This window comes from Crotalus tigris, unplaced genomic scaffold (assembly GCF_016545835.1).
Source record: "Crotalus tigris isolate CLP2741 ecotype Arizona unplaced genomic scaffold, ASM1654583v1 scf7180000020342.816771, whole genome shotgun sequence".
Lineage (NCBI taxonomy): Eukaryota > Metazoa > Chordata > Lepidosauria > Squamata > Viperidae > Crotalus > Crotalus tigris.
Genome location: NW_024097975.1, coordinates 96,385 through 158,896, shown reverse-complemented (window position 1 = coordinate 158,896; position 62,512 = coordinate 96,385). Strand labels below are relative to the sequence as shown.

Genomic DNA, 62,512 nt, shown 5'->3' with positions numbered 1-62,512 from the left:
CAAATATTTTAAAAATAACATTTGCAATTTATAAAATAATTAATAATAATAATAAAAATCACAGTAATAATATATATAATAATAATATACATAACATAAACTTTAAAATGAATAATATATACTAAAAAGAAAAAAAAAATAAAAAAAGAAGAGAGAGAGAGAAAGAAGAAAGAAGAAAGTAGACGAAAAATAAAGCATATATATATATAAAAAAAAAATATATGAATAATAATGCATTAAAAATGTATATATATAAAAAAGAAAAAGAAGAAAGAAAGAAAGAAAAAACAATCATTACAAATTATAAAAAGGCTAAATAATATTTTTCCATATCCAAATTATGTTGTATAAAATTTATCCATTTTTCCCATACCGCAAAAAATTTTTCTTGAGATTGCTCCTTTAAGAAAGCCGAAATCTTTGCCATTTCTGCCAAATACGAAACTTTATGAAACCATTCTTGTAAAGTAGGCAAAGATTCCTTCTTCCAATATTGTCCTATTAACAACCTAGCGGCTGTAATCAAATTTAACATCAATATAACCTCCTTAGCATCACAGTCAATAACAATACCTAGTAAAAATAATTGCGGAGTAAATTTTACCCTCCTTTTAAAAATTCTTTGAATATTCCACCATATCTTAATCCAAAAAGCTTTTATATGCTTACACGTCCACCAAATATGGTAATAGGTAGCATCCAAATATCCACATCTCCAGCATTTCGGCTGTAGATTAGGGTACATAATGGACATTTTCTTTGGGTCAAGGTGCCATCTATAAAACATCTTATAAAAATTCTCTCTTAAATTTTGCGCTTGTGTGAATTTAACATTTCTTATCCAAATAAGTTCCCAAGTATCCATTGAAATCGTTTCACCAATATTCTGTGCCCATTTAATCATACAATCTTTAACTAGTTCAAGTTCTGAATCTAATTCCACTAAAACCCCATAAACTCTCTTAATATGGGTTGGCCTTTGATCTCTTACTTGTTTTAAAAAAATTTCATCTTCTCTAAGCCAGCCCATTTTACAATCCATCTTCCATCTATCCACTATTTGTCTATATTGGAACCATGAATAAGTTAAGTTTTCATGTGTTAATTCTTCCAAAGATTTTAACTGCCAGTCTTGGCCATCCCATCTTAATAACTGTACGTAAGAGACCTTGTCCATATTTACCCCTTTCCTTATACCTTCTATGGCATGCCGAGGTATAGCCCATAATGGTATTTTGAAGTCACTTTTATAATACTTTCTCCACACTCTTAACAAAGAGTTTCTTATAATATGAGACTTAAAAACCCAATCCACTTTTTTATTAAATATTAAATAGGCATGCCTGTGGGAATTCATATTTGATCTATACTAGCCAAGTGGTTTCTGCCTCATAATTTTATAACTGGGTTTCCCAAAAAAGTATCCTTTTTATATATGCATGTATTTAAGTGACTCACATTACTCATTTGAGTCATTTCATTTTTTCCCCCCAAAGAGTTGACTGGGTACAACTTCGTTATGTTGGTTCAAGAGCTTGTGCTATCATTAGCCATGCATAGCAGCTATTTCATTTATCCATATTCCATGTTTATGAGCTTTCAAATCCTCCAGCTGTTGCCTGCAAGCTCTTCAACTTTACATTCTTATACACAGCATTATAAAGACTATTAAATTCAGCTTCAGTCTCCATTCATAACTCTGCAGCTGCTTATGACATTCTGTAGTAGAAAAAATAATATAGATGAATTTCATTGTTCATTTGTTTTATTGTATGCTGGAATGATAGGGGAATTTTGTTTCTGAAATGCATTTACTGGCATTGGCTGAAACTCTGTCCATGAGTAGCTTTACCTATCGTATTTTCATACCCCTTCTGTAAAATAGACCTGAATATACTTTTTACAGCTGGATCCATGCCCAAATAAGCATTATATTCTCCAATTTATGTAACTCAGCTACTTTTAGAAACCACTTTAGTCCTTAATTTCAACTCGTCATACTACTTTAAAAAAAAACCCTTAAACCTGATACTCCTAGCTTGCATTATCTCCAATGAAAGGAAGTCCAGATATCTTTAATTTAGGGAATTAGATATATTTCAAAATATCAAATCACCCAATTCCAGATTTATTTCATATGAAGTTAATGGAATTATATAAACTATGCAACTATGTGATGACCTCTAGTTATGCTGGCATTCCTAGCATGGAATGTCTAGGGCAGGGGTAGGCAACTTTGGCTCTTTTATGACTCATGGACTTCAACTCCCAGAATTCCTGAGCCAGCCATGCTGAGGAGAAAAGGAGGGGTTTCCAAGCTGAGCCATACTGGCTCAGGAATTCTGGGAGTTGAAGTCCACGAGTCATAAAAGAGCCAAGGTTGCCTACCCCTGGTCTAGGGAGAGAATAACAGAAGTCTACAGGTTATCTTTTTTCACATATTAATCATGTGGGAGGTGGGCACTTGCTTATGGAAGTGTTCTTATAATTGTTTCTATTATTTACAATATATTTTTAAAAATATTTTCCATATTCCCCTCTGGAAAGAGACTAACAATTCTGCTTTGTGGTCTCCGTTTATCCACACATGGAGAAGCCTTTACAATGTACCTTTCAAGCACTCATGCATATACTTCTAATTTAAAATAAGTCTCGATATCTATCTTTAAACAAATGTGTTTAAAGATATTTATACTATAAATGTTCAGAAAACACAATATTTTATTTGTTAATTATACCTTGAACTTATTTCTTAACTAAATCTAGAATTATTACATGCAAGCCACAATATTTGATAGCTAATTTAGCCTTATATTTTTAAGTGCATCAGGTCCTGTTTTCTGAAGTCCCAAAGACTAATATCTACATCTACACACTCCATCTCTTATGCCCCAAACTACTCCTATCTTGAGATTTGTTGCCTCTGGTTTTGAATGTCTGCTTACCATTTCTCCTGAACATAACTTTAAAATATAAAGATTATAACTGAAAATCTCAGTTTTCAGTTTATTGTCTTGTGAACTTTTTTGAGCATAAATACTTAGCTAATTTGGTAGTAACTTGTTTATTACTTCCAAATTGCTGCTTAGAACATAGAATAAGGGTTGGAAGGGACTTTGGGGGTCTTATAATCCAACCCCCTGCTGGAGCAGGAGTCCTTGTAATATTTCAAATGGTTATCTAATCTCTTCTTAAAAACCTCCATGATGGAACATCCACAACTTCCTGAGGTAAGCCATTCCATTGATTAATTGTTCTCACTGTCAGCAAATTTATCCTTAACTCTAGGTTGGATCTCTCTTTAATCTTCCACCTGTTACTTCTGGTCCTGCCCTCAGGTGCTTTGGAGAATAGTGGGCTCCCTCTTACTCTGTGACAGCCAGAGAAATATTGGAAAATTTCTATCATGTCACTCTTAGTCTTTTTCTTAGTTACACTAGACATACCTAATTATCACAATTGTTCATCATACAGCTTTGCCTCCAGGTCTCTTATCATCTTTGTTGCTCTTCTCTGCATTCTTTCTAGAAACTCAACATCATGATCAGAACTGGACTCAATGTGGTCTTACCAGTGCAGTGTAAAGTGTCAAGATCACATGTACTATAATTTCACATGATCTTGATACTATCTCTCTTTTGATGCAGCCTAGGCATAAGAAGGCTAATGTGTCTTCATATGCCTTTTGTCATAAAAGATGACATTGATGGGGAAAACCTATTTAAATGAAGTACAGAATTTGCTCCTGGGGAGGAAAACTATGGCAAATCTAGACAGCCTACTAAAAAGCAGAGACATCACCCTGCCAACAAAAGTATATATAGTCAAGGCCATGGTTTTCCCAGTAGCAATGTATGTCTGTGAAAGTTGGACCATAAGAAAGGCTGAGTGCAAAAGAATTAAGGCCTTTGAACTATGGTGCTGGAGAAGACTCCTGCAAGTCCCCTGGACGGCAAGTCGATCAAACCAGTCAGTCCTAGAGGAGATCAACCCTGACTGCTCTTTAGAAGGCCAGATCCTGAAGAAAGGCTACCTAATGAGAAGGAAGGACTCACTGGAGAAGAGCCTGATGCTGGGAAAGATTGAGGGCAATAGAAGAATGGAACGACAGAGAATAAGGTGGCTGGATGGAGTCACTAAAGCAGCAGATGTGAGCTTAAATGGAATCCAGAAGATGGTAGAGGACACGAAGGCCTGGAAGAACATTGTCCATGGGGTCACAATGGGTTGGATACAACTTCGCAACTAACAACAACAACAGAATTTAGATTGCAGAACCCGAGGAAATTGACCACTTATTGAACACTCAGAATGTCTAACAAGGCTACACAGGGTTTGAACAGCAAGATTTTACAGCTGATATGCCTAACTTTGGACTCATGGGAGAGCTGAATGTGACATTCTTATCCTGACAATTGCTTGGATTTAAGCTAAGCTGATTGAAAACATGATGAAAATATATTTAACACATACTCCCTCTAAGATGCAATGTTAGTTGTGGACATATTGCAACCATTTAATTATGCTCTTGCCATAATAGGCTCCTTCAAAGCATGGGAAAATTGGAATAATCAATTGTACGTAGTGCACTGGAGAACAGTTCTACTCATTCTTCCATCTTACAACTTACCTGTGGAGGTAGAAGTAGAGATGGAAAGTTTCAGATGTATAAGTGAAAAACAAATGTAAATAACTTTTCCTCGTGTAGTACAGGTAGTCCTCATCTTACAACCACAACTGAGCCCAAAATTTCTGTGACTAAGCAAGAGAGATGTTAAGTGAATTTTGCCCCATTTTATAACTTTTCTTGCCACAGTTGCTAAATGAATAACTGTAGTAAGTAACATGGTTGTTAAGTGAATCTGGCTTCCCCATTGACTTTCTTGTCAGAAGGTTGCAAAAGGTGATCACATGATCTTGGGACACTGCAACCCTCATAAATAGGAGCCACTTGCCAAGCATCTGAATTTTGATCACATGGGAATGCTTCAGTGGTCATAAGCATAAAAATGGTCCTAGGTCACTTTTTTCAGTGTCGTTGTAACTTCCGACAGGCATTAAATGAAATGTTGTAAGTTGAGGACTACCTGTATCAGACTTTTCTTGGTGTTTGTTTTTGATGAACAATGCCCATTCAAAGAGTATAAATGACTACATATTGCTGGAATGAGATTCCAATTCAAGCCAAACAGCTAATTGAGGGTGGGAGGAGGAATCACAGTGTCACATTTGACAAGTCAGATATTTATGGCATAAAATGGCATAGTTGTATGAAACAATCTTATGAAGCATCTTAATGAATATAGTGTGCTCCCATAAAGGAGATTATTGCCCCTGGCAATCTGCTCCTAGCAAGCTATTGGGATGCAGCAGACATATGTTTAACTTCTATCATTATAGTTTCGGATGAAATATACACTGGCTGTTCTTAAACTTGTTAAAAGTGGCACTAGGATAGATAAAATATCCACAAGAGAATTTTGAAATGTTTAAAAGTAAAAACCATAACATAACCTAGTTTATTGAAAGTGACTGGGACATTTAAAAAAAATCTCTTCAGGGTAATATAACATGTAAACATATAAAACAGTACATCTTTTATTAATAAAGAACTAGTTGAACGTAATACTTACAATGCAATGTGCATGTTTGACCAACAAGTCTATTTTTTGTGGGTTGGTTTTTATTTGATAGTTGTTTTCTGCTTCTGCCCACCTAGTCTGCATAGGCTAGGTTAGGCAAGTCTAAAGCTTTCTACCAGTAAGACAGTTGCAGAATCTGAGGCCCTAGGCCTTGTATGGTCTTTAAATTCCAGAGGTGCATTCTGAGAACCATTCTCAATGTTGTCACAGAAATGAGGGGGTCAACTATTTCCTAAAGGGCCAGAGGGAAGGACAAAAAGTAATGGATGGAAGATCATTAAAGAGACATCCAACCTAGAATTAAAGAAGAATTTTTTGACTGAGAACACTCAATCAGTAGAATGGTTTACCTCTGGAAGTTGTGGGTACTCGTATCACTATAGGTTTTCAAGAATAGACTGGACAGCCATTTGTCTGGAATGGTATAGGGTCTCCTACTTGAGCAGGGGGTTGGACTAGAAAAGATGTCAGTACCGGGTCGCGGCATGCCAGCAACCGGGCCACACAAATAAGCAAAGCCCCATCTGTGAGATACAGGCAGCAGTTTTTCTGGTCCGCGAAAAAAACCTATCTCCACAGAATCGGTCCCTGATGCCAAAAGATTGGGGACCTCTGGACTAGAAGACCTCCACGATCCCTTTTAAGTCTATTATTCTATGTCCCAGGTTCTACTTTCCAGACAGGCTATCATCCAATACTAACAGGGCCTGCTTTGTCTTTTAAATCAGCCGATTTCAGCTAAGGGCTGTCACCTACCTGGGCTAGAGCCATAAAAGGCTGTAGAAATAAGAGATTAAACTAATCACCTTATACTTAGCAATTCCAAGAGTATGCGTCCTTCTAATGTGATGGAGAAGAATAAAAAAAAAGTGCAATATTTCCTCAATTTAATTACTTTTGAAATCATATTTCTACTGAAGCGAAATACTTGAGATTGTGTGTGACACATTAATTTTTGCTCTCAACGTTTCAGCCACCACATATATTTGATTGTTGAAGAAATACATTTTACCATTATGTTCATTTAAAATTGTTTAATTCTCAGTAGGTCCAAGGCAGTTAGTATGGTTGGATTATATTTCAAATTAAATATAGATTTAAGATGACAGCTTGATACTGTGTGGTAGAATGCACTGGGTTATTTAACTAATGAACTGGGAATAAATTGTCAAAATAGTCAATATATAAAATGTCTTAATAAATGGAATTGAATTCCCCATGATGGGTAATGGGAATTTTTTTAACATGCCCTGTAGGAAGGGAAGAAGAACTGAAAAAGAAAAAGATGACAACTGGCAGGAATTATATTGGATCATAGATCAACCTTTTCTTGAAGAGACAGGCATTGATTGCTTTTTAATGGAAGTACTCAGATTTTTTTTTTTCACATGTGGCACATTGTTCCTCTAACACAGTGGTTTTCAACCTCAGCAACTTTAAGAGGAATGGACTTCAGTTCCCAGAATTCCCCTGGCTAGTCAATTCCCCATGACTGGCTGGGGAATTCTGGGAGATGAATCCATACTTCTTAAATGTTTCTAAGATTGAGAAACCCTGCTCTGCTGTGAGACCTTCATTGTAATGTAGGAAACTAAAGTTTATGAGATTTATATGGATGGAGCTGACTCAATGTTACCTGATTAGCAAGGCTCAGAGTCACTACAAACTGTGAGATGAACAACAAATGAATTTAATAATAAAAATAAATAAAAATATTTAACCAATTAATAATATTGGCTCTCTATATAATTGAACTGATTGAACATGGGAGTAATTTTTCACATTGGCTCTTGGCATGTTGGATAATTTTCTTTATGAAATAAATGAGTCAAAAGCCAAATACTGGTGTCATTTGTTTATGTCGAATCTCTTACCAGTAAACTCAAAATTAACTGTAATATCAACAAGTGACAAAGTTTCAAAAAATGGAAAGGGGTGAATACTTTTTCACAGAACTGGGTATTGTTTAAGGCAGGGGTAGGCAACCCAAAACACTCAAAGAGCCACTTGGACCCATTTCCCACCAAAAACAAAACACCGGGAGCCACAAAACCCTTTTGATATCTAAAATGAAGATAACACTGCATATATCCTTTTTTACCTTTATTATAGGTGTGTGTGTGTGTGTGTGTGTGTGTGTGTGTGTGTGTGTGTGTGTATACGTATATATGTATGTAGGTCTTGGAAAACCTCAGAAAACAAGTATATATGTATATATATATATATATATATATATATATATATATATGTGTGTGTGTGTGTGTGTGTGTGTGTGTGGTGTGTGTGTGTGTGTGTGTGTGGTGTGTGTGTGTGTGTGTGTGGTGTGTGTGTGTTAACACACACACACACACACACAGGTAAAAAAAAGGATATATGCAGTGTTATCTTCATTTTAGATGTCAAAAGGGTCTCTCTCTCTCTGTCTCTCTCTCTCCCTCCCTCTCTATCTGCCCTTGGTCTGCCACTCCTCTTCCCCGCTCTCCTTCTTTCTCTCTCTCTTTCCTCTCTCTCTCTCTCTCTCCCTCCCTCCCTCCCTCTCTCTCTCTCTCTTTCTCTCCCCCCCTCTCCTATCTGCTGCTCACCTGCTGCTTCAAAGTGTTGTCCAACCAGCTCAGGGGTAGGCAATCTCGTCTCTTTTATGACTCATGGACTTCAACTCCCAGAATTCCTGAATCAGCCTAGCTGGGCTAGCTAGCTCTCTCCTGCCCTTCCTGCTTCCTGCTTCCTTGCAGCAAAGGGAGGAGCTCCGCCCAGTAAGCTTTTCAGCTCCTCGGAGAATACTGTGAGTGCATTCTCTTTTATACACACACACATACACACACACATACACACACACAGAGAGAGAGAGAGAGAGAGAGAGAGAGAGAAGCAGGGAAGCGCAATTGCCTCTCTCTGTCTCTGTCTCTCTCTGCAAAGGCAGAGAAGGCTGGGAGCCACAGGGGAAGGCTCAAAGAGCCGCATGCGGCTCCGGAGCCGCAGGTTGCCGACCTGTGGTTTAAGGTATGCATTGAATAACTCATACACACACAGGCACGCACAACGCATGCACATGCACATGCACATACACACACACACACACACACACACGTCTTTATAGCAAATTGCCAAATACCATATTGAATAGAATAGAATAGAATAGAATAGAATAGAATAAAATAGAATAGAATAGAATAGAATAGAATAGAATAGAATAGAATAGAATAGAATAGAATAGAGCTGGAAGGGACCTTGGAGGTTTTCTAGTCCAGCCCCCCTGTCCAAGCAGGAAAACTCAGTGGTGGGATTCAGCCAGTTCGCACCAGTTCAGCAGAACCGGTAGCTAAATTTTGCTGAGTTGGGAGAACCAGCTGAATGCACACTGTTTCTAGGCCTGGGAGGGCTGGAGGAGGCCTTCCAGGCCTAGAATAGCCCACCGGAAGTGCATGGATGCCACTTCTAGAAGTCTGTTCTAGGCCTCAGAGGCCCAGGCCTTCATCCAATAAGAGAACCGGTTGTTCAGGTATTTGAATCCTACCACTGGGAGAACCTATATCATCTCAGACAGGTGGATGTCCAGTCTCTTTTTTAAAATCTCCAGTGATGAAGTGCTCACAGTTTCTGGGGGTAAGCTGTTTCACTGCTTGATTGTCCTCACTATCAGGAAATTTCTCCTTAATTCCAGGTTCCTTCTCTCCTTGGTCAGTTTCCAACCATTGTTTCTCGTTCTTCCATCTGGTGCTTTGGTGAGCAACCTGCCCCCCTCTGCCTTGTGGCAGCCCCTCAGATACTGGAACACTGCTATCATGTTTCCCCTATTTCTTCTTTTCCTTAGACTAGCCAGACCCAAATCCCATAGCCATTCTTTGTATGTTTTAGTCTCCAGTCCCCTGATCATCTTAGTTGCTCTTCTTTGACTTTTTTTCCAAACTCTCAACATCTTTTTTGTGGTATGGTGACCAAAATTGGCTGCAGTATTCTATATGTAGTCTTACTAGGACTTTATAAAGCGGTAATAGTACTTCTTGTGATCTTGATTCTATCCCTCTGTTTATACAACATTAACTATGGCAAGACTGATTTTTCATTTGCAAAGAGAGTTCTGTTATGAAAAGCTGAAAGACTAAAGGTTGGTTTTATAAAAGCTGAAAGCAATGCACAAAATATGGAGAGTGAGAAGTTTGCATACAAATAGCTATTTTAATTGTTGTTGTTATTTTCAAAAACAGATTGCCACTTGTCGTGAAGAACTGCTATTTCAGGAACTCGTATTTAGTAGTCCTCTTACTCAAGTAGAAAAAGTTATATGACTGTAAGTACTTTGTTGTCAAATTTTTTGAACCTCAACTCTAAAACTACTCTGGGTGATTATTTTGCTGTCAAAGGGGTTTTAGATACACTGACCTGAAGCACATGTCCATGCTTATTAGGAGCATTATTAAGTCATCCCATTCTACTAATACTTAAAAAAGAAGAAGAAGCATAACCCAGTCTTAATTATAAAAGATACAGGTTAGAAGTGTACAAAATATTTCAAATTCCATGTGAAATTTGAAAGAATTGTTTCAAATTCAAAATAACGCCAACTGCCTCCAGGATGGTTTTAACTGCAAAACATTTTATTCAAGATTGAAATGGGATTGTCTTACGTTCAAACATATTGAGAAAGATAGGCATTTCTCATTTTGAACACAAATAATTGCTATTTAATCTTGAACTATTTTCAGTTTAGAACACTTTATGCATATAAAGTGTATGCATATGTATTTTTGTACATGTTATTTAATTTTTTTTAAAAAAGTGAAGCCTACACAAAGATTCCTGGTTCTAGTCTCTGGAAGCCATTATCTGCCTATAGATATCTGATACTCAAATAGTGTTGAACACAACTGCTATCATTCCTCATCACTGATTAACCAGTTTGAGACTATGGAACTTTTATGTCAGTCATTTGGGTAACCGTAGCTTCATATATCCTAAGAAAAATAGCCCAGTTTTAACTTTGACTAAAGCAGATTCCTATGCACTTATTTAATTAGATGACCAAAATGTAAATGTGTGAATGAACTCTGTAAATGGCATAGATTTAAACGGCATACATTTATAAACCATATGTTTGTAAGCACAAAACAAATGCTGACATTTGTTCAGAATTGATTATACTCACCCTTCATTCAAATCTTGGTCATTCCAGGGATCTTTTCTTATGAAACTCTGTTTTGATACTTGCAATTTGTGTGCTTTCCCACAAGATGGGGCAGACACTCAATAATTGCTTGCGCAATGTGATTTTCTGTCTTCTAATTCCAAAGGGCAGGTAGGCCTTCCTTGTAAGCAAAGCAGTGGCAAAGCAGTTACAAAATAATGTTCCCGGCTGAGAAATGGCATTTGTTGTTGTACATTAATAACAGATAAAACATTTGGCAAGGAAGCACATTACCCTCTTGTCTGTTGACTTGGGGCTATAGGATTGTTTGCTTTGTTGAATGATTTTTTGCAAGTAATATACATGAATATTCATGGGATGCATATGAATTAAATTACAAAGGCATCTGTTACGCCATGAGGGACTTATTGCTACACTGGCCATTTGCTGCTCAATTGGAAAACACAAAACATTGAAGAACTCCTCATCCAGATGAAATGCCAAATTTCATAATCAATTCCTGCTGAAGTCATTGAGGTATTAAGCATGACAAGATTTTTATGCAAATTGATAGATGGTTATTTTAAAAGAAAGGAACATTTTTTTTAAAAAACAAACAAACCTGAACTCCAGTCCACTTTCAGTGGCCTCCCTGCTGTATCTAACACAGTGCTTCCTATTCAATTAAGCTTCCTTGTTAATGTCTGAAAGAAAACAAAGAGATCAGTTGTTTCAGATACAGTGAGTACTAAAGATGGTGATGACCATGTCTTAAACAAAAGAAACAGAATATACAGAACACCTATGAGAAAATCAAGACAAAAAGCACAGAATCTTATTTATGTTTCAAGTAACTTCAACTATTCTATGGGTTCTCAGCTATTTGCTTTCCAATAATTTTACTAAAGAATATATTACACAAGAAAAACTCATACAATTGCAAAATAAACCAATAAAACATTAAAAAATTAAAAATGGAGAAATCTCAGTAAGCATAGTCAACATTAACAATAAACACTAAAATATAACCAAACATAAAACAAGTATAAAACATCCTTTTATACTTCAGTTTCTGTAAATCCATCTCTAGAAACTCATCCCTCCCTATTAAACAGCAAAAGTCCAGCAAGGGTTATCAGAAATAACAATATATTACAAATTATATCTATTACTGAACCAGCCCCAGGGGTCCTTTCAATCACAATTGTTGTCCATTGCTAGCAGGGTTCTCATAGACCATGGTTGTCAAACTCGCAACATCACATGACATGTCGCGACATATAGCAATTTTTTTTCCATTGCCAGCAGTGGGGTAGGTGCAGTTTCACCATGATGCATCTGGCCTGCTGGCCGGCAGTTTGACACCCCTGTCATAGACAAAAGAACCCAAAGTAAAATGCAATCCGTAAAAATAATCTTAAAACAACAATACAAAAACTATCCTGGTCTCATCCATAGAATGCAACACTCTCACTTCCAATTTGTGAAATGCAATTATTAGCCACCAAAACATTTTCTATAAAATTGGATACCTATGCAACTTTGTCAAAAAGTGCTCAACTACTTAACCCTCTACAGGACAAGCAACACAAGTTATGAAAAGGAAAACACTGCCATGCATCAGAAATGTTTCAGATATGCTATCATAGCACACAAACCAACCCGGTAGCCCAAGAAGAAGAAAAAAACAGGAGTCATCTACAACATACAGTGTAAGGAGTAAAACAGCCATTAACTAGGACTGGCAGAAGACCAGCAGGGCACATCCATGAACACCAACTAGCAGTTAGATGATATGGTGAAAACACCTTAATCTCATGACACATAGACAAACTCAGTCATAATTTCAACTAGGAAACTGTTGACATCTCTGCTTGGATTTGCTAAATCCAAAACTTCAAACAAAATTCCTGGAAGCTTAGGATTGAGACAAGTCAGTTATCAATAGGCACATAGAGGCAAACAACATTTGCACATTATTCAAAAGAGAGAAAAAAGACTGAAAGGGAAACAAAAAGACCATAACACCACTTCACCAGCAATCATATAAATAGGGAATGATACCAAGCTTAACAGCAGACAAATACTCAAATGGTAAACAATATCCTAATCAAGAAATTACTAATTCAGACAGACAAGCAGTAAACAACAGCCTAATCAAGGAACTACCAAGGAGAACACAACACCCCCACTAACATTGACAGGGCAAGCTGCTTTATATAAATAGAGAGCACACCCCACTCAATTCTAGCACTGAAGATGTTACCTAGTCAGGTAATGAAACGTCTACAAGCAAAAAAAACAAAGCTCAGAGCGCACCAAGTCAAAACCAAAACAGTCTAACCTGCTTTCAGATGAAGACAAATATTATTGGTAGTAATTTTAATAATATAATAGGTGGTTTGAATTTCTTTTGACAAAATTCTGGGAATTATTTATTTTATTTATTTATTTATTTATGAGACTTATATACCGCTTTAAGTGCAAGCACTCTCTAAGCGGTGTACACCAGTAAGCAATGTATATATATATTTACATTGCCCCCAACAATCTGGGTCCTCATTTTACCTACCTCGGAAGGATAGAAGGCTGAGTCAACCTTGAGCTGGTGAGATTTGAACCGCTGACCTGCTGAACACAGCTAAAGTGGCCTGCAGTACTGCACTCTAACTGCTGCGCCACCTCGGCTCTTTATAGCCCCAACATAGCTGGAGGGCACCAAGTTAGAAAAAGCTGGTAGTGTCCAGTAAAGTTAAAGATGCTTCATTTCTATGCAACATAATGTTGATCTATTCATGTCCCTTCAGCTTCTACTTGTAAAATAATGATAATAAAAATGATACTAAAAACTACCATCTCCACTATTTGGCTTCGCAGATTAAGTGCCAGTCATCTCAGACTGCCAGTAAGTATCTGGTCAATGGCATAGCCATAGTAGGTTTGTCCCAAATCTTTCAAAAGTCTTCAGATGTATGGAAGACCTTTGAAAGAAGGCCATTGAAAGGTCACTCTCAACCTTCCCTACAAGTCTGACCATCACAGAGAATTCTGGGAGTTTGTCCACACCATTTGAAACAGATTTCTGGTAACAAAGGGGATGGATTAATTTAAATGATTGCTAATAAAAAAGAAGTTTTTTTAAAAAATAAAATAAAATTAGCAACTGCTCAGCTGTTCCACTATTTTAATTGCACTGTACAGGTAAGCCCTTAGACTTTTTCTCAAGTTAATCTGTGGCTCCATGCCCTTCATTTATACACAACATAATGCTGATCTATTCGTGTCTCTTCAGTTTCTACTTGTAAAATAATCCTTGCAAAGAGTACTTAAAGGAAAGCCGAGAAAGAAAACCACATGCTTGTTTATGAAATACTATGAGGATAATTAATAAATGATAAGAAGATGAATAATTGAAAAGCATTTTTTTTTGGAAGGAGGCTTGCTGTAAAATGTTGCAAACAAAAAAATAGAAAAAAGCATGAAAGAAGTATTGTTACAGCTTGTATTTTAGGCTTTTTTCATTGAAAGTTTGATTCAGCAGTTATTTATGATTAAATGCACATTCACAACATTGTCTCATTCTGACCAGTCATAGATGATCGAAGACATATATAACTTTGGGAGGTCTGTTATATGCTCTGCTCAAGAGGGTGTTACCCAAAACCAACTTCCGTCCAATTTTGAGACTCTCTTGACTTTTACGCAGGACCAGGGTTTCCTGTTATCACAATGTCATCCTGAAACTTCAGGATTCCCAGTAGCTGCACAGCAAAAAATATTAATTATACCAAAGCAATTAAACTCACTTTAATTTCACCACAGGGAAAAAACCGTCTCAAACGCTAGAAGGCACGGAAGAAGAAAAATCGGTCAGTTATATCACTGGAAAAATAGAAATGCCACATTTGAATACAGGTAGTCTCAATTTATGACTACAATTGAGCCCAAAATTTCTGTTGCTAACCAAGACAGTTTCTTGCCAGAGTTGTTAAGTGAATCATTGCAGTTGTTAAGTTAATAGCATGGTTGTAAAGTGAATCTTGCTTCCCCATTCACTTTGCCGATCAGAAAGTTGCAAAAGATGATCACATGATTCCGAGACATGGAAATGTTATTATTTGTTCCTTTCTGCCAGGCTTTTCTGTCTCAAATTTTCACTGAAGAGAGTGTTTAATTTTCCTGTAAATGCATTATCTCATTTATTTAAAAGAACAACAGCAATTAATTGCTGTTTAAATAAGGAAGGATCAGCATTCTGAAAAGAGGTAATAATCTAAATCAGGGGTAGTCAACCTTGGCTCTTTTAGGACTCGTGGACTTCAACTCCCGAGTCATAAAAGAGCCAAGGTTGACTACCCCTGATCTAAATGAATTGATTCTTTTTAGTCTGCAGGTCAGAAAAAAATTACATTCTTATAAAACAGCTGATGCAAATGGTTCAGTGGCTTTTTTTGCTCAAAGTTTGAGCACATTCTACTGTGCTTTATATTGTATCTCATTTAGATGGTGTGATTTTTTTATTGAACCTGTCTTGAATTATTTAGCATGATATATAAAATGAGATTAGACTTTGTGAGCAGTAATTTTCCCTGTTGTTTTTAAGGCAACCATACTCTTAGATACCGTACTTGAATCCCAGTGGCTGGGAAGACATTGCAAGATGATTTTTCAAATTCGGCTGAATGTGAAGGATTTTCAGTGTTTACAATACTGGTAAGTCCTCAGCTAATGATCACAACTGAGCCCAAAAGTTTTGTTGCTATGTGAGACAGTTGTTAAGTGAATTTTGCCCTATTTTATGACAATAAAGTGAATCACTTCAAATGGTTGTTAAGTGAATCTGGATGCCCCATTGACTTTGCTTGTCAGAAGATCGCAAAAGGTGATCACATGACTCTGAATCACAGCAACCGTCATAAACAGGAGCCAATTGCCAAGTGTCTGAATTCTGATCACATGACCATGGGGATGCAGGCTGCCATGGTTGTAAGTGTGAAAAATGGACATGTCACTTTTTCGAATGGTCACTAAATGAACTGTTGTAAGTCGAGGACTACCTGAACAATGCAAGTTGCAACAGAGAGAGATGGGTGGATATGAAATATTTGAAAGTGCAGTGCAATGGTAATGAATGACAGATAATTGTCAATTGGAAGCGAAATTAATGTAGAGACTACATCTACAGCATTCAGCATCCTTTTATAATGACTTTCAGCAAAAGTCTTTCACAGTATTAAATGTGCTCTAGTTCAAGAAACTGAAAAATGTTTGATGTATTGCCCAGTCAATCATTTCATTTAAATGTTCCAAGGGTGATTTAGCTTCAGAAACTCATGGAATGACTTTGTATAAATTTCTATCTCCCACTGGAACCTACCTCATAGGACTGTAAAAACAATGGTCGGAAAGTGATATATGTAGTCATCTATTGTTTTTGGAAGAAATACAAAATAGGAATCTTACAAATGAATAAAGTAATATCTGTTTCCCTGAGAAGAGAAAATTTGATTTAATTCTACTTCGGAAAAGAAAGGAGCACCAAGATTATTAAGGAGAGGTTGTATATTAAGGGCCACCTGCAAGTTAAAAGGGCATCTGTGATCACAGAATTTGACTTCCTGCCTTGTTTACATGTGATACGTGTAAAAAGAGATTGTGGTTTGATCGCCCAGTTGTGAGGGTGTGACAACCACTCCTGCATTCACTCCCTGAGATCACCTACAAAATGTCTTAATGCCATTTTGTCTCTGTATACTGGAAAGGCTGGCATTAAAATTGTACTTGATAATTTAAAAAAAACACCCTACTATAAAGGTTATGTAATGTAATAGTACTAGATATATTTCTAATTATTCAGAGAATGAAATGAATGATAATGAACTGAGCAAAACACCAGGCTTTCCCACTCCAACAGTCCTATCATTAGTATATGCAATTTTCCTTTGCTTGTTGTAGCCATTCAAAGGGAATTTAACACTGTTTTCTCCAGAAATGATGATTTCAAGGTGATTTATTCGAAGGCCACCTAATAAGATACACTGCTATAAAAGCATATTTAGTTTAACAAAATAACCCCTTTGTTGGCTTGTTGTAGGAGAAAAGTGGTTTTACGATGTTTGGGAAGACAGGATAGTTATTTGTTGGGTATTTCTTACTGTCTTTTAGACATTTTGGGGGATTGTTGTTGTTAATTGCGAAGTCGTGTCCGACCCATCGCGACCCCATGGACAATGTTCCTCCAGGTCTTCCTGTCCTCTACCATCTTCTGGAGTCCATTTAAATTCACACCTACTGCTTCAGTGACTCCATCCAGCCATCTCATTCTCTGTCGTCCCCTTCTTCTATTGCCCTCAATCTTTCCCACCATTAGGCTCTTCTCCAGTGAATCCTTCCTTCTCATTAGGTGGCCAAAGTACTTGAGTTTCAACTTCAGGATCTGGCCTTCTAAAGAGCAGTCGGGGTTGATCTCTTCTAGGACTGACCGGTTTGAACGCCTTGCAGTCCAAGGGACTCGCAGGAGTCTTCTCCAGCACCATAGTTCAAAGGCCTCAATTCTTTGGCGCTCAGCCTTTCTTATGGTCCAACTTTCACAGCCATACATTGCAACTGGGAAAACCATGGCCTGGACTATACGCATTTTTGTTGGCAGGGTGATGTCTCTGCTTTTTAGAATGCTGTCTAGATTTGCCATAGCTTTCCTCCCCAGGAGCAAGCGTCTTTTAATTTCTTGGCTGCAGTCCCCATCTGAGGTGATCTTGGAGCCCAGAAAAATAAAATCTGTCACTACCTCCATTTCTTCCCCATCTATTTGCCAGGAATTGAGAGGGCCGGATGCCATGATTTTGGTTTTCTTAATGTTGAGTTTCAAGCCAACTTTTGCACTCTCCTTCTTCACCCGCATCAAGAGGCTCTTTAGTTCCTCTTCACTTTCTGCCATTAGAGTGGTATCATCTGCATATCTTAGGTTGTTGATATTTCTCCCGGCAATCTTAATTCCAACTTTTGATTCATCTAGCCCTGCCTTTCTCATGATGTGCTCTGCATATAAGTTAAATAGGCAGGGCGACAGTATACAGCCTTGCCGGACTCCTTTTCCAATTTTGAACCAATCAGTGGTTCCGTGTTCGGTTCTCACTGTTGCTTCTTGACCCGCATATAGGTTTCTCAAGAGACAAATGAGATGGTCTGGTACTCCCATCTCTTTAAGAACTTGCCACAATTTGTTGTGATCCACACAATCAAAGGCTTTTGCATAGTCAATGAAGCAGAAGTAGATGTTTTTCTGGAACTCCCTAGCTTTCTCCATGATCCAGCGTATGTTGGCAATTTGATCTCTAGTTCCTCTGCCTCTTCGAAATCCTGCCTGTACTTCTGGTAGTTCTCGATCCACATACTGCTGGAGTCTAGCTTGTAGGATTTTAAGCATAACTTTACTAGCATGTGAAATGAGTGCAATGGTGCGATAGTTTGAACATTCTTTGGCATTGCCTTTCTTTGGAATTGGAATGTAAACTGACCTTTTCCAATCCTGTGGCCACTGTTGAGTTTTCCAAATTTGCTGGCAAATTGAGTGTAGCACTTTTACTGCATTGTCTTTTAAGATTTTGAATAGCTCAGCTGGAATACTGTCACCTCCACTAGCTTTGTTGTTGCTCAGATTTTCTAAGGCCCATTTTACTTCACATTCTAGGATGTCTGGTTCGAGGTCAATGACTATCTCATTGTGGTTATCTGGGATGTTAAGCTCATTCTTGTATAGTTCTTCTGTGTAGTTTTGCCATCTCTTCTTAATCTCTTCTGCCTCTGTTAGGTCTCTGCCATTTTGGTCCTTTATCATGCCCATCTTTGCATGAAACGTTCCCTTCATATCTCCAATTTTCTTGAAGAGATCTCTGGTCCTCCCTATTCTGTTGTTTTCTTCTATTTCTTTGCACTGTTCATTTAAGAAGGCATTCTTATCTCTTCTAGCTACTCTCTGGAATTCTGCATTCAATTGGGTGTATCTTTCTCTTTCTCCTTTGCCTTTCGCTTCCCTTCTTTCCTCAGCTATTTGCAAAGCTTCCTCAGACAGCCATTTTGCTTTCTTGCATTTCTTTTTCTTTGGGATGGTTTTAGTTGCTACTCTTGTACAATGTTGCGAACTTCCATCCATAGTTCTTCAGGCACTCTGTCTATCAGATCCAGTTCCTTAAATCTATTTGTCACCTCTACTGTATATTCATCAGGAATATGATTTAGTTCATACCTGAGTGGCCTAGTGCTTTTCCCTACTTTTTTCAATTTAAGCCTAAATTTTGCAACGAGAAGCTCATGATCTGAGCCACAGTCAGCTCCTGGTCTTGTTTTTACTGACTGTATAGAGCTTCTCCATCTTTGGCTGCAGAGCACATAGTCAATCTGATTTTTATGTTGACCGTCTGGTGATGTCCATGTGTAGAGCCGTCTCTTGGGTTGTTGGAAACGAGTGTTTGTTATGACCATCGTATTCTCTTGACAAAATTCTGTTAGCCTGTGCCCTGCTTCATTTTGTACTCCAAGGCCAAACTTGCCTGTTATTCCAGTTATCTTTTGGCTTCCTACCTTAGCATTCCAATCCCCCATGATGATAAGGACATCATTTTTTGGTGTTAATTCTATAAGGTGCTGTAGGGCTTCATAGAACCGGTCAATTTCATCCTCTTCAGCACCAGTGGTTGGGGCATAGATTTGGACTATTGTGATATTGAATGGTTTGCCTTGGATTCGAATTGAGATCATTCCTGTCATTTTGGGGATTGTATCCCAGTATTGCTTTTCCTATTCTTTTATTGACTATGAAGGCTACTCCATTTCTTCTGAGGGATTCTTGCCCACAGTAGTATACCTGATGGTCATCTGAGTTAAATTCACCCATTCCTGTCCATTTTAGTTCGCTGATTCCTAAGATGTCGATGTTCAGTCTTGTCATCTCTTTTTTGACTACGTCTAGCTTGCCTTGATTCATGGATCTTACATTCCAGGTTCCTATGGAGAAAAAATCTTTACAGCATCGGACTTTCCTTTCACCACCAGATATATCCACAGCTGAGCGTCCTTTCGGCTTTGGCCCAGTCGCTTCATTCTTTCTGGCGCTACTAGTACTAGCCCTCTGCTCTTCCCCAGTAGCATATTGGACACCTTCCGACCTGAGGGGCTCATCTTCCAGCGTCATATCTTTTTTCCTTTTAGTACTGTCCATGGGGTTTTCATGGCAAAGATACTGGAGTGGTTTGCCATTTCCTTCTCCAGTGGATCACATTTTGTCAGAACTCTCTGCTATAACCTGTCCGTCTTGGGTGGCCCTGCACGGCATAGCTTATAGCTTCATTGAGTTACGCAAGCCCCTTCGCCACGACAAGGCAGTAATCCATAAAGGGGTTTGGGGGATTGGACACACTCAAGTGTCAAGATTTCTTATAAGAGTCTCTTATGTCTCTTATTCAGAAACAAATATTCATACTGTACAGCTTCATGAGTGAACTAAGGCTCTTCATGCTGACTTTACAATTCTGAGAATCAAAATGTATCCACAAAACTGAAGAAAATTTAATTTTTTGAATATGAGGGGGAGAGGCATCCTGTTTGAGACAGTTGTTTTCTCTCTCACTTTCATTTGTACTTTTACCTCCTGTTTTCTCTCCTCTACAGAAATCGTGTGAATTGTGTTTCACAGTCTCCCTTGCATGTGACTTCATGCATTTGTTATCCTGATTGCTCAAGCATTCGTAAAATGTCAGCTTTCACAGGTGATGAGTTTCAATCTATGATATATTAATTACTATGAAAACACCCAGATGCATTCTTATGAATGTTTATAGCCACAAGCAGGAGATTGGTCTGGGTCTAAGAAATATGAAAAATGATGTTTCTGTTTTGACATTCACAGTTAAGGCTTGGCTGGGTAATCTTGTAATTCCCCCTCCTCTCCAAAGTTTACAGATAAGTATGTTTCTGCCCTCCCCCCAGCCCTCAAAAAAGCTTTATTAACCAAATAGGTATTCATTCTTCAATGCTGTCATTATAATTGCCTTGAGAACTTCCTTTTACTATCTATTTCAATTATTTAATTGCATTTCTAAAAGAATTTTTTCCCCTCCCAATTTTTCTAATAGGTTATTTTGTATTTTTTGTTGTTTAAAATCATTGATATAATTGCAAGGTTTACCATTCTAAAACCCATCTCTCAAAGGATGGCTACTGATATGACCAAGAAGCAGTGGGCATCCATTATGGAACTTAAAGGCAAGGTTTGAATTTCATCTTCAATTTTTCCATTCATATAAAATGGCTGCTGTTTGAAAACTAATGGGAACAGTGATCTTATATCTTGGATGAATAGCTGGGGTTTTGTTCAATACTGAAACAGCCTGACCTCATAGATTCTGCCTAGATTCCAAAATTCATAGAGTAGAAAGAGAGATTCAGGCAGTCACTTCTGACATTAATGCAGGAATCCAAATCCAGGCATCCCACTCAAATGACTGTTTACCCTTTGCTTTGGCACAACCAATGAAGAGAATTTTCCCTTTGCAATGAGTAGTTGGTTCCATTATCAAATGTTTCTTTTTAGAAAAGTTTTTTTTTCCTAACATGCTTTCAGAGTGGGCCTTCATCTAACTTAAATCCATTCTTCTCTGCCATTTGTGAAGAGAAAATGGTCGGGAAGACAAGTTAGGAATTTCTTGGAAAGATCATACCTGACAGAGTTTGTCTCCTAACAGATGTTAGGTAATTAAGTCTCCTATCACTATGAATTTGTGTCACTTTAAAAGATTTGCAATTTGTTCTAGAATAGTGTTTCTCAACCTTGACAATTTTAAGGCATGTGGACTTCAACTTCCAGAATTCCACAGCCAGCAATGCCCTCCTGTGAGGTACAAAATTACTTTGAATGGTGCCATTGTCTTAGTCGTTGATTAAACAAAAGTTTGAGGTAAGAATGCTATTTCCACTATTACCAGTTTCTCCCAAGCTTTATAGAGCTTTTCACAGACATATTATGTGGCTACAATATGAATCATCCAGACAGTTTGAACCTCACCAATTTAATATGTCCAATCTAATCAAATTAATCTAATTTTCTAATGTGCTTAACTTCATAATGTGTTTGAAGTGAAATAATCAAAGTGATTGTTTAGTTACTAAATACAGCTAAATTAGCCCTGTTAGCTCTCATGAAATGGACAGAATCCTTCAAGCTGTGAATTCAGCTACCTGTGTTTTAGATCCCTGCCCCTTCTGGTTGGTTAAGGTCTTTCCTGAGGTGGCAGGTGTGATAAATGCTTCTCTGCCAGAGGAGATGGTTCCATCAGCAATGAAAGAGGCAGTTGCCTCGCCCGTCATTATGACGCCATTGCTGGAACCAATAGATCTGGACAATTTTTGTCCAGTTTCCAACCATCCATTTTTAGGGAAAGTTGTTGAAATGTTAGAATTCCATGGGGACCTGGAAGAAATAGATTATCTGGAGCTTTTTTTAGTCAGGATTCAAGCCTCGTTATAGGTTGGTCATGTTGATATTGAGCTCTGGTGTACTCAAGATGCAGCTAGTGCATCCATCCTAGTCCTCCTTGATCATTCAGTGGCCTTAAATAGTATCAATCATGATATACTTCTGGGTGAACTCAGGAGATCGGGAGTGGGAGGCAGTATATTACAGTTGTTCTCTTCCTTTTGTTAGCACAGGTTCCATTTGAGATTGGTAGTAGAAGAGATTGATCCTGGGACCTCTACTCTCTTCCAGCTCCTATTTAACATTTATATGAAGTCTCTGGGTGAGGACATCTATCAACACGGAGTGCAGTATTATTAGCATATTGATGATTCTCAGTTGTATATCTCCATTATGGGTCAACCAGATGCTGCTGGTGAAGTCCTCTCCCAGTGCCCGGAAGTCCTGGGAGGGTTGGATGGGGGAGAACAGGCTTTGTCTTAACCATGACAACACTGAGTGGCTGTGGTTTTTAAGCCTCCCTTTCAGCTTTGCTCATGGTGATTCATTCCTTAATTATCTTCTGTTTGGATTAGTGTAACACACTGTACATAGTCTTCCTTTGCAGGTATTGGGATGCTCAAGTTGATTCAGAATAGGTGTTTCCCATTATTCTCTTATAGCAATGGTGCTCTGCAAGCTGCACTGGATCCCACTAGGCTTCTCAGTCTGATTTACGATGCTGGTTATCACCAATAAAGCCCTAACTATCTAGACTATTTGGGGGATCTCTACTGTTGCCTCCAGCCCCCCAGATCTAAGAGGACATCTTCCTTCACTGTTTCCCTAAAAAAAATGCCATTTTCTGGACCCTAGACTTATGTTACCTGCCCCATGGAATAAAATGTCTCTGGAAATTGAGATAGCCCCAACCTTCTTAGCCTTTTATAAGACTCTGAAGAATATTTGTTCTCCCAAATATTTGGTCCAGGAAATTAAGAGACCTCTGGTGGCAATGCTGCTTTTATTATTTGGTGTATTGTTTTAATTCATGTTAATGCTGTTTTAACACTGTATGCTGCCTAAAGCCACTGTTATGAAGTGGGCAGCCATATACTGTAAATCACCCAAACAAATAAATAAATAAGATAAATAAAATAGATCTAGGAAATTACAAACCTATCAGCCTGACCTCAATACCTGGGAAGATTCTGGAAAAGATAATCAAGCAACGAATTAGCAAACACCTAAAGGCAAACAAAGTCATTACCAAAAGCCAACATGGGTTTGTCAAAAACATCATGCCAGACAAATCTTATTGTATTTTTTAACCAAGTGACAAAATTAGTGGACCAGAGGAATGCTGTGGATATAATTTACTTGGACTTCAGTAAGGCATTTGATAAAGTAAATCATAACCTACTACTTATAAGATAGAAAAATATGGGTTAGACAGCATCACCACCAGATGGATTCATAGCTGGCTGACCGGAAGTACTCAGTGTGTGGTTCTCGATGGAACTGCATCTACATGGAGGGATATGTGTAGTGGGGTGCCCCAGGGCTCTATTTTGGGCCCAGTGCTCTTCAAAATCTTCATCAATGATTTGGATGAGGGGATAGATGGGGAACTCATCATATTTGCAGATGACACCATGCTGGCAGAAATAGCCAGCACTCCAGAAGATAGGCTTAAGATACAGAAGGATCTTGACAGACTTGAACATTGGGCACTATCTAACAAAATGAAATTCAATGGTGAAAACAGTAAGGTTCTACATTTAGGCAAGAAAAGCCAATTGCACAGGTAGAGTTTAGGTGGTACCTTGCTTAATAGTAGTAACTTTGAAAGGGATCTCAGAGTCCTAGTGGACAATCACTTAAATATGAGCAAGCAGTATGCTGCAGCTGCCAAAAAAGCCAACACAGTGCTAGGCTGCATTAACAGAGGGATAGAATCAAGATCACATGAAGTGTTAATACCACTTTACAATGCCTTGGAATACTGCATCCAGTTTTGGTCACCACGATGTAAAAAAGATGTTGAGACTCTAGAAAGAGTACAGAGAAGAGCAACAAAGATGATTAGGGAACTGGAGGCTAAAACATATAAGGAATGGTTGCTGGAATTGGGTATGTCTAGTTTAATGAAGAGAAGAATGAGGGGTGACATGATAGCAGTGTTCCAGTGTTCAGGGGCTATCACAAAGAAGAGGGAGTCAAACTATTCTCCAAAGCACCTGAAGGCAGGACAAGAAGCAACGGATGGAAACTAACCAAAGAGAGAGAAGTAACCTAGAACAGTGATGGCAAACTTTTTAGAGCGTGAGTGCCCAAACCGCAACCCAAAACCCACTTATTTATCGCAAAGTGCCAGGGTTGCATCAGCACTGTGGTGCCCTCAGGAGGGTGGAGGTGGGGTGGACCACTGGGTGGGCATGGCTATGGTGGTCACAGCAGGCTGTGTAAGCATGGCCGGGGTGGGCGTGGCCACCTTGATGTTGCTAGTGGGGGGATGCTTGTGGGGGCTGGGTGGGATTGGAGAGATCCAGGGGGTCTCTGGTGGGTGGGGCAGTATGCAGGAGGCTTGTCCTGTTGGGTGAGGCAGGGGGTAAGGCGGGGGTGCCATTGCCTGACACTATCAATCCCCGCACACAGAGGCCAGCAAGTGCATGGGGGGGTGCGCTCTACCACCTCTACTCGAGCTTGCTAGCCAGCTGCTTCGCCTCCTTTGTGCTGGATGGAGCTGCCACTTCGGGTGCCATTAGTGGCCTAATGGACCTGCGCGAGCTGGTGGTGGTGGCAGCAGGTGTGCCCACAGAGAGAGCTCTGAGTGCTGCCTCTGGCACATGTGCCATAGGTTCGCCATCACTGACCTAGAACTAAAGAAAAATTTTCTGACAATTAGAACAATTAATCAGTGGAACAACCTGCCTTCAGAAGCTGTGAATGCTCCAACACAGGAAGAGAGAATGTGCAGCCATTTGTCTGAAATGGTATAGCGTTTCCTGCCTGAGCAGGGAGCTGGACTAGATGACTTCCAAGGTCCCTTCCAACTTTTTAAAATTATTATTATTATTATTAGTAGTAGTAGTAGTAGTAGTAATAGTAGTAAGATGTAAGTACCATTAATTTAAATTGTTATAGAAAGCTCCTTTAACATTTAAGTATTAAAGTCTATAATATTTAAAGAACTCACTTCACTATAAAAAAATAACTGAAACTAGGATTGGATAATAACAATAGAGAAATTAATCAGATAGTGCTGATCTGTATTTTTGGAAATATTAGGTCCCAAATAATCCACTTTCCACTTTGAACACCTTCCAAATTCTTTTGTCTCTGGTGGCAACTTGCACAGATTCAAATTCAGGACAACAAATCATAGGAAAGATAATATTTGTAGTGGCGGGACAGCTGGCTAGTGGCTAACGTATTATATTTTAGATCTAATTGCACATACCTATTAAAAGAGAAGCAGTCCAACAGTTAAACAATAGAAACACAATGTCATGGAATAAAATACTCATTTATTTTCTATGATCATCCTAAATAAAAACACTAGTTGCTAAGGGGAGGAGTGGGTAGGGCTGGGGAGGTGGGGAAATTGCTTAGGGCTAAAGCCCACGCATTGCATGGAAAAGATCCCAGGTGTGGACTTTGGCAGCACTATCAGGAAAAATTCCTTTATGAAACTCTGAACAGTTGTTGCTAATCACTGTCAAGCATATTGGACTCAATGGACTCCAATGACATGGTTCACTATAAAACAGCTTCTGGAAATGTTTTGCTGTACCGTATGATAAAGTGCTAAGCTGTATATAAGAAGGTGTATACTCATGCTGGAACTTCAGGTGAATTGCCCCTTTTGAACACTCTTTTTAGAAGATTATGAACAGCAAGATTTCATTACAAAAAGGCGGGTGACTATTGTACATATTTTATTAAATCACATACAAGAAACAAAAATGCTAGTGCAATTATTTATTCAGTGCCTGGACAATACTTAAATTGGCCAAGAAAATGTTTCACAAGACAACCTAAAAAATTAAAAGACAAGTAAAACTGATGCTAAAATTAATACTAACATCAAGTAAAGGATTTGGCAAAGGGGTTGTATCTAAACCCCTAGACAATGAGGTCAAACAAAATTCCCAGGGGACTATGTTCTACAGCAAGGAACCTACACAGAAGAAGTTCTTCTCCCTACATTGTAGAAAGAGGGTAGAAGACCCTCTCCTACAGCAGATCTTATCAATTAGATACCATAGCTCATAACAAGAAAGATTGTCTCTTAAATAGCAGGTCCTAAGCTGTTTAAGGCTTTAAAAGCTACTATATTCTGTCAACGCTTTAAAGTGAGTCCAGTAGGAAACTGACAATCACTACATTTATTTTATTACAAGCATCATATGATTCCCTAGGACTTGCACTTATCAGCAGGCTAGTTGCCATGATGTGCATTAACAATATCCAAATTCTTGTGAAGGATAGTTTCATGTAAAAGATATTTCAGTAGTCAAGATGTGGTGTAATCAAAATCTGGACAACCATCACCAAGTCCACTTGCCTCCTAAAAAGTCAGAGCTGTCATGTCTGATATAGTTGGCAAAAGCGTTTCTCACTTCAGTGGCCATCTGCATATCTAATGACAGTGTAAGATCAAGGAACATTCTAGATCTAGAAAATCTTATTAAAAACATGCTGAACACAATCCTCAGTTTCCTCTTTACAAAAGTGCCCACATTTTGTCTGGATTCAATTTAAATTTTTGCTAGGGTGTCCTCATTGGGAGGGGATGTCAAAATCTGCAAGATGGTGGACATGTTCTTATGACCCAAACATTACCCCTTTTATAATAAATCAATGTAGAATTTATATACAAAAGGGGTGGAGCTTGGAATATGAAGTTATGCCCACCATATTGTCGATTCCTCTTGCAGATGCTTGGAGATCTGTCTAATCCAAATCATTATTTAATTTAGGCAACACATGAAGAAAACAGGTAGAACTTCAATGGCACCATTGTTGTTGGCATCTTGACCTTTTTTTTTTTTACCTCATCCTATGGAAGCACTGGAAGGGATGTTGGCATCTGCATATGCTTTTAAGATACTGGAGTTTTTGTATTAAGTTACAATATCTACCGTATGTGAAGACATCATAATATTATAAGCTTAATATTTTACATCATAAACTATGAGGTGAAAAGACAGATTAAATGAGATGCCATAGTAGTTACCATATTCTTTATATCCGCCTTTCCAAAATGCTAAAGCAAATCACTACACTTAGAAATTGGGTAAGTTCATGCAGGTGCAAATCAACTGCATGAATTCATCCAGCTGCATTTTTACCCCATATGAATTAGGTTTTAATCTCTGTCTCACTGCTATTCATGCAATAAATTATAACCTGCAAACTGAAACTACTCCAGAAATAGTTTTCAAAAGGAAAAAAAATGGACTTATCTCAAAGGGTTGTATTGAAGGGGAAGAGAGAAATTAAGGGAAAGTACTAGAAATACAGTATATTTCTACAATATACTTGTTTAATATTTATTTGCTTAACTATCTTGCAGTTTAGACTAGTAATACAGTTACAACAAGTAAATGAACAATATTTCAAAAATTTCATTTAGAAATGTTAAGTCCATAACCAGAAGCAAACCATTACTTATCAGATAAAGTATTTCTCTAGCAAATGCAAATTAAAATAACCCCCCCCCGTGCGTGTGTGTGTGTGTTCACACATGTGTGTGTGTGTGTATATGTATGTATGTATATTAAATCCAACATATTGCACAGTTCTACTAGAAGTTATTGTACAGTAACAGCTGGAAGGTCATGAGTGCTAATGGTCAGTTGATACAAACCCAGAGGGATAAATGATCAGAGTTAATAAAAATCTGCCCAACTTAATCATTTTCACATTCTTAAGTTCAAGACTAGAATTGATTTTGTGCACTGGTATCATATTTTGCATGGAAAATAAATTCAAGCAGACATCACAATGATGCAAAGTACTGTTGTTCAAAGAGCACAGATCTTAGGCTTTCTTGGAGCTTCATAGGAACACCCCCCAAAAAACACAGCTAATTCTCTAAATTACAATGGATCAAACATGGTATGTGGTTAGGAGGTTATGCTGAAGGAAAGCACAGGGACTAGCTGTTTACTTGCCAGTGGAGGAAAATTCATCTAATAAACCAAGATCAGTGTTATGCAACTACACTGCTTCTAGAGCAGGAGTGTCCAACCTATCTGGCTGGGAAATTCTGGAAATTGAAGTCCCCAAGTCTTAAAGTTGCCAAGGTTTGACACCCCTATTCTAGAGAAAGAATACCTGAATAGATGAAAAGCTGGAAAGCATTAATTCATCTATCCCAAAGGACTTGAAACTTTTTGCTTCTCATCCAAGAAGCTTCTTCAGTTCTGACTGAATGGTGGAGGATGGAAGGATTTATATTCCTTGCAGTCATCTGGTCATTAGCATTCTTTCTGAGACTCTTTGAGACCACTTGGAAGTTTCTCTGTGACCTCAGGATCGCCAAATGGTGTGGAACCTTCTTGGAATTGCTGAAAGGACTGTGTTGTAAACAGGAGATAGGTATCCCTATCATATTCCTTCCCCTCTGTTGAGAGAGGAGTTGTTCAATATTAATGTAGATTGCCTCTTTATTCTTTTTTAGAACAGCGCTAAATCTGTGTCCAAGGTCATACCATGTTAACTGATTTTTTTCGTGGCCAAATTCCATGTGGGGAAAAATGTAGCCAAGGTAATCCAGTGGTGGGATTCAAATATGTGAACAACCGGTTCTCTGTGTGGATGCTGCTTCCGGAAATCCATTCTGGGCCTGGGCAACAAAAAATTAGCTACTGGTTCTGCTGAAGTGGTGCGAACTGGCTGAATCCCACCACTGCCCCTGTCCTATTGTTCTATATTAAAACTGTAAAGACAGCTTGTTTTGGCATCACGGAAGCCCAGTTTACGTCAGCACATTTTTCTGTCTGCTCAAAGACAGGATAGATGCACATTAATGCAATCATGAGGAAGACCCCTCAGTGTCCCCTTATTGTTGTGAAGTCTTCTAGGGGAGATAAAAACAAAGCTGCATTTGACAACCCTGAGATTGTACAGAATCCACCATCTCCCTTATTTTGGAAAATAAAAGAGAATGTTCTATCAGTGTTTTGCCACCCACACCTAAGATTTCTGTAAAGATGTTTTTTGTGTGATTCAGGCTTATGTCAGATGTGTGATATTCTTTAAATGACTTTGATTCTAAAGAGCAAAGAAACAGAGAGATTTCATCTATTTTCCTCTCCTGAAAATAATGGAGAGGCTTCTGCTGATGGTTTGTAGAGGGGAACATTTAGTTCAGCACTCCCAATTAGAAAACAGCACTTTGATAATTCATTTCTGTTCTGAGTATCCATTTTCTTAATGAAGTGTGAGTGCATCAAACAAATGGAAGTACAAGAAGTTTATTTACAACAGAATGGGAACTGCCCTGGCTTTTAGAAGCTGATGGAAATATCATTCTTAATAATACAAATAGCAATGGTTGAGGCTGCCAGAAGAGCAAAAACCAGGATGTTGTGTATCCCTAGAAGAAGAAGAAGAAGAAGTAGTAGTAGTAGTAGTAGTAGTAGTAGTAGTAGTAGAAGAAGAAGAAGAAGAAGAAGAAGAAGAAGAAGAAGAAGAAGAAGAAGAAGAAGAAGAAGAAGAAGAAGAAGAAGGCATAGTAATACTCTTAATAATAATAAACACATTGCTATTCAAAATAATATCAGTGTTGTTACAAAGATATATGGGCACTATTAAAAACAAGAAGCATTAAAATATAAAAGTACTTCCCTTGTCCCCCTAAAACCAGAGGAAGGCAAAGGATATAAAGACTTTAGTTTTTGTCGGAAGAAAGTCATCTACAGGTAGTCCTCAACTTACGACCACAATTGAACCCAAAATTTCTGTTGCTAAGTGAGACATTTGTTGTGAGTTTCATTCCTTGAAGAGTGAAGATGTGCTTCTGAACTTGTTTTTTTCTTGCAGACATTTCATTACCAAACTAGGTAACACTAGTGCTAATAGGGAGTGGGGTTTGCTCTCAATTTATATCCTAGTGGCTTGCCCTGTCAATGCTGGTGGGACTGGTCTTGGCAGTTACTTGATTGGGCTGATGTTAACTGTTGGCAGTTCCTTCTTTGGGGTATTGTTGGACTAATGTTAATCGTGATGTTAATCTCTGCTCTTCTGGTTATGGATTGCTGGTGAGGAGGCATTTCGGTCCTTTTGGGCTTTTTGACTGTCTCTTTTGAATGGCATGTAGATGTTGTTGACATCTACATGTTTGTTGATGGCTGATTTGTCTAAGTGCCAGGCTTCTGGGAATTCTCTAGTGTTTTGGACTTGGCTTGGTTGAAAATCCCAGTAAAACTATGATTAAGTCTGTCTATGTGTTGTATCTTTCATCATGTCTTCTGACTGGTAGTTGGTGTTCATGAATACAAATATTCTATTAGTAGTGAAGATGCTGGCTCTCATGGCTGCATCCTCAGCCACAGATGCATGCCTCTGTTGTACAATTCCCCCAACACAAGATTCCTCCCTTGACAGGGGAATAGTATATATCAGCAGAAGTTGGTGGAGATAGAAAATGTGATTTCAAGACTGACTTGTGTTGGTTTTAAAATTGACTTTAAGCTTTTCAGGCTTTGCTCTAGTAGGGTGGCCCTAAAGCTTAGCAACTTTAAAATGTGTGAACTACATTTCCCAAAATTCCCCAGACAGTCATGAATTCTGGGAGTTTAATCCAATATATCTTAAAGTTGCCCAGGTTGAGAAACACTGTTCTGGGTATAGATAATGTGTGCATTCAAAATATACTTTCCTTTACAACCATTTTCTTTCTTTCTTTCTTTCTTTCTTTCTTTCTTTCTTTCTTTCTTTCTTTCTTTCTTTCTTTCTTTCTTTCTTTCTTTCTTTCTTTCTTTCTTTCTTTCTTTCTTTCTCCCAGGAAATGCAATCATCCACATGGTTTGAGATTCAAAAATATTGGGTTTCTATGGTTTGAATGATGATTTCTTCTGCAGAATTTCCATCTGTTGTCTGTGAAAGATGGTTTTCTGGTAGTGTTTAATGGAAAACTACTCATCAACCATACTGAACATGAAAAAAGCAATTTAATTCTAGGCAATGTTTGCTGTATTTAACACAGCCAAAAGCCATGCAGGAAAGCGTCAGCTTTGTTTGTTCACATAACTCACTTAAAGTTTTGATTGTTTTTCTTATGTTGAATGTCTCAATATATAAAATTAAATGCTTTTAATAAAGGCTATCAATTTTACAAGTTATAGGAAGGTTTTTGAAATCCCTTATCTAAATGTTTAATCTTTGTTTTGGTTTGAAGTTATTTTTTTCCCACAGGGGACTTATGCAAACTAGATAAAAACATATGTGAAAGCAGATATAACTGTAACTATTTTTGTCCTAGACTAACATTGTGGAATTGAGGTTTCTCACAAGTTACAACATGGCTTAGAGCAAGGGCTTACTATCCTTTATATTTTACAGGTCCACATTTTTCTGTGTATAATCAGGATGCAAAATGTGTTCATATATATTTAATATCAATGCACTCCCCTACTAAAAATAATTATCCATTAAAATGGATTTAAGATTGTGATTATAAATAATTCAAGCATTTTTAAAAATTGCAGCTGCAATGGTTATACCAAATATACATAAAATGTTCATCCTTTGTCTGGTCTCTAGCTTTAAGTCAGCTTTGTTCCTGGCAAGTCCCTGCAGTTTTATTGGCAAGTTTTTCAAAAGTGGGTTTGCCAACTTTTCTCTCTTTGAATTGAGACAAAGGGACTGTCCATAGTCACCCAACTGGTGATTAAGACAGGATTGGAAGTCATGATCATTCATAGCAGCACTAGAACTTATGATCTCTCAGTTTCTAGGCCAGCAAATTGTGTCACCAAACTGACTTTCAGTGTTCACTTTTAACTTGCTGTACTAGCATTGTCCAGTCTGATGACGTCTACATATATTGAGACTACAACTTGCAGAATTCCTAGCCAATGTGGCCATTGGCCATTCCCTGTTTTGAAATTCTCATCAGGATAAGGAAGGCAGTGTCACACAATCACACCACTTGGTCATATCATATGTTGTGCTTTATTATCACAGTACACTATTCTTAGCATGCATAGCTGGATATGGAATGTTGCAAGTACATCAGATGGCTGAAGAAGAGAAAGGGACATTGGAAAACTATCTGAAAGACAATGAAAAAGATACACTGAAGCAAGTACACTATGGAGGGAGAATAGAATAGAATAGAATAGAATAGAATAGAATAGAATAGAATAGAATAGAATAGAATAGAACAGAACAGAACAGAACAGAATAGAATAGAATAGAGCAGGAGAACCTATACCGTCTCAGATAGGTGAGTGTCTAGTCTCTTCTTAAAAATCTCCAGTGATGGAGTGCCCACAATTTCTGGGGGTAAGCTGCTCCACTGGTTGATTGTCCTCACTGTGAATGAATACGAACTAGACCAGACTGGCCTATAAGAAAGACCAAATAGAGAATAAAAAAGAGAGACGGGGAGGCAAAGTATTACAGCCAGTAAATTAAAAATATGTTTAAAAAAAGAGAAAAGAACAAGACTTGTCAATGGCTAAGAGTAGGAAACTGGAAGAAAGAGACAGGGAGGCTAATTTTGATTGCAGAGTCTTAAGAACAAATGTATACAAATCCAGAATTGAGAAGACAGCAATAGACAGAAAATCACATTTCTGCAAAGAAGCTGAAGGAACAGTGGACCAGTTAGCTGACGCAAGAAAATCACACAGAACGATTACAAACAACAGCATGACAAAGTAGTAACAATGTTTCATTGGAAGGTCTATAAGAAATACCATTTGGCTGCAACCAAAGACTGGTGGGACCACAAAACAGACAAAATAATATAAAATGAAGAAGCTAAAGTGCTCTGGGATTTTAGAATTCAGATAGGCAATTGCCACATAACACTTCAGATTTAACAGTCAACAAGAAAGACAAAAAGTCTGGATAGTGGATGACTGCAGTACTGGAAGGCAGTGGAATAGAAAGAACTGGAGGAAATCACAAAATATAAAGACCTGTGAATAGAAATAGAACTATGGCAAAAGAAAGCAAAAATAGTACCAATACAGCAATAGGTGCATTGAGCATAATTCCAAAACACATGGCACACCACTTGAACACCATTGGCATTGACAAAACCATCACCAGTCAATTGCAAAAGGCAGCTTTACTTGGAACAGCTTATATCTTGCAATGAGACCTTTAAGATCGTCAAACAACAACATCCTAAATCTTTGGGAAGGGCTTGATAGGTAGATAAAAATGCCAAATTCAGTTTAAACATCTGACTGACTGTGTGCCAACTATAATTCTATAATAATAATTCATTTTCTAACACTAATATCTTACTGCATCTTTCCGTTTTGAAATATTTAACGTGTAAAATAACTTTATGACAACAGAAAAAAGAGCCCCTGTTGAAATTAATGTCTCATTGTGCAACTGGTGGATGCAGTTCAAGTGATGCTTATTGAGGGCTGATATCAATTATGGCCTTTTCTTTCTCTATTTCTGCCTCCATTCCCATCTGCTACAGGAAGGAGGCCTCCTGGAGCTTTTGCATAGCCCAGGAAGCCAGCTAGTCATCTAAAGGCCAGCAGTTGGGAATGAGCCAGGGAGTTTTGGCGTTCTGCAACAAAACAGGCTTTCCCTTGAATGAATCAGCCTTTCACAGTGCCACATTCAGTGCCCTGTTCCTGCAGTTTGACTCACTAGGTCATGGAAACCTTCTGCTAGAACAAGTCTGTTCTGCTTGTCAAATATTGACTTTGCACTTACAGTCTTTTTTAAAAATCCCAACTAGATTTTTTAGTAGCATGCTTATGAGGAAGATGTGTCCATGAAGTTATTTTAAGAAAATTGAACCAGGAGAATGCCCATTGGTGCATTTCAGGCATGGGGGTAGACATCCAAGTCCCAAATTTCACACAGCTTCACATTTTGGCTGTTCTAAGCAAGCTAATTTTGTGTGTGTTCCAGAGACTGCTGTTTGTACAAAATTATGCAGCAATATACGTTATGGTGAATTTAGCCAATGCCACGTAATGCATTTATTAGAAGGATTGTGCTAGCTTCCAATGTCTTATTGCTGGGGGGATGTTAAGGTTTTAATATTAACTTATAAATCTGGAATGAATCAGGGATTTGAAGTGTTCAGTTAAGAGAACATCTTCTGCTTTTATTTGGTCACCCCAATGAGCATTAAAAGAAACTGTTCTGATTGTATCACTTCCTGTGAATATTCATTTGGCACCAGCCAGGAAGATTTTTTTTTTCAATTGTAATGCCATTTTCTGGAATACACAAATATCCTCCCTGTTAAAAGAAAGCCTGCTCTGATCTTGTTACAGTTGAAGTGGAAGCTAAAACATTCTTATCTGCTTGGCATTTAAGAGCTGCTGCTGCCAAGCACTGGCTGTGATTATGTGTTCTATTATATTTGTTGCATATTACGCAATTACATACATTTTTAGGTATTGTATTTTATTGTAGTAAAATGAATGTTTAATTCTGTGCCCTGCCTAAAGGTGAATTGCATGACATATAGAACATTTTAAATGAAGTACAGGTAAATGCAAGAAGCATTAGGACCGACTTCATATTGCTTCAACACTGGGTGGATGTTGCTATGAAGATATCATAAATCATACCGTAGTGAGGAAACAGTCTATGGCTGAAAGAAACAGAAACAACATGAAACATCTAATGACAAAAAAGGTTGCAGGCTGTGGGCAGGAATTTGCCCTTTCTGTGTGTATAATTATGGGATGAAGAATGGTGGAACTGTATAGTCTCATTTACAGAATAACAATCTTATTTAAATGGAGCTCAACTTTCAGTGGCTTTGTAGATACATCCGTGTTGCTTTTATGGCAATAATATGGAAGTGATTTGCTACTGCCTTTCTCTGAGATGTTTTTTTTAAAAATTTCCAGGCTACATATTTATTTGTTAGATTTATATCCCACCTTTTCTCTAAGAGCTCAAGGTGATCTACGTAGCATTCCCTCTATAAATTTCCCCCCACAAAAATAAGTTGTGAATTGAGAGAGGGACGGAGAGATAGACAGACTGAGAGAGAATTGCCCCAAATCACCCAGTAAACTTTCAAGGCTGAGATTTGACCTGAATCTGGAAGTCTTGGGTTTTAATCCAATGCCTTGGACATATTGTCTCCCTGCAGCTCTGGATTTTTTCTGAAAGTCTTCCATCCCCAAAATAACCAAACCCAGCCTTGCTTCCTTTTTTTAGATGAACTACCTGCTGAGGCTTTTTTAGACATATCTGATATCTTCTATGGCTTCAGTCATTTGGGACCTTCTGTTCTTTCCTTTGAAAAATGTGTCATTATGGCTTTGTTTTAGTCATTTCTCTCCTCCCACTTAAAAACTTTCCACTATAATAAATAATTACATTGATGCCACTGTGAATGTATGAAGATGTATAATCTTTAACTGCAAAGCAGGAGACAAATCCACAGTTCTGACTAGGATTATTGGTTGTAGTTCTTCCGTCCTGTTCCCCAACTCAGTAAATAAAAAGCAAACACATATGAACACATGGATGAACAAAGATGTATACCTGTGTTATTTAGATTAATGCTAAATTATGGAGTGGGTTTATTGTTCACCCCTGGTATAAAAAATAAATTAGGTATATAAATGCTCTATTATAAAATTCCTACCTGAAGCATTCACTGGACTAAGGCAATACAGGAGAAGATTCTTCATGGGATCGGATGGATGTGTAATTGTCATTAAGTAACATATGTTCTCACTGTTTATTTTCTTCTTGTTTCTTTACTCTGATCACTGAGCTTGCAGTACAGGATGTCATGTTTTTTTCCACAGCTGATTAAACATGATCAAAGCCCTGATCTCATTCTTAGAAACTCACACAGACTGAAATTGCGTAAAAGTAAAATGTCCTTTTAGTCAAACTTAACCCTGATGACTTCATGGAGTTTTGCACCATGATCACAAACACAGAAGGCTAAAACAAAACCAAACCAGGTACAGTACCACTGTTTCCCCCCCCCCCTTGGGAAAAAGCCAACTGTCATTGTCATTTATGGGAAATCAGGCATGTAGATACCAAACAGACTGATGGTAGGTAGAAATTATGGAAGTAGAAATCCAATATATTTAGGGGATGCAAGTTTGGTAGAGACTAAAATATACAAAAAAGGGGCTAACTGTTGTTATTGTGTAATTTGCGCACTCCTGTGCTAATACACTTGTTACATGTTTCTACTGATCTATGTTCTGGAGACATATGTAACTCCTTCCCCTTTACCTCAAAGGCACATGTCTTTTTCTGTTCTAGTTTCCATACCACAGTTGTTAGGAATGTTTTTCCTAACAACTATACATAGTTCCTGTTATTCATGTTCTACTAAGAAGCTTATGCTAGAAGCACAAGCCACACAGCATCGGTAGCAAAACAATTTGTCTTTCATTCTCTGTGATGCACACAAGTGACTTTAGTTTCACTGCTTTGTATAGATGCTTTTTCCAAGTAAAGTTTGAGATTCAGGAAGCTCCAGGTCCTGGTTACCCACACACCCTTTACGTTTAGATTGCCAGTTGACATTTGAAGGCCTCTTGGTATCTCTCCCCTTCTCTGATTGGTTTAATGCTCCCATGTACAGGAAGTTAACTAGAGCAATTTCCCTTGCAGAAAAGTATTCCTTGCACAAAATAATTCCCTCTGCAGATGCCCAGTTTTACTCAGATAGACTGACATGCCAGCTTCATAGAGAAAGTCCTAAGAGATGGAAACAAGAAGTAACGTTCTTGAATACATTCTGCACCCCTCAAACTACCTTGCTTATTTCTGATACATGGGAAGGGCAGGGGAGACATTTTTTCCCCCCTTCAGGCAGGAAAAGATCTTATGCTGGCCTTGAAGTACACCACATGCCTTCTTTTGGAGCTTATGAAAGGATTTTTCTTGTAGCTTCATTGGAGGATGACTAATTCTTTCTATAATATAGTGACTCATTATTTGTTCTGAGAAACAGCCTTTCTCAACTGCCCACTCCATTACCACCAACACCCTAATCAAATGGGTTGCTTATCAAAGGTGTTACTTTTAAACATGTTTTGGAAAATTCTCATGTGGGGGGGGTCTTCCCCTTTGATTAAGTCATAAACTCGGCTTTCTTACTGTATAAAGTTGAGTGTAAGTAAGGCTACTGGTTTTCTGTATTTCTACAGCAAACTATGTTCATCTTAATACAGACTTTCAGTTTGGCCTATACCTGTAATAGAAATAGCAGGGCTCTAGTCCTAGAGGATTTTGAAAATGGACAGATAGTGTGTGTAGACCAATTTATGCATTATAATGTTAAATATATATAATATGAACTACTTCTTAAAATTGAAACTGGAGTTTTTGAGGTGTGTGCATGTTTTTGTTTGCAACTTTATTTTGTTCATGTTAGTTTAATGAAAAACACTAATAAACAGTGTTCCAATATCTAATGGGTTACCATAAAGAAGAGGGCATCAACCTATTCTCCAAAGTATCTAAAGGCAGAATAAAAAGCAATGGATGGAAACTAATCAAGGAGAGAAGCAACCCAGAACTAAGGAGAAATTTCCTAACAGTGAGAACAATTAGTCAGTGGAATGACTTACCTCCAGAAGTTGTGAATGTTCCAACACTGGAAGTTTTTAAGAAGAGATTGGACACTATTTGTCTGAAATGATATAGGGTTTCCTGCCAGAGCAGGGGGTTGGACTAAGAAGATTTCCAAGAACCCTTCCAACTTTGTTATTCTGTTATTCTGTTGTTCTATTAAATCTGCTGGCTGAGGAAATCTGGGAGCTGAAGTCCACAAGTCATAAAAGGGCCAAGTTTGAAGACCCCCTCATATATATAGATAAATATATATCTTATTTTCCACTTAGAGTCACCAGGTTGAACTGGACAGCTTTATACATAGTTTAAATGAATGAAATGATCAAATAAAAAAATAAATCTCAGATTTGTGTATGCCTCAGCCTTCCAGCTGACCTATTCAATGGAAGCTATTTATTCAAATGGAAGCTATTCCTCACAGCACACTATTCAACAGACAGCTTGAAAATAGAGCAGAACATTCACAAGCCAAGATCCTAAATCTGAATCTAATAAGAACATTTACCACTAATTTGTTAGCTTTTTAAACCCTCCCTCCAGAAACATATTGTTCCCAAACAGAATGCATGCCAAAATTGTTTGATTGAATAACTCACTTATTAAAATTCTGTTTCCCCCCCCCTCCCATCTCCTGCTGCATATTTGAATATCTTAGGCAGGCAGAAAGTAGAAACTCTTTGATTCCAAACAGGGGAATATGAAGTGGACAGAGCTAATTCAGCATATAAAAAACATCTGTATAACCTCCTGAGATGAAGCTTTTGCTATATGAAGGTACTCATGTCACAAATTGGCAGGAAAAGATGAAACTGGATTGTCTTCAAACATGAAATCATTTTATTGAACAAATCAAAGCATGGGGATGCATTATGTTTTCCAAACAAATTTTTTAAAAAACTTTCAAAGCAAAAAGAAGAAAAGAGCAACTTCCTTCATCTAAAATGACTAGACATAAAATGGTAAGGGTAACATTTTTTCCTTGCAGATTCGCATGTGGTTATTTTTCTGTACAACATTTATTTCAAGCAGGAAAATTGTTGTGTATGAAGCAGTTCTTAGAAGTTCAGCAGTAAAACACATTTTCATTTAGTTTAGAATAAATGATGGGCACAAATTGAAGATAAAAGCTCCTTCTGGAAGTAAACATTTCATATGGAACTGGGAAGCCTTAGGGCTATGATAGGAAGATGGAAAATGACATCATGGGGCTACATTTTTTTACTCTTTTTTCCACTTTGGAAATAGAATGTTCTCATGTTTTTCACTCATGTTGAATTTATTCTAATAATGTTCATACTGAAGTCTGGGGACAGTTCCACTGAAGGGGTACAAATTTTCAAAAAAATGTTTACCAAAATACCTGTAGTAGAAATGACAGGCTTCCAGTCCTCAAGGATTTTGAAACTGGATGGTATCTGGGTTTTATCTGTAGTTTAATTTGGGCAGATTACTTATTGTTTCTTGTTATGCAGTTGTAATTGTACTATGGACCGTTTATTGTTACAACTGTAACCTGCAGAGAGTCTTTTGATTGTGACAGGCAATTTTTAAAATGAATAAATAAACACAAATAATAACAATTTGTCTTTATTATCAAGGGTGGCATGATAGCAGTGCTAGGGGTGATATGATAGCAGGACAAGAAGCAATGGATGGAAGGCAGGACAAGAAACAATGGATGGAAACTAATCAAGGAGAGAATCAATCCAGAACTAATTTCCTGACCATGAGAACAATCAGTGGAATAACCTGCCTCCAGAAGCTGTGAATGCTCCAATACGGAAGTTTTTAAGAAGAGACTAGACAGCCATTTGTCTGAAATGGTTTCCTGCTTGAGCAGGGGGTTGGACCAGAAGACCTCCAAGGTACCTTCTGACTCTCTTATTCTGTTAATAATAATGTGTTCTACAAGCTACAGCCCTGCTAACCTCCCTTTCAGCTATATATGATAACCTCTCACAGCAGGTCTCAAATCTGCCTTGAGATCTGACGCTGACAGAGACAGTAGAGGACTTTTCCCTGATCCCATTTTTGCTCAATTGCCAGTCCATTCAACTTTTGTAAAATGAACCATCTTCTTTGCTGTCTGAAGCATAAAGTGTCTTGTGGTGGCCTAGTCAATACAATGGCTGGTGGGCTTCGTTTGCTCATTCAGTCAGAAGTTGTGCAGGTTGATGCTAGGTGTGGAGCATTAATAGGTTTTTATAGAAAGTGTCATTTCACTTTCCATGTTCTCTAATTCAAGTTCTGATCTTTGCTATCATTTACAATTTAGATTTCACTAATCCATATTTTAACTAGAGTTAAATTTGTATGTTATTACAAGGCAGGGTCTTTCGGGGCTAGCTTTTGCCCATGTATATTTAGTATCGTCCCCTCCAACATTAATGTTATGTCATCACTGGTTATAAGTGAATTTTGAAACAAAAATGATTTTGGGGAGAGCAGAGGGAAAAATAGAAGGAGTTTTCAGTTCTCTGGACCAATTGCAAAATTCTGGCACTCTAATTACAGGATAAAAGTATCAAAACACCATATTAAATACATAAAAAAATTCAGCTGAGTTTGTCATTATCTTTGAGTAGGCATAGTGTGGCCTGAGATGAACTGAATAAACACCATCATATTGGGTGGGGTCTTATTCTCCTCTCTGAATTTAGTAAATGGGAATTTTAAAAAGAAAAAAATACCAAAACTTTTTACTCATGCCAACAAATACATTTTTTCTTTTTATTCTTCACTGACATATGTAGAGTGAGAATGTTATCAAAGTGTTATGGGTACAGGTACAGGACAAGAGGCCATTGAAGCTATAAACCACATCCTGCTTTAGTGCATCTTCTATCGGGACTCACAGGCTCAATTTATAATACCTTACCTAACAAAATATCCAGGAAATATTGAACTTTTTATCTGCAGTTACTGTTATCAGATCAGTATGAAGTAGTTTCTCTGAATGTGATCAATTTTGCCAGGGTGTTTTTTCTCATAGAACGCCCAGAACGGAGTTCCGGCACCTTTTTTGGATGGAACCTTATAGGGTAGGCAAGGCGGGTTGTATGACATGTGTGAGTTCCAGCACTTTTTTTTTTTTTTAAAGAAAAAAAGCACTGAATTTTGCTATGCAGTATGTAGAATTAGGCAAACTTTAACTGCTCACTGTTAAGCCACCACCAATCACTATATATTATTCTGTCTATCTTTTATTTTTATTTTGTACCATTATTATTGTTTTAATGCTTTTATTTGCTGCTCTGTGACTATAATAAAGATGGACTGATTGATTGGGGTATACAGGTAGTCCTTGATTTGCAACCGTTCATTTAGGGACCATTTGAAGTTGCGGTCTGAAAAAGGTGACTTATGACCGTTTTTCACACATACAACCATTGCAGCATCCTCACAGGCATGTGATAAAATTAGGATGTTTGGCAACTCCTTTTGCTGCCCAGAGTTACCCTGTGGTAAGATGGGTGGCCAATAAATTTTATGAGTAAACAAAGAAATAAAAAGAAAGGTGCCTTGAATTTTCACATTACTCAGTCTGGGATCAAAACCATTGTAGTCATCCTGATTTGCTTCCAAGGTTGCCTAATATTTCCTGCTCTGGAAGTACCATTCCATGAAGATGGTCATAGCTGCCCAAGGAACTCATTTTTCACCTACTTTCTTACCCCTCTCCATTTATTTTTTTTTTAAATAAATGTAGAATTGTTTGAGAATGGGAGTATTCCGATCAGTTGGTGAGTGGGTGAGATGCTTCATAATATTCACAACGGGCTTAAAAAAATGTTTTGGTTTCCCCCCCCTTCCAATAGCATATGCTCCATATTAAAAAGATAACATACTTTGACTACTATATATAGCACAAATCCAGTTATAAAAATAATTTATAACCTTATCCTTTTATGTTTTAATATACTGCACTATACTGGGTGATCTTAAAACAAAGTTCTTATCCCATTTATAGATGCAAATATGTTTGCCTCTGTGTGTGCATGAGAGAGAGAGAGAGAGAGAGAGGGAGGGAGGGAGGGAGGGAGGGAGGGAGGGAGAGAGAGAGAGAGAGAGAGAGAGAGAGAGAGCCCATATAGATTGCATCTGTGCCCTGTTTTATGTTTCCTCTTACATGGATTTTAAAGCAAGAATCTGTTTGATGCTTTGCTATTTGAGAGATTCATTATACATCTTTCCAATTCATTTGCCAAACTATTTAAAAGCAAGCATAGGAGCTTGTGGAAAGAGTTTGATTTTCCATGCTTTAAAGCTGACAGCAATATTTTGCTCTGTATGTAGTTTGTTTTGGCTGCCCAGATTTAAACTGTGCCAAGAGTTTTAGTTAGTTGTGAGGGCGTGTGGCAGTGTTTCATTTGGTCTGGAAGATATCCAAAGAATTTCAGTAATCAGGTATTCATAGAATGAAATTGCTTACAAAAGGTGACATTGAGCTAAATAAGAGAGGAGGTGAATTTGCATAATGAGGGGTTTCATATAATGGTGCCTCTATAATCTCTGTGCAAGTGACATAATATTTCATAGTGAAAGTAAATGTATGTATAGATCTCAATGTTTGTAAAAACAATCTAATAAGTGCCCTCCCACATATGAGTATATCTATTCAATAATAAATACCATTGATTCCAGTGGAACTTCTCTAAGTTGAACTGCTATGGTTACCTCTACCACTTTAAAACTGTTTATCTAATTCAGAATTTGTTACTCTTTTTACATAGTAGTAAATTATTTGAACCTGCCTCTTCAAAGTCCTGCTAGGCTGCATCATCTGGGCTGGGGGGGTGGGAATGGATGAATGAAAAATGCCAATGATGTTCTCCCAGCAAACTCACCCAGAGCATAAAAGTCACTATAGCTGTGCAACTGAAGCAAACAAGCACCTATATTGAGCAGCAGTGATATAGGAAGATTCTGGAGGCCAGTCATTACTTTAGTGACAAAAGCAAATCTATCATTGAGAAAGCAGTGGCAAACTACTTCTGTATTTTGCCAGGAAAAATCACATGGATAGACAAAATAAAATGATTGATAATATAGTGCTGGATGATGGCCTCCTTTGAGTTGGATGGCACTCAACATACCACTGAAAAAGAGTTGAGATTCTTTCAGATATTAATAGCACTTATGATGTGGCTAGACTTTAGCTATTAGGGCATCTAGTTGCTTGTATTGCCATGGAGGAAAAGACAATCTACAGCTGCAAAGACAGAATTACAGTGGAAACATGAAATGTAAGAAGCATAAAAATGGGAAAACTCAATACACTGTCATCATCATTGTCATTGTCGTCATCGTCATCATCATCATTGAGTTTGAAGGGAACTTGGAGGTCTTCTAGTCCAACTCCCTACTCAAGCAGGAGAACCTATACTATTTCAAACAAATGGATGTCCAGTCTCTTCTTAAAAGCCTCTGTTGACGGAGCACCCACAACCCCTGAAGGCAAGCCGTTCCACTGGTTGATTGTTCTGTCAGGAAATTTCTCCTTAGTTCTAGGTTGCTTCTCTCCTTGGCCAGTTTCCATCCATCATTTCTTGTCTTGCTTTCTGGTGCTTTGGAAAATAGGTTGATCCCCTCTTCTTTGTGGTAGCTCCCCAAAAATTGGAACACTGCTACCATGCCACTCCTAGCCCTTTTGACTAGACTAGACATATCCAATTTTACAATCACTCTTCATATATTTGGATCAGAGATTCAGACTGATATTATTATGGAGGCAAAAAAAATAGTCTGGCTTTGCTTCTGTGGTCAGGAAGGCTATAGCAAATGCAGTCAGTGACTAAATAATACATTTTAACTTCAATGGCAACTATTTAGCATGGTGCTTATCCAAGTTTATGTTCAAATCACTGATGCAGGAGAAGAGGAGGTGGACACATTTTAATGTCAAGTTCAATCTGAAATTAACAAAATATGCAAGGTAAATATTGTGGTTGGAAACTGGAATAAAACGATGGAATTAGTACAGAGCAAAACATAGTTGTATTCTATGGCCTAGAGAAAAAAATGAAACAGGATAATAGTTTATTTTCTGCAATCACTTTGCTTTGAATATGATTGATGTTTGTCAAGCAATAATAAAACAATTTGATGATGAATTCTAATCTGTGGGGCATCATCAATAATATTTGTAATAACACTTACATAATTAAGTGGGGTCTGACCAGAAGAACTGGTGTGTGGGTGTGTGATGTTTATTCACAGAGTCATAGAGTTGATAGTTATCTCAGAGGTCATCTAGTCCAACTTCCTGCTCAGCACAGTATTTGCTAACTTGTTTCAGAAGATGGCTATCTCAAAAAAAGAAGCATGTTCTCTTCTGGAGCTAAACGTATTCAGGACTTCTATTCTTTCAACATCTTGATAAGCTTTTTCTGAATGTATTCCAGATTGCTAATGTTTTTGGGATAATGATGCCAGAACTGGACACACTATTTCTCACCTGATACAGTCATTCAGCCTGTTGTTAATTAACTTAAATTGCTGTGTCATTTAGTATACATGGTTTTGTTTATTTTTGTGCTGTTCAGTCAACATCGTGACTGCTTGGATTAGTCCCTGCAGTTTTCTTGCCAAGATTTTTCAGAAATGGTTTCCTTTTGTCTCCTTCCTAGGGCTAAAGAGAGTGACTGGCTCAAAGTCGCCAGCTTCAGCTAAGGCTGAATTAGAATCCACAGTCTCCCAGCTTCTAGCCTGATGCCTTAACCACTACAGCAAATGTCTCTGTCACAGTACCATTTTATTAATGAGAATATCATTTCAGACTTTGTTGAATACAGATAATCCTGTATTATGACCGTTTATTTAACAATAATTGAAAAGTGACTTATGAATGAGAAAAAAATGACTTATGACTGGTCTTCACTCTTATGATTAATTACTTGGTCAAAATTTCAGCATGGCTGACAACCCAGGATGTATTTATGATGGCTGCAGCATTCTGAAGCCATGTGATTGGCATTTATGACTTTCTGAGGAGCAAAGTCAAGGGAAGAATCTGGATTTGCTTAATTGCCATGTGAATCGCTTAATGACCTTGGTAATTTGCCTAATGACCATGGCAAAAAAAAGTTGTAAAATTGGGTGCAAGTCATAAAACAACTGCATTGCTTAGTGATAGAAAGCCTGGTTCCAATTGTAGTTGTAAGTTGAGGGCTATCGGTACTTTCCTATGGTTAAGATACATTATGTCAATGGAATTGCCTCAAGTTCTTTCAAAAGAGGTTAATTTGGCAGCACTTTTTTCATATACATAACAAAGAGGGGATGATATTCCAGTGTAATTTGCTCTGTTTTATATCTGTCCCCCCCCCCAGTACAATGCTTCTAAATGGGAGACATTTATTTTAAGCAAATACTGTTTTAAACTATTTAATAATCTAATGTATTATCAATCTTTAAAACAGTTCAGTCTGTAATAATTTGAGATAATTTTTATTGGAGTTCTTTCTGCAGATATATTTTTTAAAAAGCTATCTCAATGGCCTCACTGATCTCTCTCTTTGAATCTTAAGCCTTAATTATTCATTCAAAAGAGAAACAAATGAATAAACTGATGGGAATGGAAAGTTACTGTAAACAAACTTTAAAGGAGAGGTGAAATAATATCACTATAGTATATTGTTTCATTTAGTTTTGCACTTTCTAAGGAAATTGATAGTGTGAAAAAAAATTGGTATTTCTTTAAAAAAGAACTATTAGTACAACTATTAAACTTTCCAAGATGCTACATTGCATTTCTGACCTTTATTTGAGAAAGTATTACAAATTAAAAATGCATATTGTAGAGGGAGATGGAGGAATGCTATGTTGGACCAATTTTAACACTCAATAAAAGCAGGAAGAATATAGCTTGCTGTCTGTAACCTCATGTTCAGAGTATGTGCAATAAACAAGATGAGATTGAACTCTTAAAACAGAAAAGCAAATGCACTTTAGTACTTATAACAAAGACCTGGTAGAAAATCATCTATAACTGAATATAACAGTTAAAGCATGCCTTTTGTTTAGAAGGAACAGAAGAAATGGAAAGGGAGAAAGAGTAGCACAGTATGTTAAAAAAATATTCACTCCTGCTTAGAAATTCAAATAAATGAACTTGGCAATTGATATAGAAAGCATCAGGATTAAAATAAGTGGTGGGATGAATAAAAGCAATACCATTGTTGATGCCTGCTAGGCTGTTATTTACCACCCAACCAAGAAAAAAGATGTGGATTATGCTTTCCAAAAATAAATTGCAGATCTTTAAAAGAAACATGAACTGTAGTAATGGGGGTTTAATTGCTCCAACCCCTATTGCAAACAATCTCTATTAACCAGGAAATTCTTAATCTCTCTTGCTTGAATTTTTTTCCCCTTGGAGACGAAGGAGAAGAATCCTTGAGTTGTCACTAATCAATAGGGAAGATTTAGTCAAGCGGGTACATTTGGGGAAGTTGATCACATAATAATAGAATTCTTGATTTTAAAGGAAACTGAAACTGAATGTAATCAAATGCATATATGGTTTCAAGAAAGCTGATTTTAATATAACTCAGAGCAAAGAAGAGAAGGGTTGCGCGAAAGGAGTCGCTAACAGAAAAAGGAGGTGGCTAAGAGTTCTTAAAAGTAGATGCAACAATTACAAAACAATCCAGTGATTGAAAAAAGTATTATACAAAACAAGAGAAGAAAGTAATATAACTGCACTAAAAAGTTTAATTAAATCTGGTAACCATTCAGTGGCAGGATATATAAAAATTTGTATAGCAAGAGAAAAACTATGAGTTAAATATAAGATATTATAACATAAGGAAAGAGCATGATTGGGATTACCAGATTGGAAACTATATTTTGCTGCTTGCTGTTTAGCTTGGATGAAAGAGTGGGTATTGGTGTTAAGATATAAAAGGTTATTGGATTTAGAAGATCACCGTTTGAAATTTGGGTGGCACTGAATATCTATGGTATAATAAAAGTTAAGGTAAATGTAGACTTTAAAAATCTTTATGTCAGGTAGGCTATTCTTAGAGTATGTATAAATATAAACTTAGATTTTGTTTGAAATCAGCTTTGTGGCTTTTCATTGTGGGAAACATTTTATAGATGAGAAATGATAAGTAAATATAAATGATTAACTTATCATAATGTATTAGACTTCTCTCAAGGAGAAGATAACAGAAAAACAGTCTGGTCAATATTTTTCTCATGTACAATTAACACAAAGATTTTAAGTGGATAAAAGATTTTATGGTTTTGAACAAAGTAAGACCAAGTTTGAAATAGAATTATGAACAAGTTATTGCTAAAATGTATAAATGTTTGGTTGTATTATGAGACAGAAGAAAAACAAATAAAAGAATGTGTGATAAAATGGCCTAATTTCTGGCTATAATATACAAATGGACCAATGGGAAAATATGTGGTGAAAGGACTGAAACTTACAAATGTTCTAGTATTAAAAAGAATGTTTATAAAATGATGTATTGCTGGTATTTGTCACTAGAGAAATTGTCTAGAATATATAAAGACACACTAGAAATGTAAACAACATGAAGGGATATTTTATCATACTTGGTAGATATATTAACACGCAGCCCCAAATAAAGGATACAAATACATACATTAATTCAGAAGGTTACAGTAGAATTGAAAATGGAGATTTTTCTTATGGGACTAATGGAGAAGCAACTGGAAAAAAGGTTTGACACTACCAACAATTGAGAAATTACCCAAATTACCTTCTTTGATTAGCAAAAAATCCACAGTTTTTCCCAATATCCTCATTTATGGCTGATTGGAAACCCCTTATATACTTTACATTAAAACATAATTTTGATTATTAAAAAAGACTGAATAATACAAAAGAGTGAGCTTTCTTTTGTAATCATTGTTTAAGGGACAATTTTGTAATTGTGCTTATATTTCCTGCAGAGGAAATTGAAGCTTCTTTCTAGTAATTTTTATGCTTTTCTTTCTGCATTTTTCTTTTTTTTTATTTCTTCCTTTTTTCCTTGCTGCTCTGACTCTTTATTAGTTTGTGTTAGTTTTTACACTCTTTGTAAAGCTTTAAACATATATGTATGTATGTGTATATATATATAACATATATATATATATATATATATATATATATATATATATATATATGTCAAAATAATGATCACCAAGAGAATATCTATCAAAAATAGAATTTAATCCACCAAGCTTTCGTCAAATACATTTGACATCGTCAGGGTTAAAAGGCAAACGCCGGGGGAAGTCTTATATACAGTTGTTTAATGCCTGTTTCCGGCTCTTGGAGCGTGTCATCGGCCCCAGCTGATCGAGTTGAGTCTCAAGCGCACGCCCCACATCAGCATCTATCCTCTTTCCATTGCTAATTTGCATTCTGTCATACGTTACTCCGTTAGCTGTTTCAGAGTTGGGGGTCAGGATCTTTTTGTCTCCCCTGCTCATAACTCCCCCACCATCCCACACACGGCTTCCCTTAGGGAGCGGGGGTGGGTAATTATTTAAATTGCTTCCAATATCCCTGCAAGCCCCAAGACCACTTTGATCTTGTTTATCTATCCCTCGGGGTTGTAACGCAGGCTCATAGTCACCACCCATGCTATTCCTCCTCCCCTCCTCCTTCCCGTGAGTTCTCCTAAATGATCTACTGTTCGTTTCCACGCTCTCTCCCTTGCGCACACTCAAGATATTTTCTGCCATTGTCCCATTGTCAGTGCCTTGTTGTTCCGTCCATTGTCGGTAAGCACCATTCCCACTCATCCCCAATTCTCCATTCTCACTCCGTACGGGTCTCTTCCCCTTTAATTGCAGTCGCTGTTTCATTCCGCAGCTTTGTGTTGAGAATGTCAGAGGGGGGTGCCTTCCTCTGCTCAACTGCGACCAGGTTATCATAATGTGCCTGGTAGTATCCTCAAAGGGGGATTCATCCTCGTTCTCATCGTCCTCGTTAGACTTTATTATATTCCGTTTTCCTTCCGGTTCCTCAAGCCCCACTCCATCTCCATTCCGTCCCAAAAAGAGTCTGCTCCCGGCGGATCGTGGCAAACCTAGCCGCAGTTGTCCGCTGGAGTTAGTCTGTTGTCGATCCGGGAGGGAGGAGCTGTCAACAGAGGCTCCATTGGTGTAATTACGCAGGGAGGGGGGCCGGGTGGTATTTTGATTACAAGTTTTTTGATTGGGTCCCCCCCACATGTTAGTACGGTTGCTGGCACTCCACATTTTCAGAGCTTGGTGCGCTGCACACAAGTCTACGCGCCGATTGATGGACTCCGTTCCTGAAAACCATGCTTCTTTCAGCAGGCGACCTCCTTTTGTCGTGTCGTTGGCCAAGATTTGGGCATTCTCAAAGTCAAAGCAATGGTCGTATTCTGCTACATGGGCCCAAATCTGCGAATGTTGTTCGCCTCGTCTAATAGCCAACCTATGCTCATGTAGACGAGTCTTAAGTCTTTTTGAGGTCTCGCCTACATAATTACTCTGGCACCCCGTGCAGTTGATCTTATAAACTATAGCTGATCTCTCGGCGGTAGGGAGCTGGTCCTTGGGGCGCATCACTTTAGCTCGTAAGGTCTGGGTAGGTTTGTGGGCTACCTGTATATTGTGGGGTGCCAGAAGCCTGGCTGTGGCTTCTGACACATTACTAATGTACGGTAGAGACACCCGTACGGTTCGTGTCCGGGGTTCCTCTCTTTGCTGTCCGTTTCGGGGGTCTGATACCATACTGTGTCGCTTAATAAACCTTAGGGGGTACCCATTCATCCGGCATATGCGGAATAGATGTTTTCTTTCTTCTGCCTTAGACTCCATGGTGCTGCAGTGCGATTGCACCCGTTTAAACAAGGTCTTAATGCAGCTGGCTTTATGGGAGGCCGGATGGTTGCTATGGAAGTGGAGGATTCGGTTCGTATGGGTGGGCTTCCGATAGACCTTGGTGTTCAAAGTTCCATCTAAGGAACGTTGGACCAATACGTCCAAAAAGGCTATCGAGCCCCGGATCTCCTCCTCCACCGTAAATTTAATGTCCGGATATATTGAGTTTAACACTCCCATAAAGCCAGCTAGATGACACCGTTTGACGACAGCAAAGGTGTCGTCAACATACCGTGCCCAAAACTTGGGCTGTTGACGGGTCATGGCCTCGTGTTCTAATTGTTGGAGAACCGCTTCTGCCACCACGCTGGATATTGGGGAGCCCATCGGTGTGCCCTTGACTTGCTCATATATACTGCCTTGAAAGGAGAAATAAGTTGTAAGACATAGCTCAATGAGTTGCGCCAGATCCCCAGGTTGCAGGGAATCCCGGTGTCCAGTTTTTCCTAGTTTCTCTAATTGATCTCTTAGGATTCTTAGGGCCAGATCCTGGGGGATGGAGGTAAAGAGTGAGGTGACATCAAAAGAGACCATCACCTCATCCTCCTCCACCCTAAGGGTCCTAATCCTTTCCAAGAATTCCTCCGCGGATCTGACTGTAGTAGGGCTGCCATCGACCAGGTAGGATATGCGATCACTAAGCTACTTCGCCAGCCCTGAAATGGGGGTGCCTCTAAACGACACAATAGGGCGAAGTGGAATATCCTCCTTATGGACCTTTGGCAGCCCATAAAACCTTGGGAGCGCCGAATCATTGGGCCGTATTCTCCTTAAGGGGTCTTCGTCAAGTTTCTTAGACCGTTTAAAACCGTCAAGTAACTTGTTGATTTTATTTTTCAAGGCCACCATGGGGTCTTTCTTAATGATTCTGTAAGCTGTCCTGTCATTTAATAACTGCAGCGCTTTGGCCACATAGAGTGCCCTGTCCATCACCACTGTGGCCCTCCCCTTATCAGCGGGGAGTATCACAATGGTGTTGTCCTTCTTAAGATGTTCCAGGGCCTCCGTTTCGTCCCTAGTTAACACTTGGTGGTGCTTATGACGCATAAGCAACCCCGTGACCTGCTGTCTGATTAAGCTCACAGAATTCTCCCCCATACCCCCGTGGTGCATGGTGGGTTCCAACACGGCAATGAAGTCTAACAGATTTGCATCCATCAGATTATGTCCTACGTCGCGCTGCAGCAGAGTGAGTTGGGGGCGGCACCAAGCTCTGAAAATGTGGAGTGCCAGCAACCGTACTAACATGTGGGGGGGACCCAATCAAAAAACTTGTAATCAAAATACCACCCGGCCCCCCTCCCTGCGTAATTACACCAATGGAGCCTCTGTTGACAGCTCCTCCCTCCCGGATCGACAACAGACTAACTCCAGCGGACAACTGCGGCTAGGTTTGCCACGATCCGCTGGGAGCAGACTCTTTTTGGGACGGAATGGAGATGGAGTGGGGCTTGAGGAACCGGAAGGAAAACGGAATATAATAAAGTCTAACGAGGACGATGAGAACGAGGATGAATCCCCCTTTGAGGATACTACCAGGCACATTATGATAACCCGGTCGCAGTCGAGCAGAGGAAGGCACCCCCCTCTGACATTCTCAACACAAAGCTGCGGAGTGAAACAGCGACTGCAATTAAAGGGGAAGAGCCCCGTACGGAGTGAGAATGGAGAATTGGGGATGAGTGGGAATGGTGCTTACCGACAATGGACGGAACAACAAGGCACTGACAATGGGACAATGGCAGAAAACATCTTGAGTGTGCGCAAGGGAGAGAGCGTGGAAACGAACAGTAGATCATTTAGGAGAACTCACGGGAAGGAGGAGGGGAGGAGGAATAGCATGGGTGGTGACTATGAGCCTGCGTTACAACCCCGAGGGATAGATAAACAAGATCAAAGTGGTCTTGGGGCTTGCAGGGATATTGGAAGCAATTTAAATAATTACCCACCCCCGCTCCCTAAGGGAAGCCGTGTGTGGGATGGTGGGGGAGTTATGAGCAGGGGAGACAAAAAGATCCTGACCCCCAACTCTGAAACAGCTAACGGAGTAACGTATGACAGAATGCAAATTAGCAATGGAAAGAGGATAGATGCTGATGTGGGGCGTGCGCTTGAGACTCAACTCGATCAGCTGGGGCCGATGACACGCTCCAAGAGCCGGAAACAGGCATTAAACAACTGTATATAAGACTTCCCCCGGCGTTTGCCTTTTAACCCTGACGATGTCAAATGTATTTGACGAAAGCTTGGTGGATTAAATTCTATTTTTGATAGATATTCTCTTGGTGATCATTATTTTGACAATATGAATACCCCCAAGAGTCGCATTTTTGTTTTTATATATATATATATATATATATATATATATATATATATATATATATATATATATAAAACAAATAAAGCAAATGATAGCATAATGGACTAATAATGACATAATTAAAAGTAACAGGGAAAGTAGGAAACAAATCAGATAAACAAATATGTCTAGGAGTGACATTTGTGAAAAAAGATGGGGTAATAGTTAATTGCAAGCTGAATATGAATCAGCGTTGTAGTATGCTGCAAAAAAGCAAAAGGAGGAAAGAATTGTTAGGCTGCATTAAGAGTATGGTGTTTAGAATGTGAGAATACTTTTTCAACTGTATGTTGGCTATACGTCAATACTGTGTATGACATTTAAGATTGCAGAGAAACTGAAGCAGATGTAAAGAAGGACAATGAAGATAATAAGGGAACTAAAAAACAGGATCTTAAGGACAGGAATGGAAGAAATGGTGAAACCTTTATTCTTGAAAAGAGGAGGGTGTGAAGCCATATATAGCATACTTCAGTTATCTGAAATGGTCCCACCAAAGAAAGTTGGGACATGTTCTGTATCACTTTAGCATGCAGGACATAGAAAAACTGGATTTAAGTTATTGGAAACTCATACCTGACAGCTTGGCATTTATGTCGCACAAAATGTTGGAACGGATTATCAGCATGTTTCTGAGCACTTGGACAGGTATGCTAACATTAATAGGAATTAGAAATTGACCCAAACAAATTATGCCAAACTAATTTTATGTCCATCTTTGATAGAATTACTAGTTTGGCAGACCAGGGTAGTGGTACAGGCATACTAAAATTGGACTTTGATCAAGTGAATCATGATGTTCTTCAAAACTTGACAAACTATGAGCAATATGGTAATACTGTTAGACGGGCTTACAGCTGCTGAAGGAGTGCACTTAAAAAGGATATGTAAATGGCTCAACTTCAGCATAGAGGGAAATAAAGTGTGGAATGACACAGCATTTGATTCAGTTCAACACTTTTAACAATAATTTGGAGGAAACAGTTAAAGGGACATCTGTATGTTCTATAGAGAACACAGAACTGCAGGTGGGTTGGTTGAATCATTAGATGAAAGAAAACATCCAGAAAGAACTAGAAAGGCTTGAAATGAGTAGGATGGAATTTAACAAGGACAAATGTAAAGTTCTTCATCAGATAAGAAAAAACATAAAGCACAAATATAGGATTGGGGGATATCTGGATTGACACTAAGATATATGAAAGGGAGCCAATAGGAATTGTATGTGATATAGCTGCTCAAAAGACAAATACTATCTTGGAATGCATTAACAGGACCACTGAGTTCAGATCTCAGGAAAAAATGTCCTCCTCAACTCTGTTTTAATTTAATCCTGCTTGAAATAGTGTGTCCTGTTCTGGGCACTGTTGTCTAAAAAGGGCACCAATAAATTGGATTAAGTTCAGAGAAGGTCTACCAAGATGTGGAAATAAGTCCTATGAGGAAGAGTTAAAGGAAGTGAAAACCTTCAGCCTCAGAAGAGAACATGTGTGGAGATTAGATATCTAAATATTGTCATATAGAAGAGGGATGGACTTGCTCTTTATGGTATTGTCCCAGAGAACAAGCCCAGAACTATTGGTCTATATCTGCAGTCAAATAGATTCAAATTAGATATTTGGAGGAATCTACAAGAGCAGTCATTCAGTGAAATGGCTTGGGTCACTAAGTGATTTCCCCCCCCCCCCTCCTTTACTGGCAGATCTGAAACAGAGGCTGGATAGCCAGATTCTTCACTGAGCAGAGGGTTCCTCTTCTCTGAGGAACATTGGGATATATAGGGAAGAAAGAAATAGACCCCTTTCGTGGCACTTTCAGGTACTTCAGTTTCTGTGTGTTCAACATAGGGTAGCTATTTATAGTACTGTATGATAGTAAAAATATTTCCCCAAGACTTGATAATTTTATGCATTATAGAATCATGCTGAAAGAACACCAAGAACCCAGTTATTTTATTTCCTTATTTCTTATAATGGGGTGAAAAATTCTGTTTTGAAGAGGAAAGAAGGACAATTGTAGTTATTAGCGATAAATGTTGATAACGAAAGCTCCCAGTATTACAGTAGGTAATGGACTATGTACAATCCTTTTTTTATCTCTTTTCTTTTCTTTTTGCCTTGACTCTTAAGAGTAGGCTGATACTACATAAGTTGCGAGTGAATTCAAATACCATCACATTACTTTTAGAAATGCTATGCATGACATATGTGTTTGCTTAGCTTGAGAAACCCTGCCAGGAATGTTAAATAGACTGTTGTGTTCGCAGCACTCTAAGATGGAAGGAGATCAAAAACTGAAAATAGCTTCATCTTGTACAGTATTTGAAGAACTTTAATGTATTCTCTGACTCTTTTGAATCAAAATCAGAGCTAGCGGGGAAGGAATGGAAAACTGAAGGGTGCAGCTTTCATGATTTTGCTGTTCTGCTGAGGTCAGTCTAGGAGCAAATTAAAATATAGTTCCGTGGGGTGGGCATATTTTTGCTGAAACAGGTCAAAAGGGTGAAATCCTCATTTCCTTTGTGTTCCCTGTAAAGAGAAGCCAAAGTATATTTCTGCCTTTGTTTATTTTCTCTTGGGAAATTTAGTTTATTAAAAATATTATGCAGAATTCTTTCTTTCTAAAAAGCAAAAGCTGTTATACCTGGATTACTCAGACTTCTGTATGTTTATTTTTGCCCATTCTATTTAGTTTTTGGAGAGCAAAATAAGATGACAATGCTTTGCAAACATTTAATTAATGGACATGGAAGGATCTGTTCTCAGGCTTGGATAAAAATGTAGGGGTTGGAGAATGGCATCATCCATTGTGATCCTGCTAAACTAAAATTCATAGAAGCTTCAGCAAATGGAAATATCTGACTGTCCTTGGTTGAACTTAAAAACTAAGGAAGATTGGCCCTGATTAACACTTGGACAGGGATCATGTGCAAGTTTTAGGGAGCTAGCCTGAAAAGAAAAAAAAATCATGGAGAAAGCAATGACAAACAACATCTGTACATCCTACCAAGAGCACTATATGGATGCTATGACCAGGATTGAGCTTGCCATAAGTTTCATCTTAACATTCTGACTATAGCATGAAGATGCCCTGCTGCCTTTCAAGATATCTTCTTAAGGCTTGGTTTTTATACCCTCCCCAATCTACAGCAAAGGCAGCTCAAATTCATTGTTACTTGCTCCATTTTTAAAATATTGCTCTTCCTCTTGCCTGATGCAATTTTTGTCATGGACACAATTTTAAAACCTGCCCTCAACAATGTAGTTGATGACATTGCCATGGATTGAGATTTTCCCAGCTCCTATTAGCCACTTTTGGCTCCTACAGATGCAGCTTCTCCTGATCAGTTGCTGTAATGCCTGAGAGTAGCACTCCAGGACTGACTGGTAATGCATTACACAAACTTTTGATATACACAGATTTAGCACTAGAGAACAATTTAAACTTGGAAACAAACAGGGATTCTGCCAGCTGGTTCTGTCCCAAATGAGTACATTGCAAGCTTTCTCTTGTTTCTGCTAAAATGGGAGTTCACACAGCTACACCTTTTACAGTTTTTTTTAACAGTATGGGAGGAGATACAGTGTCACTTTGTATCCTTGCCTGCCATTTTACATATTCTGTGGGCTTCTCTTAAGTGCCACTAGCCGTGATGTGAGAACTGGATCCCTTGGTTACTCATTGTTCCCTGCCACTCACAAGAAACCACAGAATAAACAGAGACTTTCAGTTACACATTCAGTTATGCACATGCTTTACTGTTAATGAAAGTAACTATTAAATTACAGTCAAACACAGCCAGTCAGACAGGTCAAGCATAGAGGAGACCCGTATCACTTCTTGCAATCTCTCCTCTTCATTCCCACACTTGTGACCTATCAGTCAGGGCAACTTTGATGCTGTTTAGCAGATCACTATGTCCACATCAACAAAATTGCCCAAGTGACACACAGCACCACTTCCTTGACAGTGATTTGTCCTAGTTGAAAACTAATCCATACTTTCCAAATATTCACTTCATTAGTCCAAACCCACCACATCACCTGTTAAGGAGATGAATGGATCCCACTGTCATGGGACTACTGGTATGGGAGGAAACAAAGCATTGATCATCTTCCTTAATTTTTTTCTGCACTAGCACTTTAAATACAATGGAATTCCAGGTCTATGACTGAGACACAAGATAAGTCATGGCCAACAAGGCAGTATAGTTTAGATTGGTTTATTTCTTTGATGATTCAAGGACTCTATTAACATGACCATGAGGCTCATAGCTTCCCTCTCTGCTGGAAAACTGACCTGTGAAGTCCAACTCATCAACATCCAAAGGATCATATGTTCTCCACCACTACAGTAAATAATAGACCTGTTGTGTAAAGTAGCTTGATGTGCAATTATTTTGTCATGTTTATTTCTCCAGAACAAACATTTGTGAGCAGAGAAAATAACTAACCAATGTCCTCTCCTGCTTTTAAACCATATTTGCAGAGATTACCTATACTGTAGTGGTTCAAATTCAAGATGGGCAACTCAGAATCCAGACATCTCCAGTTCCATTTTCACAGCTGCAACGGATCTCAAATGGCACTGTAAAAACTCTAAAGCAAAAATGTTAATTTATATCGCTACGATTGTTTGCTTTTTGGCCATTTAAAATTTAAAAGAGACGCTCTGAATATCCATGAGACTTAATATGTCTATAACATGTAACCATCTGGAGCAGTGTATTTCAAACTTGACAATTTTAAGCTGTGTGGACTTCAGCTCCCATGCTGGCTTAGGAATTCTGGGAGTTGAAGTCCACACTTCTTAAAGCTGCCAAGTTTGAAAAACACGATCTGGAGGGATGAGATGCTTCTAATCATCTCCCCAGGAGATGAGAGCGATGGGAATGCAAAAACTGGCCTTTTGATGGCTGTCCCAGCTCGGTGAATCATTTTCTGACCTCACTTCCCAGTTATTTTTTGGGAAAGAGGTGAAGAACAACCTCTTCTGCCAGAGTTTTGGAGTGTGATTGGTTGATTACAGTGGCTGCTATATTTAGCGTTTGGAGATAGTTTCTCTTCCATGGTTTTATCTTGAAGTTTTATTTTTATTATTTGTGTTTATATTGGATTGCTCTGTGCTTCCTATAGTCAGTGATTGGGATAGACTACTAAGCTTATGAAATAAATACATTTCTCCAAATGATGACAACAACAACTGAACAGTCATTTTTATCCTAGTCTTTGATTGATGTCACTATATCATCAGGAATGCAGCTTGCAGCCCTACATGTAACATTGCATGGGGCTGGAGAAAGAATGTCAATCCCATCAGTGACCCACCCAGAATTAATAATTTTGGTTAATCCCTTGATTATTCTCATTGCAGACAAATGCAGTTTATGAGTATATATGATATGGGGTTAATGATCTATACCAGTGGTGGCGAACCTATGGCACGGGTGCCAGAGGCGGCACTCAGAGCCCTCTCTGTGGGCACATGCACCGTCGCCCCAGTCCTAGGCCTTCAGCTGGGTTTTATAAAACCTTTTCGCTTTAGGCCTCCGCCGTCGTCTGCAAAAAAAAAAAAAGGTTCAATCAGTCAATTTCAACTTCTCGCAGGAAAAAAAGATCTTGCAAAGTTGGAATTGATTGATTGAACTTTTTAGTCCCACCCAGTCTGCCGTTACCACAGCAGCCATGCCCACCCAATGGGCCACACCCACCCAATGGGCCACACCTACCCAGCACTCTACAATGGATAAGTGGGTTTTGGGTTTCAGTTTGGGCACTCGGTCTCTAAAAGATTCGCCATCACTGATCTATACAATAAAAAGATTATGGCACTAATAAAGCCTCCACTCTGCCATATTTCTTGTTACTTTCCAACATACTGCACTAAAAGTATGGGAGGCTTCCGAACTAACATGTATGCTAACTTATATTTTTTCCAGGGGAGGAAATAGAGAAGGAAGCAAAAGAATTTGGGGCTGGGTATGCACAGATCCCAGAAGATTCTATTTCTGTGCTGCCTCTCATAGTCTGTGGCAAAATTGTTGAGGATTCATGTTAAAAATAGAAGGCTTCTGGCTCCTTCTGATAAGGGAGGTTTTCCATGCAAGCCCATCATGCAGTTTGCAACCAAATAGTTGCATTCCACTGTACAATACCACAAAGTGCAAACAATAATTTTATGGAGTAAGAGAGGATCATCATTCTTTTTCTGGTCTCACTTTGAAGTTGGAGGCCACCAATAGGAACAGTTGGTTTGTGGGTTCATAACTAAACCATGACTTTCATAAAAATATAATTTGTTGAAGTAGCAGTAGTAATTGTTCCTTGGACACGTCTTCCATTGTGGAATTTGTAAATGTTTGATGTAACACTGTGATCTCCCCGATATTTGGAACATTCTTTGTAAAAGCTTCAGTTATTTAGAAACATTCTTGACCTTACCTCTAGCTCTTTCATATGGAAGATATGTTCTGGTTCAGTAGAATAGTGATGGAAAAGTGTTATAAAGCAAGAGTTAAAGTTGGGGTCCCCAACAATACAACTGTTTATAACAATCTGTTTACAGAATCTTTCTTTGAGGCCCAATTTATTGATTGATTGATTTTATTTATTAGATTGTTATCCCACCTTTATTACTTTATTTTTTAAATGTGTAAGTAACACAAGGCAGAAAGCATACATAATATTCCGTTCTCCTTCTATTTTCCTTATATCAACCACTGTCTGAGGTGAGTTCAGCTGAGAGGCAATGACTGGGCCAAAGTCACCCAGCCAGATTTCAGGCCTAAGGCAGAACTAGAACTCAATTCTCCTAGCTTCTAACTCAGCTGGGATTTTACTGTAATTTCTTTTAATTAAAATTGGAATTAATCATAATTTGGAATCCAGATTATAAAGCAAAGCAGTGACTTTTTCACCTACATATTTAGAATGGAAAAGAAAAACATATTCTGGAAGAAGAATTTTCAAATTGTTGCCAAGAAATCTACATGGATGTGTCCATGCAGTCTCAAGAATTAAGCTTCACTTGAAGGAAATTTTACATGTCCTAATGGGAGGGGGGGATGCGTAGTAGAAAATAAAAGGGGGAAGATGGAATTGTAGAGAATATCGACTGAAGTCACACATCTACTGCGGTTTACCTTCTAGAAAATTGCTGTTTTATGACCAGCATTTCATGCATTCAATTTCATGAATGAGCAAGCGTACCCCATTTTTTTTGAGATTATCTAGAACAGGGGTGTCGAACTGTGGCCTGTGGGCCAGATGTGTCGTACACAAGCCATTTATTTATTTAATTTATTTATATGCCGCCCAATCCCAAAGGACTCAGGGCGGCGTACAAAATTAAAACAATCATCGAGAATAAGACAATAAAATAATTCAATCATACCGCAAGTCCGATCATGTCCCGCCCCCCCCCCGGGGACATCAGCCCCAGGCCTGCCGGAACAGGAGAGTTTTAACGGCTTTCTTAAAGGCCGGCAGGGTGGGAGTTGTTCGAACCTCGGGGGGAAGTTGATTCCACCAGGTCGGAGCCACCACAGAAAAGGCCCTTCCCCGAGGGCCCGCCAGCCGACATTGTCTGGCCGACGGGACCTGAAGGAGGCCCAATCTATGGGACCTCACCGGTCTCTGGGAACTGTGCGGCAGTATGCGGTCCTGTAAGTAACCTGGCCCTATGCCATGAAGGGCTTTAAAGGTGATAACCAACACCTTGAATTGCATCCGGAGACCCACAGAAAGCCAGTGCAGCTCGCGGAGGATAGGTGACACGTGGGCATACCTTGGCGCGCCCACAATCACTCTCACGGCTGCATTCTAAACCAACTGCAGCCTCCGAACGCTCTTCAAGGGTAGCCCCATGTAGAGCGCATTACAGTAATCCAGTCTTGAGGTGACGAGGGCATGAGTGACTGTGAGTAAAGCCTCTCGGTCCAGATAAGTCCGCAACTGGTGCACCAGGCGAACCTGGGCAAAGGTCCCCCTGGCCACAGCCGATAGATGTTGTTCCAAATTTAGCTGTGAGTCCAGGAGGACACCCAAGTTGTGTGCCTGCACTGAGGGAGGTAAATTTGCCCCCCCCAGGACTAATGATGGACCATCCAGTTGACCTTTGGGAGGCAAGACCCAGAGCCACTCGGTCTTGTCAGGGTTGAGTCTAAGCCTGTTCACCCCCATCCAGACCCTAACATCTTCCAGGCACCGGCACATCACATCAACTGCTTCACTGAAAGGACACGGGGTGGAGATATATAATTGGGTATCATCCGCGTACTGATGATACCTCACCCCGTGTCGCCGAATGATCTCACCCAGCGGTTTCATGTAGATGTTAAAAAGGAGGGGGGACAGGACCGATCCCTGAAGCACCCCATGATCGAGGCGCCTAGGGGTCAATCTCTATCCGCCCGCCAGCACCGACTGCGACCTGTCAGAGAGGTAGGAGGAGAACCACTGCAATACGGTGCTGCCCACCCCCACCTCTCCGAGACGACGCAGAAGGATACCATGGTCGATGGTATCGAAAGCCGCTGAGAGGTCAAGAAGCACCAGGATAGAGGAGTGACCCCTATCCCGGGCTCGCCAGAGGTCATCAGTCAGTGCGACCAAAGCAGTCTCAGTGCTGTAGCCGGGCCTGAAACCAGATTGAAAAGGGTCCAGATAATTAGTTTCATCCAAGGATCACAAGAGTTGGGATGCCACCACCTTCTCTACAACCTTCCCCACAAAGGGGAGGTTGGAGATAGGACGAAAGTTCTTCAAAACAGCTGGGTCCAGGGAAGGCTTCTTGAGGAGGGGCCTCACCACTGCTTCCTTTAAAGGTTGCGGGAAAGACCCCTCCATCAAGGAGGCATTGATTATTGCCTGGAGCCAGCCTCGTGTCAACTCCCTACTGGCAGAAACCAGCCAGGAGGGGCACGGGTCCAATAAACAGGTGGCAGCATTCATTGCCCTCATGGCCTTGTCCACTTCATCAGGGGTCACAGGCTCAAACTCAAACTCCAGATAACATGACTAAGACCAGCCCCCGGCAATTCGGCTGGCACTGCCCAGTTGGAGTCCAGGTCTCTCTGAATCTGAGCGATTTTGTCCGAGAGAAACTGAACAAACTCCTCAGCTCTCCCCTGCAAGGGTTTCCTCCGCCTCCTCCACTTTAAGAAGGGAGCGGGTCACCCTAAACAGGGCGGCCGGGCGAGATTCTGTGGACGCAATAAGTGCGGAAAAGTGAACACGCTTTGCCGCCCTTATCGCCACTAAATAAGTCCTAAGATAGGCTCTTAATAGTGATCGGTCAGATTCAGAGTTACTGGCCCTCCAACGTCACTCTAGACGTCTCTTGTGGCGCTTCATCTCCCGGAGCTCCTCAGTAAACCAAGGTGCCCTCCGGGGACCACCACCACAGAGAGGTCGCAAAGGCGCAATTCGATCCAGGGACCCGGACGAGTTGTGGACAAGGGAGTCAGGTATTTCCCCAAGCTCCTCCTGGAACCGATCTGGGTCCTTTAGGCACCTGGGGCGGAACCACCTAGTCGGCTCCCTCTCCCTGCAATGGGGGAGTGATGCTCTGAAGTCCAGCCTCAATAGGAAATGATCTGTCCATGACAAGGGTGAGATCTCTATTCCCCCTAATTCCAGATCATGTCTCCATGCCTATCCCGGCTCCGTAAAGGAAAAAAATGTTGTGATACGTCAAGATATGTTACGTGATGTGATCAAGTTTGTCACCTGTGATCTAGAGCATTGGTGGAGAATGATGGCCCTTTTATGACTTGTGGACTTCAACTCCCAGAATTCCTGAGTCAACAAGTCATAAAAGGGTGATCGTTCCCCCAGAGTAAACTTCCAAACTACAGACTTAAACATTCAGAACTTTGCCTTCTGTATTGTCATGTGTCTTTTCCAGAAAATGCAAGAGTCCATTGACCTCAGAAAATATTGCTGTGCCAAAGAATAATAAATGAGATCGTTCTGTCAGTCAGCAGTTAGGCCATTCTTGTGGAAATACAACATGCGGAAGCAGGCATACAATCAGGCTAGCCATTATCCTTGACAAGAGATACAATGTTGGAAAAATGAATGTAGAACTCAGATTTTTTTTGTGCTATTATCTAATAGCCACACTGATGATCTGGTTTTGGGCTGTTCAATAAATCCTCCTTCAGCCTATTATTAGGCAACATTTAACATTTCAGCAAGCCCTGAAGTGTTTGAAATAGTTGGGGGATTTGTGCAATGACAGCAATAGATAAGATGTTTGAGAAAAAC

At 38.9% G+C, this 62,512-nt stretch overlaps 1 long non-coding RNA gene across 1 annotated transcript; it reads left to right on the top strand.

Annotated features, from left to right (window-relative positions):
• Window positions 1–9,849: 9,849 nt before the first annotated feature.
• Window positions 9,850–23,322, top strand: LOC120318639. The gene is made up of 4 exons (XR_005559553.1): window positions 9,850–9,930; window positions 14,587–14,679; window positions 15,368–15,477; window positions 20,431–23,322. It is a non-coding gene; the product is annotated as an uncharacterized LOC120318639 (long non-coding RNA).
• Window positions 23,323–62,512: the final 39,190 nt, after the last annotated feature.